Genomic DNA, 72,089 nt, shown 5'->3' with positions numbered 1-72,089 from the left:
GCCATAGCCAGAAGGAAAGAAACCAAAAAACGTTCAAAACCACAAGGATGGAAGGAAAAGCAAGCAAAGACAAAATGCCAACGCAAATTGGTAGCACCTTTTTGTAAGTAACCCACCATCGAGATCAATTTCTTATGAGGCACCGCTTTATCTCTTGGGGCCAGATTCACGCCACTTGAATCCCACTTAAGTGTCCCACGATCGAAGCACCGCTAGAAAATCATACTACTTACATAGTATCAAGAGTATGTACATTTATTACACCCCTACATTTTAAAAAAAATTGAAAAAACCTCGCCATTTCCAAAAGTAAGCAAGCACAAACGTCAAGACATCCTTTGATTCACAAATCGAAGCATCTGACTCGATTCGAAGCTTGTGAACAGGATGCACCCTTCTCGCACGAAAATCAATGGGATGCCTAATATAAATCTCTAGCAAGAAATATTCGCGGCCTAATCGAGTGCCCATGCCTCGCGGGCTAGACGAATGCTTCAGCCTCATGAGCTAGTCGACTGCATGCGCCTGATGGTCTAGTCGAGTGCTTCAAGGATTTTTCTAGTGGGATAGCTTCGTGGCCTAGTCGAGTGCCCACACCTTGCAGGCTAGATGAATGCTTCAGTCTTGTGGCCTAGTCGAGTGCATGCGCCTCGCGGGCTAGTTGAGTGCTTCGAGGATTTTTATAGTGGGACAGATTCATGGTCTAGTTGAGTACCCATGCCTCATTGACTAGATGAATGCTTCAACCTCGCAGCCTAGTTAAGTGCATGCGCCTCGTGTCTAGTGGAGTGCTTCAGGGATATCTCCATCGGGAGAGCTTCGCGGCGTAGTCGAGTGCCTATGCCATGTAACCTAGCGGAGTGCCTATGCCTCGTGGGCTAGATGAATGCTTTAGCCTCGCGGCCTAGTCGATTGCATGTGCCTCGTGGGCTAGTCGAGTGCTTGGAGGATTTCTCCGGTGGGACGGCCTAGTCGAGTGCCCACGCCTCACAGGCTACATGAATGCTTCATCCTCGCGGCCTACCAGAGTTCATGCGCCTCATGGACTAGTGGACTGCTTTGAGGATTTCTCTAGCTCGCAGGCTAGTCGAGGGCTTAGAAGATTTGTCCACAGGGACAGCTTCACGGTCTATCCAAGTGCATGCGCCTCTCGGACTAGATGAATGCTCCAGGCTCGTAGCCTAGTCAAGTGCATGTGCCTCGCGGTCCAGTCGAGTACCCATGATTCGCAGACCAGTCGAGTGTTCCAAAAGCCAGTCCATGGACCGGCCTCGAAAGGAAGCATCTTTACCTTTCAAACCTCCGAGGATCAGCACTCCAAAACATCTCACTTATTCAGATGAGTCGGATAGGACGTTCGCCTTTCAATGAAAATTCACCTCTGCCGGCAGTTCGTGCTCCAAGACCACCTCTATCCCGACCTATCTTATCACTCCCATGAACCTCAATGCACTCCTCTTCGGATACATAGTCCTCGCCTAGCCTCCCTAGAGTACAAACACTCTATAGTACATGCTTAGACAAGCAAAATAGGCAAAAAAGAAACAACAAAAGAAGGAATTTTTATTCATTGCTTCAAAGTTTTAGAAGCAAGGCTCTTCTCCTTTACATATCCCTATAGGGAAAGATGAAAAGGCGACATTCAAGGTTGAGACGTGAGAGTTGAGTATTTCGGTACGGTGCGGCAATAGAGGTTAGAGCTAGGTTGGATCATGCCTTACGATGTTCCTCTCCTTCCTTCTTTTTTTTGATGAGTAAGTTGGGATTAGGCAGACCCCGCTAGGTTGGATCATGCCTTGCGATGTTCCTCTGCTTCCTTTTTTTTTGATGAGTAAGTTGGGGTTAGGTAGACCCCCACCAGAGTAGAATAAAATTAAAAGGAAGAAAAAACAAATACAAAAGCGGACCGCAAGACATCAAGGGGTACAAGCTTGCCAGAGCAAGAAACAAAGAAGTAGAAAATTACATTCTAATATATTCAAAACCACTCCTATCAGAATTGATGATCTCAAGCAATTCGAGGGTCGCAAGAGGAAGAGGGAAATTTAATCCCTTACAAATATAGTTCCTCTTAGATAGGTAGTCTGCTTCTCTCCAAGTATGGGAGATCCTCCAAGCTTCGAATTCCTTTAGCGTTTCAAGGATCTGATGGACCATCATGTGCTTTTTCCATGGAATTGGGGATAGACCTTGGATAATGTTGACCACAAGGAGAGAGTTATCTTCAATCCGAAGCCTTTTGATGTTCATTTCCTGTGCTCTATTTATCCCCATACGTATGGCCGTGAGTTCGAGCTCAAAAATCTCCTCAGATGGAGTATTTGTGGAGAAGATAGTAATTGCCATACCCTCATCATTTCTGATAATGCCGCCCAAACCTCCACTATTTTCATCAAGTGACGCATCTAAGCTGAGCTTAAATTCGCCCAGTTCCGGTTTGGTCCACCTACATGTCTTTTGAGGCTTACATTTGAGGATCCACTTATAACCAGAATTTGCAACAATGATCTTTCTCAACTCTGATTTTTCTTCATCAAGGGGCAATCCATTGATCCTCATCTTTATATCAATGAGGATGTCAATGAGTAGCTGAGATTTATGCCTTTTTTCTAGGGGTGTCAACAGATCCACTTCGGGTCGGATCCACCTATGTCATAGTCACGATCCATTCAAATTCCTTATCGGTCGAGTCGGAGTCGGATTGTTCTTCGGATCCTACTTTCCACGTCATGATCACGATCCATTTTAATTTGGACCGTCCATCGGAGTGTCCTGTTATGTCCCACTAAGCTAAGTAAACAATTAATTTTTTTAAGGCGGACAATTTAACAGCTTGAAGAGATGACAAGCTGTAGAGGCAAGAGAAATCAGAACCCTAGATCTAAGTTTTTTATGTTAAAAAATGAAATGGAATAAAAATCTGAAAGCTTCTTAGGGAAATGTAAGATCAACGAACGAAGGAGTCTCTCTCGATGGCGTCTTCTTGAGTTTCTTGTCTTCTTGAGAGAGATTGGGATTTGGAATTGTCGTTGTTGTTAATGGCAACCGGGTAGCCAAAAGAACAAAACCCTAAAACCCCTCTCTCTTTTCCTTCGTGAAAGTATGAAATGAAACGACTGAAATGAGTGAAATCGTATTCCCGTCCAATTCATTAAGTGATAAGAGAGGTTTTGACCAAAATACCCTTCATAGAACGGTTAGCATTAACAAAATTGGGAGGGTATTTTTTGCAAAACATTTCGGATCGTAACTATCCAATGGGCATCTGTGGTGTGCCCATACCCAATCCGAAATTTTTCGGATCCCAAATTTGATGATCCGAAATATGCCCATGGATCATGTTCATATGTTTAGATCCCGTTCATTAACGTTCAGATTCGAACGATCCATCGAACTGTTTGGATCCATTGACACCCCTACTTGTTTCCTTTTGAAAAACCCTTTGATTCCTCTCTGTTCCTATCCTAAAGATAGCAAAACCAAAAGCTATTTTTATTGCTGTTGAGGCTTGATTCTTTCGCTGCCACTTCATTCTAATCGATTCCTCTTCGTCAACAAGGAATTTGAAAGGTTTCCTCCTGCAGTTGACTCTCCACACGGTTTTAGTCCATGGAAGAGTCGGTTCAGTAACCTGTAGGTAGGTCCATGCATTTCTGATCGTAAAGATGCCATCGACTGTAGGTTTCCATATTGCTTTATTGGTGTTGTCTGAACAATTGAAAATTGTTCCTAGGAGAATCTCCTTTTCTTCCTTCAAAGAGGCCCTTTCAAGGATTGGGTTCCAACTTCCATCTTGATAGATACCTTCAAGCCTTATGAGGGGGGATAGGGAGTAGTCAATTTTTCTTTTGGAAATAAGAGTCGAAAGAGCACCTTTAGGGTGCCATGGTTGTTCCCATAAATCAATCTCTTTTACATTACCCGCCAGATAGCCTATGTGCTCTTTCGCAGTTGTTCTGGCTTTCATGATACTTCGGAAAGCCCGTGAAGGTTTAGCAGGCATATTAGTGAACCATATATTTCGTTTCTTTAGATATTTCGACGTGACCCAATGCCTCCAGAGACAATTATTATTTTGGAGGAGGTTCCAAAATAACTTAAATTGAGGAACTCTATTAATATCTTCCAGTCTTCAAATACCCAGGCCACCTTCTCCCTTTAGTCTACAAATATCTTTCCATGCCACTGGGTGAACCTTTTTCTTTGCCTCTTCTCCACACTAAATGTAGTCCCGGCAGATTTTTTCTAGTTGGTCAAGCACGGCTTTAGGGATGTTGAATGCAGCTGACGTATAAATTTGGTAGGATTGAAGAATTGATTTGACTAACTCGACGTGCCCTGCTTTTGACTGGAATATGTTTGTCCACCCTTGAATTTTCTTTCTGACTTTGGAGATGATTGGAAGGCAATCGTTAGCAGTAAGCCTAGAAGTGAATAATGGGAGCCCCAAGTATTTGATAGGAAGATGCCCTTCACTCATATTCAACAGTCTTGTGACATCTTCTCTAATAGCTCGCTTTGTTCTAGAGAAAAACACTGCACATTTAAGATTGTTTGCGTTCATACCAGTGCACAGAGAGAATTTTCTGAGGCATTGAAGGATGCATTTGGTGCAAGCGAGATCAGCAGAGGCAAAGATCATTAGTCATCAGCAAAAAGGAGACGTGTAATCAAGGTCGTGCCTTGGGTGAACGGGATGGAGATGGAATTCTGTTGGCGAGCTTTATCTAGGATGAGAGTGAGCATTTCCATACCAAGGCGGAATAAGAGAGGAGAAAGAGGGTCTCCTTGGCGAATTTCATTTGAAGAGTTAAAGTGGCCCTGAGGAGTTCCATTCACCGGAACAGAGAATGAGGCAGTAGAGATACATTCAGAGATCTAGTTGCACCATTTTTAATCAAAACCCAGCTTATGCATGAGCTTTATAAGGTTTTTCTGGTTAAGGTTGTCGAAAGCCTTTGCTAGATCAATCTTCAAACACATGGATGGCGAGTTGGTTGGGTGGTGGAAATTATGGAGAATGTCATGAGTTAGGAGAATATTCTCCTGAATCTGTCTTTCCTTGATAAATGTTGACTCATCTCAATATTCAATTCCAATGATCTCAGCGAGTTGGTCAGGGCTCACAACCTTGTCAATAAGTGTTTTGAGTCTGAGAGCGAGGATCTTAGTTATGATCTTCTATGTGAAATTACACAGCGAGATTGGACGAAATTTTCCGGGGGAGGAGGCGTCAATTCCTTGTGGAATTAAAGCTATGTATGTTGAATTTACTTCTCTGATCATTTTTCCTTTCTGGAAGAAATTTTGAATAGCAACCACAAAATCCTTTTTCTCCAGATACCAGAAGTGGTGAAAGAAGTTTCCATTGAAGCCATCTGGCCCTGGGGCTTTGTCTCCTTTGGTGTTAAAAACAGCCCATTCGATTTCTTCGATGCTAACTTATCTGGAGAGATGAGAGGCTTCAACCAAATTAAGTCTATTTAGAGGTTTGGGGATGTGTCCAGTGTGCAATTCTTCCTTATTAAGCAACTTTTGAAAAAAAAAAAAGACCAGTGTATCATCAATTTCTTGAGGATCAGAGGCATAGCTTCCGTCCACCTTTTCCATAAACAGGATACTGTTTCTGTGAATTCTCGATTTGTTGGCTGAGTGGAAGAACTTTGAATTGGTATCTCTCAGATTCAACCAATCAATTCTTGATTTCTGCTTAGCAAGTGATTCTTCTTTTTTGGACAGTAATATCAGTTCTTCTCTAAGTGCTTTCTCTTCTGTGATGAGTGTTCCTCTCCTTCCTCACCGCTAGACAAAACTGCTTGCCATGTCTTCAAGCCGAAAGTTACGCGCCCGAACACAATTCTTCACCCCTTTTTTCTTACCGATCCAGCCCTTCCTGAAAGTCATTCTCCACCCAGCCCTCACAGTCCGGATCAACCACAACCACCGCCATCACTGCAAGGACTCCATTCTCCAAGGATTCATAACAAGTGCGGTCTCCCGCTCATGAACACCTAGACCATTTCACCTTGCCTCGAACAAGCGTGAAATTATTGCACCACTTGGATTTAAGATTCCCCCCAACACTGGGAAAAACTAGATTATTCACCGAACGAACCCTGTTTTAGAATATCTCACTCGGCCTTGCTAATCACTGGCGAATCTTCACCACAAATTCATGGGGCAAACAATCCAGAGGGTCAAAATTCGAGGAAGTGGGGGTCTTATATGATGGGGGGAAATCCAAACAGTTCACTGGATGATGATGTGTGGCATGAAGCCTGATGTACACTGGTTTGGCTCTTTTGCTACACCAAAAATACCCAAAAATCCTTATTTCTTCACAAATTTATAACCAAAATACCTTTAAATTAATCCTTTCTTTCCGAAACATAAATCAAGTTCTTATATACATAGAGACTATGTAATCTCGAAGAAAACGAATATTCCAAACTTGATGAAAATGAGTTTTCCAAAGTCAATGAAAACAAGTTTCCTAAATTCTGATGAAAATCGAGTTTTCCAAATTATTATCTCTTTTGAATATCAGCAAAAATACGTCAAGGTTGATCAAAGGTTTGTGAAACTCAGTACCTTAAATATCTACCTGATCCAAGAATTCGTGAAGAACACATGGGTTGGGTTGTAACAATTGACGAGTGACTCACACATATCCAAGATCAACTCTTGTTCCTCACAATTAATTTTTTTTTTTTTAAAGACCTAAAGATCAGTGTTACAAATCTAAATCGGTTCGTAACGGATTTGATCTTCTCAGAGGGAAGATCAGCCTCTTGACCCACTTCGAGGGAAGGGTCGTCTTCCTTACTGTGCAAAAATACACTTTCTCAAATAATTTTCTTCATTCCTTAAAGAAGGCTACGTGCAGGTTATTTAAAGAAAAGCTCTAATCTAGATAATCCTTATATCTAAGACTCCTAACCAAACTAAACAACTGGAAAGTAAATCTAAAAATAAGAAATATCTCAACTAATTTATTTCAGCCAAGTGGGGCCAAATAAGCACGTAGCATTCCTCCCCTCTTGAAATCAACCTTGTCCTCAAGGTTGGATTATTTTGAAAAAATAATGTATTCCACCGGGGTCCCAAATCTTTTTCAGCATAATCTTGTTGAGAAACATTATTGACATTAGCCTTTTACGATCATCGAAAATAGTGGTCGTGATCATTTGAAAGTCACCTTCAAGATCTAATGCGATCCACGTTGGAAAGAAATAAGATTTTTCACCGTTATCGGCCTCAAATCTTGGACGCTTCTCTACATGAACATCAACTTTCTCAGATTTCAACCTTTCTACTTCCTCACGTATTTCCTCGATTAGTATGCTGATTTTGTCCAAGCCCTCTTCAAATCGTCGTTGCTCTTCTATCCTTTACAAAAAAGACGCTTTGAGCTTCTGAAAATCTTCATGCACGGAATCTAGAATCTCACATAATGAAGCCATGGCTCAAGACCGACTGGTTTGATACCAATTGTTATGAACCTAAATCAGTTCATAACGGATTTGATCTTCTCAGAGGATCAGCCTCCTGACCCACTTCGAGGGAAGGATCGTCCTCCTTACTATGCAAAAACACACTTTCTCAAACAATTTTCTTCATTCCTTAAAGAAGGCTACATACAGGTTATATAAAGAAAAGCTCTAATCTAGATAATCCTAATCTCTATGACTCCTAACCAAACTAAACAACTGGAAAGTAAATCTAAAAATAAGAAATATATCAACTAATTTATTTCAGCCAAGTGGGGCCAGATAAGCACGTAACAATCAGAGATGTAAAAATTGGAAAATCTTTTTACATACCCCTTGGCAGAAAATGTCTCTCTCCCCCAAGAACTCCACATGTTTTTCTCTAGTTTAGGTTTTTGTGTTTAGCTACTTAGGGAGTATTTATAGATTTTGCTAAGAATCCTAATTTTAGCCAACTAAAGGATTCCCAAATCAAATAAACTAGGAAATGTTCTTTATCTTAAACTTCTATTTGAGAGTCTTTATTTTATTGAACTTTTATTTTAATTTTTAATTTGAGACGACAAAAATGTCCCCATTACTTGGACGAGTTTTGGCTAAGGGTAATCGGGGTATTTCACTCTCAAATCATATAATATTGCACAAGGGTGAAAAGGAGGGGAAAAAACCAATTTCAGATGAAAAGAAAATTAAATAAATGTAAACTATAAATGCGCCCCTTTTCATGGGAGGCCATTCCTCAAGTCCGTTGAATCCTTCCCATGTGAAGTACACCAACCCCTTTGCAGTCATGGATACACTTCAGCTGGCTATCCCAAGTGACAAAAAGGGGTGGATATATCACTTCCCTAATATAAAAAGTAAAGAGGTTAATTTCAATTACTACTCCTCCTCCCCTTCAGCAAAACTAAAGTAAAGAACAGGTAAAAACTAGGCAGTGATATCCCCAGGTGAGCCACAACCAGTGAATTGTTGGAAAGTTATCCGTGTTGTGGTTGAGAAGAAGATAAGAAGATGCTTCAAGGGGCGTAAACGCTCTCCTTAAGACGATATTCGCCCCCACCAGTAGTGTGCAAAGGGGACCACGAACTCGCCTCCAAGATACAATGAAGCCCGGTTCCAAACCGATTGCTTGACGACGTTCTGCACTGAACGGAATCAAGCCTGAATCACCTTTGAATTTTTCATGTAATTGAGACCCAAGTGTTCTGTTTCTGCAGAAAACAGAATACTTGACGAGAACTTCTAAAACAGTAAAAACAGAAACTTTGTAGGGGTTTAGAAATCCGAATTCTTTCTAGAATGAGTATTTTTTACTGTTTTTATAGAGCTTCTGGTGGCTTTTTCCGTTGGAAAACACCCTTTCTGGACATCCTTTCAGCGGGTTTGAATTCTGACCATTAGATTGTGTCTAATCGCGACTCTACGGATCAGATCAATCCTGGAGTGATCGTTGGCTTGTGTAAAAACCCTTCCAACTACGAGCCGCTAGATTGCCCATCCATGGTGCAGATCGCACCCTTTGGGCTTTTGACCATTAAGTAGATGGGACACCATCCAACGGTCATCTTCCACTAACCGTCACACTACGATCCGACGCTTCGGATTGCACCCACTCACTCACTATCCATTGGAGCCCCTAGGCCTGCTGGGCCAACCGTTGGGCCCGAACTCAGGCCCAACCCGACTGAACCATTCGGTCTACCCACTTGACAGATCCAAGTCCATCTTGATCCAATGGTCCGGATCAAATCGGGAAAAATGAAAGGCTCCAATCGCTCCTCGCTACGATGCAGCGTGCGAAGTGCAAAGTGCGCCTAAAAAGCGCCAATAAAGCGCCACTATGCGGCCTATAGCCCATTGCCCACGCCGCGTGGTGCGCGTGTGCGTGTGCGAACGGGGCGTTGCACCGTCCCGCGGTTCAACCCAAGGCTAAGACCCATTGTGCACCATAACAAAGAAGAGAAAATAGTAAAGCTTTATAAGCCTAACTTTTTCTTTCTTATGAGTCGGTACGGGACTATCTTTTTCACACTACTTTTGCACTCTTCTCTTTATCTTGCAAAAAGCAACTCTTTCCAAAGAAAAGTTTTTCCTTTTCCAAAACACACTTAGAAAACATTTTCCAAACACTATCTTTTGACCAAAAAATAAGATTTTGAAAGTCAAAATCTAACAATCCCCCTCCATTTTCAAAATAAAAAAATGTCTCATCATACTTGGAACTCTTACGCATAAATGAAGGTATCTTACGATTTGAACCTTCACTTAGTGAGAACACATCAAAGTTGACCAGAATTGCATAGTAGACGTGTCTTTGAACTAGCTATTCTATACGGCCAACCGGATACGTTTCACACATAAGAAATTCTTCTCCTCAGGTGATTCTTATAAGCCGACACGTGTATTGGCCATGTGTCTGTATCTCAGTTTCATGAGTGCTCTATTGACTGGCCAAGTCTCATAGGAAGCGGCACCACTTACACACTCACATAAGTAGGCTTACGAGTGCCCCTGTAACTATAGCACCATAACAACCTGGTTATAAGCCTATTAAGAGCCCAAATGCTCAACCTCCTCCGTTACACATTACAGGTTCCAAGCACTTTTCTTTGGGATGGCATTTATATAATGTACAGTGCTTGCAATCACTCCCTATGATGTACTTGGGCTCATTGAACTCAAGACTTTATGTCTCTTCAAGCATTAAGTTGAGTTTCCATCATTAGTGATCATTAGTTATTGGCTTTAGTCCCATCCCCATTGATGTCTTTAACACCAAATCTCTTGCAAGACCTTTTGTTAATGGATCAACCAAGTTCTTGCTTGATCTCACATAATCTAAAGTTACTACTCCATCTGTAAGTAACTGCCTAATGACACTATACCTAAGTCCAATATGCCTGGACTTACCATTGTACACATGATTATATGCTCTTGATAGTATGGCCTGACTATCACAATGTACATATATCGATGGCATTGGTTTAGGCCAAATAGAAATTTCAATTAGCAAATTCCTCAGCCACTCCGACTCTTTACAACATGAGGCCAATGCAATAAACTCTGCTTCCATGGTAGAAGTAGTTATGCATGTCTTCTTCTTCGAAGCCTAGGAGATAGCTCCCCCACTAATAGTGAATATCCACCCACTCGTTGATGAATGATCAACGCGCTCAGTTAACCAACTGACATCTGTATATCCTTCTAGCACTATAGGATACCCACTATATGACAATCCATAGTCTATAGTGCTTTTAAGATACTTTAATATCCTATTTATATCATTCCAATAAACATTACTATGATTGCTAGTAAATCTACTTAGCTTTCCAACTGCGAATGCTATGTCAGGTCTAGTACATGTCATAGCATACATTAAACTACCTATGACACTAGCATACTTTAATTGAGATATAGACCTACCAGTATTAGGATATAATCTTAAACTTGAATCAAAATGTGTAGAAATTGGTGTGTAATCAAAGTGATCAAATTTTCTACGTACTTTTTCAATATAATGTGATTGGGTAAGAATAAGGTTACTATCTTTTCTTATTATTCTAATACTTAGAATCACATCTGCAACACCCATGTCTTTCATATCAAAATTCAATGACAGAAACTCTTTGGTCCTTGTGATATTATCCATATCACTATCAAAGATTAACATGTCATCTACATATAAACATATGATGACACATTTTCCACCTTTATACTTACTATATACACATTTGTCAGATTCATGTATCTTAAAACCATTTGACACTGAAACCTTGTCAAATCTCTCATGCTACTGTTTAGGGGCTTGTTTAAGCCCATATAAAGACTTAACTAACTTACATACTTTACGCTCTTGACTAGGTATAACAAAACCTTCAAGTTGATCCATATATACTTCTTCATCAAGTTCATCATTCAAGAATGCTGTTTTAACATCCATTTGATGAATGTGAAGGTTGTATATGGATGCAAGAGCAATTAGGACTCTAACGGTTGAAATCCTAGCAACTGGGGCATATGTATCAAAGTAATCTATTCCGGCTTTTTGTATAAAGCCTTTGGCAACCAACATTATCTTAAACTTTTCTATGGTTCCATCTACTTTTATCTTCTTCTTGAAGATCCACTTACAACCTATGAGTTTAGACCCAGGTGGTAAGTCAACTAATTTCCAAGTTTTATTACCCATGATTGAATCCATTTCATCATGGATGGCCTCTTTCCAAAAGGCAGCATCTTGAGATTTAATGGCTTCTTTATAGGTCTTTGGATCAAGTTCTACTTTTAGATCTATCATAGTAGAAGTAGAGACCTTATCTCTTGATCCTTCTACAAGAAAGACTACAAAATCAGGACCATATGATTTTTTTTCTATCTCTTTTACTTCTCCTGATTTCATTAGGTACCTCATTTGTTTCCTCTTGAGGCTCTAATGAAGACTCTATAGGTGAGTTTGAATCCATTAATCTAGGAATGGATGAGAACCTGTTTTCAATGAAGGTGGCATCCCTAGACTCAATAATGGTATTCATTTCTAAAAAAGTCATTAGGTTCTATAACTAAGAACCTATAGGCTTTACTATGATTTGCATATCCAAGGAATATGCATTCATTGCCTCTTTCACCTAACTTTCTTTTCTTAGGTTTGGGTACTTGAACAATGGCTCTACAACCCCAAACTTTGAGGTAGCTTAAGTTGGGTTTTTTTTTTTTCCAAAGTTCATAGGGGGTTACATGGGTTTTCTTATTATGAATTCTATTTAGGATGTGACAAGCCGTTAATAAGGCTTCACCCAAAAAACCCTTATTTAAACCAGAATTGACTAACATGGAATTAACCATTTCCATAATAGTCCTATTCATTCTTTCTGCAACACCATTTTGTTGTGGTGTATAAGGGGCGGAAAACTCATGTATTATTCCCTCATTTTCACAAAATTCAGGGAATTGGTATTCTCCTCCTCTGTCAGATCTAATACACTTTATCCTAATTTCACATCGGTTTTCTACTTCTGTCTTATAAGTCTTAAACTTATCTAAGACTTTATCTTTATGTCCTAACAGATATACGTAACAGTAGTTTGAAAAATCATCAATGAATGTTATAAAATACTTTTTGCCTCCTCTTGTTGGAGTGCCATGTAAATCACATACATCACTATGTATCAACTGTAATAAAGTAGTAGATCTTTCTACACTAGAAAATGGTTTTGTAGTTATCTTAGTTTGCATGCATATCTTACATTTATCTACCAGATTTTCATCATATTTAGGAATTAGTTCTAACTTTAGCATATCATGCATTTTCCTAAGATTTACATGTCTTAATCTATTATGTCATAAAGAAATAGAGTCAAGCATGTAAACAGAAACATTAACTTTATTAATATTCATCTTGAACATACCCTCATACATATAACCCTTCCCTACAAATGTCACACCCTTGGATAGTACAAACTTGTTAGATTCGGATACAAGTTTAAAGCCATTCTTATTAAGAAGGCTACCAGAAACTAGATTCCTCCTAACATTTGGGACATGGTATACATCAGTAAGAGTTAGGATCTTTCCAAAAGTGAATTCAAGTTCCACTTTGCCTTTTCCCTTGACTTCTGCAGTTGAGGAATCTCCCATGTAGAGAACATTTCCGTCTTCGACTGGAGCATAAGTTAAGAATGTGCTTCTGTCTTTGCAAACATGTTTGGCAGTGCCCGAATCAATCCACCAAGCATCTTCTCCTTCGAGGAAATTAACCTCAAATATCATGGCAACAAACTTTTTCTTGTTTTCATCTTTGTTTCCTTGAGTGTTCGACTTTTTAGATCGACACTCCCTCTTGTAGTGGCCAATTTTGCCACACTGGAAACAAGCGCCTTTGCACTTCTTGTTCTTATAAGAACTCTTGCCATTTTGATGCTTTCTCTTCTGATTACCTTTCCAAGGTTTAGTAGGAGGTTCAAATCTGTTACATTGGCAACTTCCACCATATGGACTTTAGAGGATTGATTTGTTATATCATCTTTATTGTCTCAAAGCCTTGATTCTTCCTCAACTTGGAGGGTTTGAATCAAATCTTCGAGTGTCATTTCCTCTTTTTTATGTTTACGACTTTTTCTGAAGTCTTTCCAAGATGGTGGTAGTTTGTCAATGATAGAGGGTATAATGACAGTGTCATCAAGGTTCACCCATTGTTGGTGAACTTGACTAATGATATGTTGGATCTCATGGACTTGATCCACTACCAACTTATCATTTGTCATCTTGAAATTAAAAAAATGACTTACAATAAACTTTTTGGTGTCGGCATTTTTCGATAGGTACTTCGTCTCCAAAGCCGTCCATAGTTATCCCGCCGAACCCATGCTATGGTAGATGTTAAACAGTTCATCCGTCATAGCATTGAGGATGTGTCCTTTGCACAGATAATCGTCTTGTTCCCACTTCCTCCTTCTACGGGCTTGGGCAAGCGTCTCGTTTTCAACTTCTGCCGGTTTGGGTGAAGTCAGTACATATACCACTTTGAGAGTGGTAAGAATGAAATGTACTTTCTTCTGCCATCTTTTGAAGTTCCCCTTGTTGAATCGTTCCAACTTGACAAAATCTTACGTCATTTGCTTCATTGACTGCGCCATGAAAATCTCCAACAGAAGATTATCATCTTAAGATTGTTGGAAAGTTATCTGTGTAGTGGTTGAGAAGAAGATGCTTCAAGGCGTGTAAACGCTCTCCTTAAGACGATATTCGCCCCCACTAGTAGGGTGCAAAGGGGACCATGAACTCGCCTCCAAGATACAATGAAGCCCGGTTCCAAATTGATTGCTTGACGACGTTCTGCACTGAACGGAATCAAGCGTGAATCACAATTACAGAATACTTGAAGAGAACTTCTAAAACAGTAAAAACAGAAACTTTGTAGGGGTTTAGAGAGAGAGAAAGAATTGTGATGGAAATAGCAATTTTGGGTATGCCAAAGTAGAAATCCGAAATTCTTTCTAGAATGACTATTTTCTACTGTTTTTATAGAGCTTCTGGTGGCTTTTCTCGTTGGAAAACACCCTTTCTGGACATCCTTTCAGCGGGTTTGAATTCTGACCATTAGATCGTGTCTAATCGCGACTCTACATATCAGATCAGTCCTGGAGTGACCGCTGGCTTGTGTAAAAACCCTTCCAACTCCGAACCGCTAGATTGCCCATCCATGGTGCAGATCGTACCCTTTGGGCCTTTGACCATTGAGTAGATGTGATACCATCTAACAGTCATCTTCCACTAGCCATTACACTACGATCCGACGCTTCGAATTGCACCCGCTCACGCACTATCCATTGGAGCCCCTAGGCCTGCTGGGCCAACTGTTGGGCCCGAACTCAAGCCCAACCCGACCGAACCATTCGGTCTACCCACTTGACCGATCCAAGTTGATCTTGATCCAACGGTCTAGATCAAATCGGGAAAAATGAAAGGCTTTAATCGCTCATCGCTACGATGCGGCGTGCGAAGTGCAAAGTGCGCCTAAAAAAGCGCTAATAAAGCGCCACTATGCGCCCTATAGCCCATTGCCCACGCCACGTGCATGCGCGTGCGCGTGTGCGAACGGTGCATTGCACCGTCCCGCGGTTTAACCCATGGCTAAGACCCATTGTGCACCATAACAAAGAAGAGAAGATTGTAAAGCTTTATAAGCCCAACTTTTTCTTTCTTATGAGTCGGTACGGGTCTATCTTTTTCATACTACTTTTGCACTCTTCTCTTTCTCTTGCAAAAAGCAACTCTTTCCAAAGAAAAGTTTTTCCTTTTCCAAAACACACTTAGAAAATATTTTCCAAACACTATATTTTGACCAAAAAATAAGATTTTGAAAATCAAAGTCTAACAATCCTCCACCATTTTTAAAATCAAAAAATGTTTCATCATACTTGGCACTCTTACGCATAAATGAAGGTATCTTACGATTTGAACATTCACTTAGTGAGAACACATCAAAGTTGACCAGAATTGCATAGTAGACGTGTCTTTGAACTACCTATTCTATACGGCCAACCGGATACGTTTCACACATAAGAAATTCTTCTCCTCAGGTGCTTCTTATAAGCCAATACGTGTATTGGCCATGTGTCTGTATCTCGGTTTCATGAGTGCTCTAAAGACTAGCCAAGTCTCATAGGAAGCGGCACCACTTTTATGGTGTAGTTTATAAGGGTTAGGATCATCCGATAGAGCAGTTTTGTGGGCCTAGTAACATTAAAACCCATTTGTAGGCCTCACCCTATTTTTTCAAAATCGAGTGTACGGTAGGGTGATCGAAGCTATCTATTTGATGGCAGGTTTGCCCCAAATTCATTTCCATAGGATGATTGTAACAGTCCTGTCTATAGAAGTTTCCATAATATGCAGTTTCTATTTACATCGCATGACTAGGACCGTCCTATGAAAATAATTTTTGGAGACACAACATTCATTTTTAAAAACATGAGTGGGCTACTTGACCATTTAAATAAATCAATTCTCTGACGATTCCTTAACGTTGGAAATAAATTAACGGGAAAATTACATTTACACCCCCTCTAGGTTCTGACATATTGAACTCCAATCCTGACTTTCAAAACGTGACAAGTACACCCCCCTGAGGTTTCAAAACGTGACAAGTACACCCCTTCATCAACGGTCCGTCAATTTAACCTGGCGGAAAGATTGAAACTAACCATGGTTAATATTTTGAGGACAGAAATACCCTCATTTGCAGAGGGATTAGGGTTATGCTGCCGCCGCTCTAGGGCTGGCAATTTCACCTGAAAAAGCGGGGATCCGCCCCGCCCCGCCCTGTTTGGGGAGGGGATTCCCCGATTTGAAAGGGGAAGGGGAAGGGGAAGGGGAAGGGGATGGAGTTGTCCCCGCCCCGCTAATCAATGCCATTTTTTTGTAAATTTTTAAGTGTTTTTATTAAGGAAAACTACTAGAAACTCTGTGGATCGGCTACAAGATTCCCCCAAACATAAACTTAGCTTGTCTTTTCCTTTTAATTAGCTTCTGAGAGCATTTTGGGAACTATAATAACATTTTCACAGATGTTGAAATAATAAAGACAAGCTGAGAGCCTGAGACGCTGAGTGTATGCAATTATCAAAAAATCGTAGCGCCAACAAAATTTTAGAGTTGGATTGCAGGTTTTAATTTTCAACAAGAAAAATTTAGCTACTAGAAATTTGTTTCATGTCAGCACTAGACTGAATTGCAGTTAAAGAAATAAGTCATTTGTTGATTTTGTTCTCTTCCCCATTCTCATTTCTCATGCTCATCTGGGGGTTAACATGCTATACAGAATGAACTAATGAACATTATTTTGCGTGTGTGAGCGCCCACTTATGGACTTTTAAAGTTCATTGTGACTACTGAAATAGTTACTTTTTGCACATTGGCTGCCTGTTAATGAAGGTAATCCTGGTGCTCATTTCCTATTTATCATTCCATAATTTATGCAGAAAATTGCTGAAAGATGAGGTCCTGTTGTTATTTATGTTTGTTGTCTCATCCATGCATTTCTGATTTTGTCCATCTGTTTGTTGATCACATGAATAGAATCATAGCATTCATCACAATATTGTCTGTAATGGACGTAGAAGAAAGAAGCTCTGTTTGCTGGTTTGATTGGGTTCCAAAGAGGGGGCGGGGCGGGGATTTTGTCGCCGAAGGATGCGGGGAGGGGAAGGGGAAGGGGATTAGATATTCCCCGCGGGGAGGGGAGGGGGATTCCCCACCATCCCCGCAGAGGGGAAGGGGAAGGGGAGGGGGAAAATTCCCCGCAGAGGGGAAGGGGAAGGGGACCCCAACATCTGGCCCCGACCCGCCCCGTTGCCACCCCTACGCCGCTCTAGCCATCGCCACCTTCGGCCACTGCCCCCGTCGCCATCTCCGGCCACCGCCGTCACCTCCACCACAAACAATGAAACCCCACCCCATGGCTACATCAAACCCAACTTTTAAGAAAAAACATTGATAAAAAAACAAAAGAAATGCCCTAAAATAATAGGGTTTATGTGCAAATCATGATAATGGTGTGAATGAAGATAGATAAAACTCCTAAATTGAGGATTTATGTTGATAAATAAACAAGGTTCTGAATCAAATCCTAGTTTTTAGTTTTCAAGTATGAATACCCTTAATTTTCAGTTGGAGAAGATGAGAGCATTTTGGTCATTTCCGCCTGCCCGTCTTCTCTTTCACATTAAAAAAACTTCAGAGGTGTACTTGTCACGTTTTGAAGGTCAGGGTTAAAGTTGGATGTGTTAGAAACTAGAGGGGTGTATCTGTATTTTCCCAGGAGATTGGTGGGAAAAAAAAGTCCTAAAAGCATCTCGGTAAAATAAACCCATGTTTGGTTGACCGGAAAATCTGTTTGGTTGCTTGAACTGTTGGGAAGAAAAAAATTTCTTCTCGAGCTTATTTTTGGTTCCTGGGTTTATTTTTGTTCTAGGGATTATTTTGGGATGGGATGAAAAGGCAATCATTACAAAAGTGGGATTAAAAAATTCACCACACAAGCAATCATTACAAGAGTGGGATTAAAAAAACCATAGTACTAAAAGGCAAACCTAGTGCTAAAAGGCAACCAAACATGGGATGTGACCAAAATTTTACTAAAACTTCTTGGGACAAAAATTTAACTGTCAACCAAACGGAGTCGTCAAAACGGCATATCCCTGCCCTAAAAACACCGCACCCTACTCCATCCTTTTCCCCTTCTCAGACAATGTCGACGGTGATCTGCTGCAGGTGCCGGCGTCGTTTGGTGGGCCCTCCCTTCGTCAGTTCCATCCTTTGCATCTACTGTGGAGCTATAACCCCGATCATCCCTCACCTGAACAATGCCCCTCTTCGTCCTTTCCAGGTTCCCATCCCAAATCGCCATCCCCGTCAGAACCGTGGCAACCAACGGCCATCACCATCGGGTAATCCCTTGAATGTCTGCAATGTAAGAATGTTCAATTACCAGGAATTAGCCATGGCGACTAATGGGTTCTCATCCAGAAACCGCCTAGGGGAAGGGGCTTTTGGGGTTGTCTATAAAGGAAAGCTAGGAAATGGTTTACAAGTGGCAGTCAAACAGCTGAAACCCGGTATAGGACAAGTCGATCGTGAGTTCCAAACAGAGGTTGGGATTATTAGCCAAGCGAATCACAGACATGTGGTTTCATTGGTTGGATACTGCATGGGTCAAGGACAGAGGATTCTTGTTTTTGAGTTTGTTCCTAACAAATCACTCAAGTCCCATTTGCATGGTAAACCCTTTATTTCTTGAGTTCTCTTAAGATTCACATGTCTACTAATGGATGTTTCATACATTTTTTTTTAATTACACAATCAAATTCTTTCTGGTCTTTGAAAAATTGACTGACGGTTGAATAAAATTCTTCCTCAGAAGTAAGACTTCTTAAAAAACAATTGTCTGGAAACTGTTCAATAGGGTTTCGAGCTCTGATTTTGAACTTGGGTTCTTGTAGGTAGTGGGATAAATTGGTCTAGAAGAGTAAAAGTTGCTTTAGGTTCTGCAGAAGGACTGGCATATTTACATGAGGAATGTAAGTTCTCCCTTTCTAGTTATTTTCCGGTATTGATTTTATTTGCAGGCTATAATTGAAGTTTTCTTGTTGAAATGTGTCAAGGTATTGGTCCTTGTTCTTACGGATGTTTTTAATTTGTAGGTCGGACAAAGATTATTCATCGTGATATCAAGCCAGACAATATTCTTCTTGATAATAATTGGGAACCAAAGGTAGGATTCACATCTTTGCTTGTCTTGTGGAATATATGGTATTGATCTAGCATGCTGATCTGGTTTATGATGTAAAGCAATTCGTGGAAAATTGATTCTTTCACTCACAATTGAAGCTGAATTAGAATGGACATGCAGGTAAAAATAATGCACTCTAGGGTAGGGGTGCAACTCGAGTCGGGTTGGGTCGGGTTGAGGCCAACGCGACCCGACCCGAGGAACCCATTTTCCCAACCTGACCCGACCCGATCTCCTGCTAAGCACTGTAACTCCTTGCAAAAGAGAGTCCGACCACCTCAGTTGGGCATTTGGAGCTCCCAAACAAAATTCCTAATCCAATTCTCCCAATTTCAAAAGTCCCCAAAAAATGGAAATGACCACTATTTATACTAATCCTAATATGCTAAAGACAAACATACCCTTCCTAAGGCTATTTAGCACACTAACACACACACCCCTTATTACATATGAATGAAAAAAGAAATAATTCTCCCCTACACCAAATAGTGCCCACACTCTTTGGCTGTGACCCGCTCTACGTCAGTTTACCAGTTATTCACGAAACAATCGTATCTTTAAATTTCTTATGTTCATGAAGAAGTAGCTTTCTTTTGATTGCCAAATTGGGTTGTAAAGTTCATTAAAAATATCCAGTCTTTTCCAAGAATTACTTAAAAGTGCTCGTTGCATTGGCCATTTAATGACAAAGTAATGGCAGTTTTATAGTTTTTCATTTGCTCAGGTTTTATTTCTATGGTTCCACTAATGAAATGAAGTCATGCAGATTGCTGATTTTGGCATTGCAAAGATTTTACCTGATGGCAACACCCACATTCAAGTTACTCGAGTAATAGGAACTCCTGGGTAAGATAACCCATTTCATTTTCATGAAAACCTTGCCCTTTTCATTTGCTATACTTTTAACTGATTTGAGGTCCTGACCCGATTGTATTGATTTATTGCTAGATTGTGTTAAACCAGGCAGAACCTGTGATGTGGGAAACTTATAGTGGCTAACAAAAAGGATTGGAAGAGTAGGCCTTATGAATATTTTGGTTTTAGGAATAATGAAAATTAAACTATTGTACTTATGGAGTAGGAAACAAGATTCAGATAATGAATGAAGTCCTACGATGAAACTAGAACTAGAAATCTTATAAAAGGTGAAGTATTTAGATTCGTATAAAAAAATAGGGAAGATTTCACCATTAAAAAAAAATACAGGTAATATTAAAGAAAAGGAACATCTTAAATGACTAGGAAGATTTTAGGTAGCAAAAGTATAGCAACGATTCATGAAAAAGATCTAGGAACGAACAGAATTCAGAGTACACATTGGAGCAATAAATCAAGAATCAGATACTGAGAATTTTCAAAAAACAGAAATCAAGATTCGGTCATTGATGCAGCCACATCTCTTTTTTTTAGAAATTTGAAACCGAAAAGCCAGCACAAGGGAAAATTAGGAGACCATGATTTTTTTCCTAGTGGTTATCCCTATCGTAGGAGCAAATTATTTATGATAATCTAATAGATATTTTAGGAGTTTTATCTTTATTATTTCTTATATTTTAGAGTTCTTAGTGGTTAAGTGTCATAGTATTTTAGAAAGTAAGTTTTTATTAGGTTTCTTTAAGAAACTTTCCTTGATAGTTAGGATGCCTACATGTAATGTGACTCTTACCTTTATAAAAGGATTAAGAGGACGTGAGGTGGGGAAATTTATTGAATTTTTGATGACATGTTTGCAACGTCGTGTTATTTTCTCTTCTAGTTACAGTTTCACAAAAAGAACCGTATATTAGAGTTGTGGTTATTGGATTGTGTTCTTCGACTGCAATTCTTCTTCCTTTCGCTCGCACTAGTTTGGTATAAGAGCTCTCGTGGATCTTGGCGTTTGTCATGAAGAGGCAACTACCATGGCTTGTTGGCATGATCGAAGTATCCGTGTGGAGGCTCCTCATCATGATCACCAAATCGATGAAGTTGAAGACTTAAGGAGGCAAGTCTAACAACTTATGGAACGTGTAGCGCATTTCGAAATTCGAAGAGGCCATGTCAATCATCTCTCCTAGGAAGATATTAACCCTTATTATCATCGTGCTCCATAGGGTAGGCCGGGGGATATGGTATTTCAAGATCGATTCGGTTCTAATCTGCCCTACCGTGATATTAATATGTGCTTTACGTGTTTGGGTGTCGGTCATGTAGTGGAAGAGTGCCCAAACTGAAGGTACGTAATTTTGGTTGAAGAATTTGAGGACTTGGTCGAATCGAAGGTTCTAAATGAACAATCGTGTTTTGACGACTACAATGATGATGATGATAACAAGATTACTTGGAATGATCGTAGTGAGGGGGGTTGCTTACTAGGCATACTACAAATAATCTTATCATTGATATTGGGTGTTGTGATGATGTGATGACACAAGAGATGGCTCTTGTGTGCTATGAAACCACAATGAAGAAGCAAAAGATATTGGATCGACGTCGTGGAGATTGAAGTAGAGGATAAATGGCGAAAAACTAATTTTATTTCTTTGTCAATTTTTGTCGATCCATTTCTATTAGATCATACATTGAAGCCTACAATGGAGGTTTATGAATTCGATCCGGTTCAAGGTCGAGAACGAATATCTTTTCGTCTTAGAGATTATGTAGAAGAGTTTGATTTTCTAGAGTTTCAAATGATTATCATTATTTGATACTTCAAAATTTGAGGAAGAATTTTTCTGAATAATGGGAAAATGATGGCGGCAAATATTAGTGAGAAAGTGCACTCTCCGAAGATTCAAATTGGAGGACTCATTTACTCCAACCCGGGGAGTCTGATGCAACAACATCTCTCTCTGTTTTTTTTTATCAATTTGAAGTTGAAAAGCCAACACAAAGGGCAAATTAGGATATCATGATTTTTTTCCTAGTCGTTATCCCTATCGTAAGAGCAAATTAGTTATGATATTCTAATAGATATTTTAGTAGTTTTATCTTTATTATTTCATGTATTTTAGTGTGCTTAATGGTTAAGAGTCATAGTATTTTATAAAGTCTATTTTTACTAGGATTCTTCAAGAGTCAGTATTTTAGAAAGTAGGTTTTTATAAGGTTTCTTTAAGAACCTTTCCTTGATAGTTAAGATGCCTACATGTAATGTGACTCTTACCTTTATAAGAGGATAAAGTGGACGTGAGGTGGGGGAATTGATTGAATTTTTTATGACACATTTTGCATACTTGTGTTATTTTCTCTTCTAGTTACGGTTTCACAAAAAGAACCGTATATTAGAGTTGTGGTTATTGGATCGTGTTCTTCAATTGCAATTCTTTTTCCTTCCTATTGCACTGGTCATTCATATGAAAGTCCTTCAATTAGATCAATACCAAGATTCTTTGCTTATCACAGAGATTTTAAAACTAGCAGGACTAATTCAATCTTGAAAGAATTTTAGATTTTAGAAAACTACAGTTAGTTTCAAGAAACAGTAACAGATGGAAAAAGGAACTGAATTTGAATATCGATAAAATGTGTTTAGAAAACTGAAAAAATATATTTAAGAGAATGGACACTATATAAAATTGGAAAGAAATCTGTATTAACTAAAAAGTTTTTAAGAAATAATGGATTACTAAAGAGGAATTAGGGCCCGGTTACCAAAATAACCCACCTTTGGGAGTATCTAAAAATCCACATAGAACAACACACCATGAATCCACATAGCTAGAGAAGTGCTGCAAGCTCTCAAAAGTATTATTGATCGATATCGTTAAATTTAAAAGTCATTCACATCTTTAAATGAAGCAACTTAAAGACTCCCACTAAAGCTTGAACTCCACTCAATGACGGAGGGGGGGGGGGGGGGGGAATTCACTAATAAAAATGGGCTTATGGTAAATCTTTGCCCCCTTTAGGCCAAATCACAGCATCCCAAAGTTTCAGGGATCTTTTACAAAACTATCTCTCACTGTTACGGGTTGAAGAATCGATTTAAATTTTCTCCGCGTATCCAAACAGCCCCTAATATTTAGGTAATCTCTCTCTCTCTCTCTCTCTCTCTCTCTCTCTCTCTCTCTCTCAATCCCAGTTTCGGATTTCCATTTTCACATTCACGGAAGATTTTCGGAGATTTTTGCATCCTTGCTATCTTTCCTAAAGTATTCAGCCTCTCTTCCTCTCTCCCCTCTCTGTATCTCGATCTCTATCTTTCTTAACCCCCTCTCTCTCACTCTCCCGTCGCCAACTGTAGAATAAAATCGTTTGAAAGTGGATTAATGAGAGAGAGAAAAGAAGATTGTGGGGTAAAAATTCCTTTGTCGGGGTTTGGGGCCAAAAACCTATTTGTTTTTTAATTTTTGGAACATAGTGTCCCAATCAAACCTATTTTTTTTTTTTTTTTTTTGGAACTGATTGTGTCTCAAACCGAATATTGGACTCAAAATTAAATTAAATTTATACTCCAAACCCCAGGATTCGGTTCTTAATCATATGCACATTTGGATTGCAAGAAAAACATCTCAGAGAAATTTTCTTCGAAGGAATTTTTTTTACTTCCTCAAATTAGGGGAAAATAATATGATTGTGATTATTTTAGAGGGACAGCATCATAAATTGAAGGTCCCTGTAAATAAAAATTTAATAGGGTAGGTTCAAGTTCTGTTCTTTCGCGTGTAGAAAATGTACAAAAGAATTTTCCTTTCTAATTTTTTTCCAAAAGATTCTTGCAATCCAAACAGGGACTAATATGAGTTCCCCTTTAGCCATCTTTTTATCACCCCATCTTTTTAACCTTTCATTGGCTTCCAAAAACGGCCACAAATCAGCTTGTGGGTGTAGCATTATGGATTGCACACAACGACAAATTGATGAGGTATTTTATCAACTAATCTAGCACTACAGAAACATGGCCTAATTACCTCTTGATGGATCGTTTGGTAATTTAATCCTGTAATATATTCTAGCATAAATGAAGAAAGGCAAATGCAAACTTTTGAAAGCTAAAAATAAATAAATGAAGAAAATAACCCGGGTTCCTAAATAATTTTTGGGTAATTGTTTTTTTATATATTCTATATTCTATACTACCTGGAATCCAAGTCAATCTCTAATCCTAATTTGGAGGAATGATGGAGCGCAAAGGAAGATCACATGAAGATCATTATCATAAGAGCGATGACGAAGCTCCGGAGAGAAGACCAAAGAAAGTTCATTGCCACAAATTTGATTATGACAACTGCAATAGGAGGTCCCTGCGGCGTTACGCCATCGGAAGGGTCTGGTAGAACAGCAGTATCACTAACCTTCTCGTCGTCCTAGGTCAGCTGATCGTGGTAGAACGCTCCTTGGTTGGGAGGCTGGCGTTGGAGATGTAGAATCAGAGACTGAGTGCTGAGAAATGCAAAGAAAGAAGGATTAGGAAGCTAGTTGGGTGATTAAGTCTGTTGCGGATGTACCCTTGTGAACTTTTAGAGAAGACTGACATTTGGAAATTTTGGGAATGCACTCTCAAGTTCCGCTGAGAACTTTCCTAGGAGTTTGGCCAGGTCAAACGTGAACTCTTTGGACCCCACGGGACAAGTGCAAGTGCAGATGAAGTATCCTGGTGAACCATCACACCCTCAAATGGGATTGGGTTGAGCAGTTTGAGGAAATACGCCTTTCAAAGGCCTCAACGGGTAAAAGTGCTCAAGATACTTGTGGCCAAAGGATAGATGTTTAGATTTGCGTCCTCAACTACTTCTTGTGCAACCTGTGGGGAATTCTAAAAAACTTTTGCCTGTCGCATAGGATCATATTGCACTAGTTGGCCAGAACTAATGGCGTTCAAGGCGAGATAAAGAACCACCTAGTTGGACCCACAGAGGGGATTATCACCCTTTCTTTGGATATTTGTCGAGAGGACTCTGTTCGCATGTGGAAATGGTAATTCGGGGTCCTTCTTCCAATATCTATTGATTTGGAACAAATGACATGGGGTGGATTTGAAGTGTGGTGGGAGATCAGAGGCGTCCCTCCTCATGCATGGACCCCTAATACATTCATAAAGATTGAGGACCCCTTTTGGGAAGTGGTTTCCATTTATCGATCATGTAGTGCTGGTTTCAACTGCAACACAGGGAGGATTTGCACCCACACCTCTTTGAGTATTTCACTAGAAACTGTTCATATGTCAATGGAATGATTTTTGGGGTATTTGCTTCGAAGAAACAACGTCCATCAGCTGTGTGGTTCGGCTGAGGTCTTGGACTGAAATCGCAGGCCTTGCAGGAGTGCCATCATTTTGTTTGGCTGGGGATTATGAAGGAAGGAGACCCGATGAAGACGTTGCATGATCTTCTTCTTCTAATGAGATCTAGATTGTTGTTCTCCAGTTTAAATCACTGAATCAATTGGTGGAATGGACCTATTCCCCATTTTGCTCTTTGCTCAATGACCCAGTTCTAGATCTCGCTCATCATGGCCCTTTAGAAATGTTTCTTCTATTGCAACATGGCTTGTTAGACCATCAGTTGGTCAAGAGGAAAGTAGCACGTTTGGTGTCTGGCAGTTGGGTTTGAGCCCATAAGAGATTCCCAATTGTTCTCCCCAAGAGACTCTGGATCCTCCAATCCTTTTTCCTCTATCAAGCTTAGGCTCTATCTCTTGCTCTTTGGTGGAGGATGTTGTCAGTGAAGTTCCCTCAATCTCGTATGATAGTTCGATCGCAAGTTCATACTACTCTCAGAGAAATTGCTCCTCTAGTTCTATTATACACACAACTTTAGATACGCCTTCTGTTAGTCTCCTTGTTAATTTTGGTTTTCCTTCTTCCGGGCTTTCTTTTGTTCGATTGTGCATAAGGATGGTTTTGTCAAGGAAAACATGGAAAGAAGGATTGACAATGTAGTTTGGCAACCTCATTTCAAAAGAAACTTCTTCGATTGGGAGCTTGCATCCATTGCTAGACTTATGGTGATGCTAGAGGAGGGTTACATAAAGCAAGGTGGAGAGGACAAAAGGGTTTGGATCTAGAATTCATCAGGTGACTTCTCTGTAAAGTCTTTTTATCAACACTAGTGGCTTGCCTTGTGCCATCCAAGGTTACAAGAGTGTGGACATTCCAGGTTCCTCCTAGAGTGTGCACCTTTGGTTTGGCAACTATCCTTGATAAGATCCAGACAGTTGATTTTTTGCGAAAGAAGAGATGATCATCATCGATCATTGTGCTTTATGCCTTGAGGCGGGGGAAACAATGGACCACTTTACTCATGCATTGCAAATTTTCAATGGAGATTTGGAGCAAAATATTGTGTAGATTTAGCATTGCTTTGGTGTTCTCCGCTAAACTTGTGGATCTCCTCGAGTGATGGTCTGCAGTTATGTGGAAAATGAAAGGAAAAGTCTATTGGAATGTGTCCTTCCTAGCTACCTTTTCGGTGCTTTGGAAAGGAAGAAGTGCCAGAATTTTCGATGGTGTTTCAAAAAGTTCCTCCTTTCTTTTTATTAAATTGATAGCTTTGGCGATCTCATGGGTCAAGGCTCTCCCAGGCTTCAGATTTGTTTCAACCTTTGACCTGTGAGAGGGTTGGAAAGATGTATGCTTCAGTGTGGAGGGATAGCAAAAAATTGGGCAACAGTGGGTTCCCCCTATGTTTGGACTCTTGAAGTTGAACTTTGATGGTTCTAACTTGAGAAATCCCTGGCCCGACCGGCGTTGGTGTTTTGAGGAATCAGCTTGGAGAGGTGATCTAGGATTTTGCGGGCCCCATAGGAGTGGTTGATGCTATTAAAGCTGAAGTGAGGGCTGTCTATCAAGGATTAAAGTTATTAGCTAAAGATAGGCATGATAATGTCATGGTAGAAGGGGATTCCCTGAACGTCGTCCGTTGGCTCTAGAGGTCGCAAATTCACCCTTGGAGATTTGATTTGCTTTTTGATGAGTTGCAAGATTGGGTGAGATCCTCTTCTATTATCTTTCAGCACATTAGTTGATCTGCCAATAGAGTGGGTGATAGCCTCGTTAGAGAAGGCGTCTATGGAAGTTATGGCGCTGTTTGACTCACTTCCGCCTTGATTTCTTTTCTTTTTGATATTATTAACCTTATTATGCTTTGTTTCTGATTCCCTTGTATTTTGACCATCTCGGTCATTCCCTTTTGCAATGAGCTTCACCTTCCATCTTTGGAAGTTGTGGAAGAGCCATATCTTAATCGATCTAACTAGAATGCTTCTGTTGTTAAGGAGGAACCCAATTCACTCTGTTGTCTTGATCTAGAGGTTGTAACTAGTTTGTTTTTGTCCTTAAGGAAACCTGAATGCATGTCTAGGGGTTTGAATACTTCGATTTGATCTTAGTAACGAGAATGGTACTAATCGGTTCTGCGTCAATTCTGTGAGAGAGGATTTTGATCCTTGGAACCTAGAGCCTCCTGCTTCTCTTTCTAGGAAGAGAAGCCTTGAGATTGGAATTCAACGATCTGAGGAGGGGGATTACACTAATCACAATGAAGATAGGATCAGCGATAGCGAGGAGTCTGCTTCGGCCGTGGTGGACCTGCCCGAACAATCTCTTTCCTAGTTTCACAACAATTTCTCTAGTGGGCAGGCTAGTCTTAATGAGTTTGAGGAATTGAAAGAGATGGTAGAAAAACACATGCTAAAGTTGAGCAAAGTGATGGATCTGTCCTTTGCTGGTTTGGAGAAGGAACCTAGGGATTTTTTTTATTTTTGTTTTTTCTGTCGAGTTGCTGGAAATTCATGCATTCCCTCCTTAATAAGATCTTGAAACAAGCTAGTTTCTCGGAGGGAGCGGGAGCTGGTGAGATTAGAATTCAACGTAAGTTGGATTGGAATGTACCACAATAACATTATTAAGGAGCAGATCTAGAATCTACCACAATAACATTATTAGGGCGAATGTTCTGCATCTAGTTATCCATGAAGATGCTTGTTTGGAATGTCCATTGCTTGGTCTATTTGACCAAAATATCCTATGTGAAAGAGATTTAAATGAATGATAAATTATTCATCCTGTCCATTAAAGAGACTAAGATCGAAGGTTTCACAAACTAGGATCTTAGAGGCATTGGGTGGTCTCCTAATTTCCATTTCTTTGCTCTTGATTCTAGGGATGTGGAGGGGGGATTTCTTGTTGCTTGGGAGGATTCTAAGCCAGCTGTAAGGAAGGGGTTATCTATTTCTACACGGTTTCTGTCAAAATGAGAAGAGTTGTGGATAGTTTGTTTTAGACCTTTTCTGTGGTTTATGGTCCTAATGTTGGCTCCCTCTGTAACGATCCAAATCCACATCGGGTTGCTACGGAAAAAGAAAGACTATTAAAAACACAAGAATGTTTTTTTAAAGCCACAAAAACGATACATGAGAGATCCAAATAAAAGAAAATAACTGAGCAATCTTATTCCATTTAATCGAAGGTCTACTACATCATTAAGATCAACCACTACTATCATGTCCATAAACTGAAATAAATTAGAACTACATAACTCAAGTTTATAAGTCAAAGCAAATAAAATATCCAACTACTGGATATGACCATTGATATGACCACCGACATTCAAGACTCAGATTTGTTTAGATTTATTCCATTGTTCAGATTTGTTCAGAGTGCAATCATATTATAATTCAGGAAGAGTTGAAGTAGAAACGTGATCTTCATCAAAATGGCTAAAAGAAGGGCGTAAAACTATAACATATTTTTATTACATCACCACTGCTACATGATGTAGTGAATGAATTTATTCCTTGGTTGTGAAGGTATAAGAGTTGAGGATCAGACTTCCATCTCCTTAGAAATTGCCTCCTTTGAAAATCCATTTTCCTTAGAGAAGAGGTGTGTTCCTAACCTAGAGAATGTGTAGTTTGGGTAACTAGCCGAGGATTCCAGGGTGGAGCTTTAGAGACATTTTTTGTATGGAAAACTAAAAAATGCCGTCTTTTCTATGATGAGGGATAAAGCGCTCAGTTCTACTGGTTTCTACATTGCTTTCTATATGGTTTGTTGGGATTGGGTTTACTAGGATATCATGGAACAGGCTCATGACTTATATGATGGTTTTAAACTGGGCAGAAGCACGAGCACCACATTTATTACCCTTATCAATATAAAAGATAAGCAAAAAGCTTGGTTGATTTTTGTCCCATCAGCCTTGTCAGCAATGTCTATAAAATCGTTGTCCAAGTATTGGCCCATATGTTCCGTAGAGTGCTAGGAGGCATTATATGTAAATCCCAGAGTGCTTTCAGTAAAGGAAAAAAAATTCTTTATAAGGATCTACATGCTAACATGTTTAGCGCTTGACTAATTTAAATGCTAATTTAATTTATATCATATTAGTGAGCGTGGACATCTCTCTCACATTGTTCTCTCATTCTCTTCTTCTATTCAACAAGTATGTTTAGCGCTTGACTAATTTAAATGCGAATTTTTCTCACCCATGTTTTTTTACAGAGATTGGAGATTATTCTTTGATCATCTTCCCCCTTGATTCTTTGCAGACTTTTGCTTTTCTTTTGCTATCTTTGTTGTCTTTCTTCATTTTAGTTTCCTTTATTCTTTTTTCTTTGGTGTTGTTTGACCATCTTGGTCATTAGGCTCATACCCCTTTTATTAATAAATCTTCACCACTCAAAAACAAAAAAAAACTAATAGAGTTCCTATTGGAACTTAAATCCGGGACTTAGACTTGTGAAAGTCAAGTTCCTAACTGAAATCAACAATTAATTAATACTCAAAGACAAATACACCCTTACAGACCACAAAAAATAAAAGTAGTAACAATTTCTAGTGGAGATGGTCCCCATCATTTATTCTTCTTCGATTGGTTGTCCCCATCATTTCTCCACGGCTTGGAAACATTCATTTCTTGCGAATGAATGGAGATGCGTTGTACATAAAGATCAGGATTGAGATGTTGAAATCCGCAGCTGCGACCCACGTAATGTCAGATTGTGGAAAACCATTCCATTTCATCAAGAACTTGTGATTGCCACCATACCTTGTAGAAATGAGCAGATCATGTCTCACATCTTCAAATTTTTTTGATATATTATGTACAATAGATAACCATATGCTTTGTTCACTATCACCTTCATCAGTATAATGGCCTTGATAAATAATCAAGTCCTCCACACCGAAGACATTACTACTACCTATATCCTTAAGAAATTCTAGGGCATACGCATTAGGGCTAATCTTCTTTAGGATTTTAGGAGCACATGCATTCCTTGAGTGTAGCTTATGAAATTTTCCTTTGAGAAATCTTTTTGGCCTAATACGCACCATCACCATATCTCTTGCACACTTCACGAAGTGTTGATGTGTACCATCATGTGCCTTATATGATTCGTTACTTTTTAGAAATCTTCAGTGTTCAACAACCAGTGGCAAGGCTGGTTGGCAATTTTTCTCTGGCTAAAATTGCTCCATGGAAGGATAGTGATTCAGGCAACCGTTGGAAGATGTAAGAAGGTAGTAGGGGGACCCATGGGGGACTTGCTCCCCATACAGAAACCAACGGCTGCATGGAGATGGTTTACAGAAACCAACGGCTGCATGGAGATGGTTTAGTGTTCAAGGCAGGAGGATTCACGTGAGGTTCTTCTCTCGGGCTGAGGAATAAGGGTCGAGGGTCCCACGAGGAGGTACCCATATAGTGGGGGTGCCATAATGAGCATTTAGTGGGCTCCGCCGTTCTTGATCTTTGAGGGTGTGAGATATTAGATCTAGTGGAGAAGGGGGGGAGTAGGGGTTGTAGGAGTGAAGGGTTCTTAACTTGGCCTTTTGGGGAGTGGATTAGTACTCTAGTGCCGCATGCTAAGGTATCCATGAGCTCTTAGTCTAGAACTCTAGATGAGTGGGAAGGAGTTTTGGATTTGTTGGATGGGAGTTTGGTGGAGGGATCTTGTGAGATTTCTATAGGGAAGGTGGATAGTCTCGCCTTGGTCGCAATGGACTCCACAAAACCTCCATGTTCTTGGCCCCCAAATCTCCAAGGTCATAGAATGATCGATAGCATGAAGTTGGAGGAATTGTAGAATCTTGTTGAATATCACATTCTAGAAATGCGTAGGGTCATGGGCCTCTCTTTTTCCGGACTGTAAAGGGAAGCCAGAGCCTTCTTCGTTTTGGTTGAGCTACGCGATTAGCGAGTTTGTCCTATAGTGAGAAGATTGAGAAGTTGTTCAAACTCTCGCTGGAAGCGGGAGATGGTGAGATTGTAATTTAATGTTAACTATGAGGGGCATCTGGAAATAGGTAGGTTGAAGGAACGAGGGTAAGGCGGGACTGGCTTTCTAGTCTTGTCCTTCAAAGATTCTCAGTTGGAATATTAGGGGTCTGGGTTCTCAAACCAAATAAGCCAATGTGAAGAAAGTTTTACAGAGGAACAAACCGTGTATCTTCTTCCTTTAGGAAATTCAGATGACAGGTTTTTTGTTGTCCGATCTCAGAGAAATTTGCTTCTTCCTGCATTTTGGCTTCTTTGTTTATGACCCGGTTGCGGTTCTTTTGGCCTTGGATTTTGGTAAAATTTTCCTTGTTGGAAGTATTGGGACTTTCTTGGTTACAACTATCCTGAGAAAGGATATGTACAAGTAGTTGGCCTTCTTAGCTGTTTATTGCCCATTTGATAGCTCCTTTTGAGTAATTTGTGGCCTGATCTCTGCCACTATGGACAGCTGGTAGATCACTTCGTGTCAGGGTGGATCTAATACTACTCGATTCTTAGATGAAAGAACTAGGAGCACCAAGATTACTACAAACATGATTTCTTTTTGAGTTCTTTAGTATGAACGAGCTGGTCGATCGTGCTCTTTCTGTAGCGTAACTCCCTTGAGAACGGAACCAAAACAAGAGTAGATTAGATAGATTTTTTATTTACCCCCTATGTAGTGTGGTATTTCTAGGGATTATTCAAATCCCTCTCCCCAGACTTCTTGGATCATCAACCCATTCTCCTTGATTCTTTTCTTGGGAATTTCCCCTTTCCACTTTGAGCTTGCATGGTTGGAAAGCCCCAATCTGAAACTGAAGCCGAGAGTGGTAGTTATCCATTCATGGATCTAGTTCTTGTGAAGCTAGACTAGGTTAGAAACTTTTTTCGAGGACAAAGCTTGAAGTTTTGGTGAGGTGGAGCAAAAGAAAGGTTCTATTCTTGACCGACTTTCTATGCTAGAGAGGATTTCTGAGACCTGTTAGCTATCCTCGGATGAACTTCGGGACATATCACAACTCCTAGAAGACCATAACTATGTCCTTTTAAAAGAGGAACTTAAATGGAAACAATGATCAAAATTGAAATGTTTGGCTGAGGATGATACAACTATAGCCTACTTACACAGTATTGCTAATGTGAGGGGATGATCAAATAGATACCTCACTCCAGACATAAGTGGATTCAGAGTCAATGACTTGAGCACTATCTCTTCAATAACTCTCTCTTTCTTCGAAGGGTTGTCTTCCACAAACAATCGCACTCCCATATCAGAAGTGTGTGTATTAGCCTTAAGGGCATAGCGGTCATTTTGTATGTTCTCCTTTATATGAATATGTTAACTTACGAACTTCTCCAAAAGCTTTAGCTGTTGGAGAAAGGCGTTATTTATCTTTTATACTTTAACAGTCCCCCGCACATGTGGCCCACTTGGCAAACGCGTGGCACATGTGGTCCCACTTTACCACTTTAGGCCGACCATCACATGTGGATTTTTGCTATCCGGGGTTTGAACTCGAGACCTTTGGCTCTGATACCATGTTAACTTACCAACTTCTCCAAAAGCTTAAGCTGTTGAAGAAAGGCGTTATTTATCTTTTATACTTTAACAAAATACATTAGTGAGGGGGAGATCCCTAACTCACTAACTCTTTCTCCCATCTTCTTCTTCTCTTCATTCTTCAACATGGTATCAGAGCCCTAGGGTTACCCTAGGGACCCATGGTGGACCACCATCCTCCCACCTCCCTTCACAACCCAAAATCTTAACCTAACCTTCATCTCCCACCTCTCTTCATCTCCCACCTTCCTTCATCTCCCCTCTCCACTATCAGCCCCTACGACCCCCCTCCCTCCTTCCCAGACCCCGTAACCTCCCTCCCTGATTCCAGCCACCCCCCCTCTCTTCGCCTCCCAACCCCCGTAAACCCCCCTCCCTCCTTCCCAGAATCCCCAACCTGCCTCCCTAATCCCACCCACCCACCCACCTCGCCGACCCTCCCTCTTCTCTTCCCAGCCCTCATCAACCCTCGTCCCTGGTTCCCCACCCCCTTGCGACCCTCCCTCCCAGCCCTCGTAAACGCCTCTCCCTCCCTTCCATCCTATTTGTTCTTGCCTCATTCCTAACAGCCGCTCCCTCCCACTCCCTACGACCTCTTTACCTCTCACCTCTCACCTCTCTTTCTCTCTCATTCCCAGACCCCCTTCAATTCTCCCGGGGCCTTTTCCTCCCCATTTTTCCTTCTTTTCCTTACTTTCTCTTATTTTTTCTCCTTAGGTTAACACCCTAAACTTGTCCTCTCAATTATGGTCTGAATTCCTTTTTTCGGTGTTCGTGCCCTTCTTCGTGGCTTCGATTTTCCTTGTGCGACCTTCCATCTCTCATTGTTCTCATATTTTTCATCAGAGCCGCGCTTTCTATCTTGGGCTCGTCTAGTAGTCCTTCGTCCTCCTTGCCATCGTTGTTTGTGGGGTTACTATCCTTCTGTGTTTATGGATTCTCCCATCATTGAGGATCCCTCTCTTGGACAGCCTTCTGCTGCCCCTATTCCTCCACCCCATATGGCTTCTTCGTGTAGCCATTCTTCCTCGATGGATGCTTCATTCCCACTGATGACTACCGCAAAATTAGATGGGTCCAATTACGTGAATTGGAAGGTCGTCGTGGAGACCTACCTACTTGCTAGAGGTAAAGTCTCATGGCTGACTTAGCAACTGTCGCACAACAGCGGGTTTAGCTCTGTGTAGTTCACTTCCTTGAGACATTGGGTCTTGAGTTTCTTCCTCTCCGGCTGCAGATTTTTGGCTCTGGGAATATGCCGTCCCTCCAAGAGGTATATTTATGAGCCCAGCAGTGCATCGTTGGTGATTCTCTGCCCACTCCTCATGTTGATGGCTCTTCGACGACAGACTATAGTACTGGTGATCGTGCTCCTCGTGGTGGTGGTACCTTTGGGTGTGGTCGTGGATGTGATTTTGGCCGTGGTGGCTGTGGTTCTGGCAGGGATTTTGCTGGTGGCCGGAGTACTAGTGGCTGCCCTCGTCCCTATTGTTATCATTGCCGGCAGAAGGAACATTCTCTGAAGACATACTTGTTCTACATATCGAGCGTCGTCCGCCCTCTGCGCCCCATTCTAGCAGAGCAGCTCATCTCTCTGCCCCTGACACATCAGACCCACTGGCTTTTTCCTCTTTTAAGCCCATCCATTAAGCCCATCCATGCAGCACGCCCTGATGGTTTCTTTCTTTCTCACACCAACTACGATGACTTTCAGCACCTCAGGCCGACCAACCACCCTCCAAGTGCCAGCTTTGCCTAGCGAGGTAGCTCTCCTGCCTCCCTTCTCACTAGCTCGAGCTCCTGGATCATTGATTCTGGAGCCTCGAACCACATGACATGTACTTCTTCATCCCTCAGTTCTTTTCGTCCTCTTTCCTCTCAATCTATTACCCTTGCTGATGGGAGTACTACTCCCATCTCTGGTATTGGGAACATCTCTCCCTGTTCCGGTCTTACCCTATCCTCTGTTCTATGTGTTCTTAAGTCTCCTTTTAACTTATTTTCAGTTAGTCAGCTTACTAAATCTTAATTGCTCTGTCTCGCTTTATCCATCTTATTGTTTATTTCAGGATCTTTCGACTGGGAGGATGATTGGCTCGGGCAGTGAGGTGGATGGGTGCTATCGTCTGGACTGTGGCCCTTCCAGTGCCATTTTGCACAGTTTTATCGACGCCTATCAGTGGCACTGCCACCTTGGTCATCCATGTCTCGAGAACTTACGGCGCACCTCTAATATTTCTCCTCCTGTTCAGTCTTTTCAGTGCGAGGCCTGTAAACTTGGAAAACAACATCGTGTGTCGTTTCCTTGTAGGCTTGTTAATCAGGCCTCACCCCCTTTTCATTTAGTGCACTCAGATGTATGGGGTCCCGCAAGGTCTACCTCTTTTTTTGGCTATAGATATTTTGTTGTCTTTATTGACATTTTTTCTCGCATGACTTGGGTCTATCTATTTGCTTTAGGATCGGCCTGAGATTTTCTCTGTTTTTCGCACTTTTCATGCCGAGATTACAAATCAGTTTGATTGTACCCTCAAATGTTTGCACACAGATAAAGGTAGGGAATATTTCTCCAAATCCAATGGGTTTCGGGACTTCCTTTCTACTCGTGGTATTGTCCACCAATCTTCTTGTGCTCACACCTCCCAATAAAATGGTGTAGCTGAACAGAAGATGAGATCTTTATCGGCCCGTACTCTTCTTATTCAGATGCAGGTTCCCAAAACTTATTGGGGTGATGCTATCCTCACTACATGCCACCTAGCCAACCGGCTTCCTTCATCGGTCCTTGGTGGCTCTTCTCCTTTTGCTGTGTTACGTCCTCATCATGACCCTTTTCCTCTCACCCCTCGGATATTTGATTGTGTGTGCTTTGTCCACAACCTTGGTCCGGGCTTAGATAAGCTGGACCTTCGGGCTGAGAGATGCATCTTTCTTGGGTACTCATGGACCCAGAAAGGTTATCGTTGTTATAGTCCTCGCTTGCGTCAGTCCTTTGTCTTTGCCGATGTTAACCTTTCTCGAGTCAGTCTTCCTTTGTCACTTCTCATGAGGATTGTCCCACAGTTATTGATTCGGATATCCCTCTTCCTTGTATAGTTCTTCCAGACCCTATACCTTCTCCTCCTTTGCAGGTCCCTGAGTCGACCACTGTGTGTGAGCCCTCTTCTTCATTACAAGCCTCTGAGGCTCACCCGTCAGTTCCTCGGAAGACATATCAGCGTAGGTCGAAGTTTGGAGCCCATCATCCTCAGCCCGTGCCATCTCTCTCTCTCAGCCGGAGATCACGACCTCCTCTCCGGTACCTATTCTTCCCTCTCCTAGTGTTACTCTAGATTCTCCCATTGCTTCTCGTACTCGCTCTCATAGTACTGCTCATCCTATTCTTTCTGTTATTTCCTATGACTCTCTCACTCCTATGTTTCTGAGTTTGTGTCTTTTTTGTCTTCTGTTTCTTTTCTGCAGTCCTTGTCAGCCGTTCTTGATCAACCGGGTTTGCGTGCGCCTATGGATCTTGAGATGGAGGCTCTTCAGGCCAATCATACATGGGACTTGGTTCCCCTTCCTCCTGGGGCTCAGCCAGAAGGTTGCCGTTAGGTTTATGTTGTCAAACACTTACCTGACGGCACTGTTGAGTGCCTTCAGGTGCGGTTGGTTGGCAAAGGTTATACTCAAACCTTTGGAGTTGATTATAACGAGACATTCTCTCCTGTCGCCAAGATCCCCTCAGTTCGGGTTCTCATCTCACTTGCCGTTAACCAAGGGTGGCACGTGCACCAGTTAGATGTCAAGAATGTCTTTTTACATGGTGAGCTTATTGTGCAGGTGTATATGGAGCAACCTCCTGGGTATGTTGGTCAGGGGGAGATGTCCTCCTCAGTTTGTCGGTTGAGGAGATCTATATATGGCCTCAAGCAGTTCCTTAGAGCTTGGTTTGGGAGGTTTAGTGATGCTGTCATGCTTTTTAGCATGAAGCAATGTGTTGTTGATCACTCCGTCTTCAATTATCACTCCACTACTGGTTGTGTGCTACTGATAGTATATGTTGATGTCATTATCATTACAGCCAGTGCTTCAGTGGGGATACACAAGCTGAAGACCTTCTTACAGAAAGAATTTTCAACCAAAGACATGGGGCCTTCTTAGGTACTTTCTTGGCATTGAGATTGCCTATTCCACTAGAGGCATCTCCCTCTCACAGAGGATATATGTGCTGGACCTTCTTGAGGAGACAGGTTATCTTGGAGTGAAAACTGCTTTTGTTCCCATCGACCCAAATGTGAAACTTCTTCGTGAAGGAGATTTATTAGATGACCCTGGCAGATACAGGAGGCTGGTGGGTAAGCTAATATATCTTACAGTCACTCGTCTAGATATATCATTTGATGTTGGTGTTGTCAGCCAACATATGATCTCACCCCATACTTCACACTAGGCAGCAGTGATTCAGATTCTTTGCTACTTGAAAGGGGCGCCAGGTAAAGGCCTCCTATTGAAGAAGCAAGGGCATATCAGGGTGGAAGGCTTCTGTGATACAGATTGGGCAGGATCTCTTGCAGATAGGAGATCTACCACTGGATATTGTACATTTGTTGGCGGCAATTTAGTGTCATGGAGGAGTAAGAAACAAGACATAGTTTCCAAGTCTAGTGCCGAAGCAGAGTACCGAGCCATGTCCCATACCAGTGGAAAGCTTATTTGGTTACATTCTCTCCTATCAGAGATTGGTTTTCCTTCAAATTCTCCAGTTCAGCTTTATTGTGACAATAAAGCTGCGATGCATATAGCCACCAATCCTGTCTTCCATGAGAGAACCATGCGCATAGAGGTTGACTGTCACTTCCTTCGCCAGAGAATACATAGAGGCGAGATTCATGTTTCCTTCACTCGATCCGTGGACCAGCTTGCGGATGTTTTCACTAAGCCCTTAAGTAATGCTAAATTAAATGACATTTGTAACAAGCTTGGAATGTATAATATATGCATTCCAGCTTGAGGGGGAGTGTCAGAAGTATGTGTATTACCCTTAAGGGCATAATGGTCATTTTGTATGTTCTCCTTTATATAAATACGTTAGTGAGGGGGAGATCCCTAACTCACTAACTCTTTCTCCCATCTTCTTCTTCTCTTCATCCTTCAACAGGTTCTATGAGGACATGCCCTCCCTCTTTCCCTTAAAGAGAGATAAAACCTCTGTCCAGATGGCTTATATAACTCTCAGGATTTTTGGGTATTGATGAAAGGGGATATTCTCAGTGTTCAACTAGTTCTATCATGCTAAAACACTCGGGAGAAGTACGGGAGTCACATTCATTACTCGGACCCCTAAGGGTGATGCGACGAAAAAGGTTGGTGATTTTTTTAGATCAGTCTAGTGGGAGTGCTTACAAAATTCTCACTAAAATGATTGTGGATCGGCTTCCCAGGGTACTAAGAGGCATCATATCTACTAAACAAAGTGCCTTCATTAAAGGCACACAGATTATCGATAGTATCTTTCTAGCCAATGAGTACATGGACTAAAGGGAGTGTGTTCTCTGTAAAATTGACATGGAAAAAGCTTATGGAAGAGTGGAATGAGATTGTCTGGAGTATCTCATGAGAAGAATGGGATTCTTCTCATGAGATCAGTCTAGTGGGAGTGCTTACAAAATTCTCACTAAAATGATTGTGAATCGGCTTCCCAGGGTAGTAAGAGGCATCATATCTACTAAACAAAGTGCCTTCATTAAAGGCACACAGATTATCGATAGTATCTTTCTAGCCAATGAGTACATGGACTAAAGGGAGTGTGTTCTCTGTAAAATTGACATGGAAAAAGCTTATGGAAGAGTGGAATGAGATTGTCTGGAGTATCTCATGAGAAGAATGGGATTCTAAGAGAGTTGGAGAGGATGGATGGAATTTTCTATCTCTAGTACGTTGATGACACACTGATATTCTACTGCCCAAAGAGGTGGAAGATTAGAAACTTCAAGCCTGTGATAAGATGCTATGAAGCCATATTGGGGTAACAAATTAGTTTTTCTAAGTCGGTGGTCATGAGAGTTTCCATGATCACAATATCGATGGTATTTTTGTGCTTTTTTTATTACAAGTTAGAATTAGTTTCTGTCGGTGTGTCGGTAAATGACTCTAGGATCTGGTATCCGACATTAGAAGAAAACTACTCTTTGGAAGAAAGTTCTCTCTCTCTCTCTCTCTCTCTCTCTCTCTCTCTGTGGGACAGAATTACTCTTATCAAAGCGATGCTTGCTAATCTCACCTTCTATTACTTGTCGGTCTTTCATTGCCTTTTGTTGGTGATCAAGAGAATCGAACAACTCCACTGGAACTTTCCATGGAACGAGAATGAGTTAAATAGGAAAAACCACTTAGTTCGTTGGGATGAGGTTTGCAAACCAATTAAATAAGAGAGCTTGGCTTCTAGAAGATTAAGGCTGATGAATATGGTTCTTGCCTGAAAATAGCTGTGGAAATTTTGTGAGAGGTATAGTATTTGGAGGATGGTGATTGAGTCTAAATATCGATCCAACCTTTGGGTTTGATGTCTAAGGACAATTACAGGTTGCAAGGAGTTTCGGTCTTGCTCGGCATTAGACATTTTAGGCGTCCTTTCTAGGAGGGGATTAGGTTCTGAGGTGGCAATAGAGAGATATGATTTTGGATGGATGAAGGGTGTGGATGCAGGCTTTTGAGACTTGATTTTCCCCGTTTCTTTGGGATGGCTACTGTGATGGATATTAGTTCACTTAAATCTTTTAGCAAAATTGATGAGACGGTAGGGTGGAATGTTAGATTTCGTAAGAAATTTTTCGACTGGGAAGTGGATCACGGTGCCTCTCTCTTTAGTATAATCAATTCAATTTATATTAGGAGACTTGGCAATTATAGGAGAATTTGGAGATGAGATCCAACCAGAAGGTTATTTGTTTCTTCCTTCTATTCTCAGTTACTCGGTCAGGGTCACCCATCTCTTGCAAGGAATTTCCATGGCTCCGTAGAGAATCAAGGCCTTCTATTGGTCAATGTTTTTGGACAAGATTCTCACTATTGATCATCTTCGTCACTGACCTAAAATCATTGTCAATCACTGCTCTGGGTATTGTTGATGCTGAGTTGGTTGACCACCTCTTGATTTATTTATGTTGACAGAAGTCCATCTTTGTTCTTTTTAGTGTTTGTTGGGTCACTCGAGGTCATATTACTTATCTTTATGAGGCTTGCGATTTCACTCAGTAGTCTTCTTTTAGAGGTAGAACCCTTCGTAATCTCACTTTTGTTGCTGTAATTTGGTTCATATTGAAGGAAAATCCTTTCTACAATGACCCACAATGATCCATACTTAGATACTATCTGACAACTACTTTCTATAGATCTAATGAGGTCTTGTCGAGCAGTTGCAGGAGGGAGCACCCTAGCCCCTGGGGGGAACCTCCTGGATTTCTAAGTTGAATTTTGATGGCTCGAGCCTCGATAGTCTTGGTTTGGCTACCATCAGAGGTATCATTAGGAGTCCTAAGAGATAGATTAGGTGGGCCTTCTCAAGGCCCATTGGCGAGAAAGACTCCAACGAGGTGACGTGCAAGATCCTCTTTGTGATTTTCACTTTTTCATCACACCTTACTTCATCACCTTATCATTTAGGGTGATTCCTTGAATATCATTAGATGGTTGAGAGATAGTTTTAGATATCTGTCGAGATTCACGGATGTAATTGAGATCTGTGTCTTGTTTGAGAGTCATGATATCAGCTAAAAGGGAAGCTTATAGGTTTACTCATTCCGGTGTTAGTAGAGATGTAGTTTTGTTTTTTGTTTTCGTCCTCCCTGGATACCTTGTATTTTTCGCTTTGCCTTTTTCTATTCTATACTATTTCCTTTCTATGTTGAGAAAACGTTTCTGCATTATTTCTAGCTTAGGCCAAGTAATTTGGTTGCCATGGCGGAATTCGTATCGCAACTGCAAATGGACTCTGGACTGTATTACGATTAATCGAACTATTGTCAGCAAACTCAGTAATAGATAGAATCTAATCGCAATTACTCGCATACTCTCTAACCACGCATCACAATAGATTTCCCACACTCCTATTAGCCACTTCAGTTTGCCTATCAGCTTGTGGATGAATGCCATTGAAATAATGAATCTTGGCGTTCATAATCTTCAACAAAGTCTTCCAAAAATAACTTTTGACTTTTGCATCTCTATAAAATAAATAAATAAATTCAATAGCTATAGAAAGATCATGTAGATGAAGACCTCTTTAAAGAATTTCTGGGCAATATGCATAACGTCAAAATATGCTACCACAAGAAGATGGAATCATGCCATCAGCAGTTCCAGAAGAAAGACAATAAACCAGCCTTTCCACAACGTGTGAGGTTTCAGGAAAGGGATATATAAATGTAGCCCTGTGTTCTACAGCATCCCTTTTGCTAACTAACAATTATGATATTTCTCAATATTTTAAGAAATGTCTCTATTTTATCCTTTAAAACGATACATACCATGGATAAATAATCATGTTAGTTGTGTATATGACTCCAAGTTCACGAGCACTTGCATACTCCCATTTGATATAATCAAATCAATGACTTTGAATGTCATAGTAGTTAAAAGTTAAGTCAGTCTGCAAATGCATACACGACCTTGTTCGCTACTCCTTTGTGCTTCAATTCAATATGAACTCCTGAAGATAACTATTCCTTTTGGCATGATAAGCTCCCAATTTCTTTTGTGAGCTGAAAATGCTTTAATGTCTCATGGTTTGAATAGAGAACAATTCCGTATTGACCAAATAATGTTGCTAGTTTTGAAGAACCTGTATGACTACATAAAAACTCAAAGTCTTAAGTAGAGTATTGCTACTTCGCTTCAATCAGCTTCTCACTGTAGTAAACTACCGGATGTCCTTCTTGACTTAGTATTCGCTTCAAACATCTTTGAAATTGGGCAACTGTGGCACATTTGTTTTGGTCATTTGCTTTTTGGTTTTTTTAAAGGCTTTCGTAGATGATTTGGTTTGTAGAAAAGACCGAGAAATACATTAGGAAATAAGGATCAAACACGATGTGCAGCAAAAACGTCAAGAAAGGATCCAAAGAAACACAATCACACAAGCACGAACACAAGATTTACATGGTTCAGAAGTGTAACTATGTCCAAGGGAGAAGAGTTTCACTATTTCGGTTTAGGATTACCAATTCTTCTCTGCCAAGAAAACTCAAAGAAAACATATCTTTTTGTAAACTTAATACATGACTTATATATCAATGCCACTACAAAATAATTATCGAAACATCCTTTAGCGTAAAACCGAAAATTAAATTTCCCTTCTGCGGCACTGCCTCAATAATCCCGCAGAGGCACACTATTTGTCTCTTAGCGTACTATATAAAAGGTTGCCAGAGCAGGAATCGAAAGCGGGAATCTAAACTGGAATCGAAATCGGGAATCGAAGGCTCTCCCGAAATGGTCGGAAGCGGGAATCGTGAAGTCGTCGGAGAGTTGTCGGGGATCGTTGGGGAGTTGGGAATCTCAGGGGAATCGCCGGAAAATCGCGTTTCACATAACATAAAACTGCGGTTCCCAAACGTGGGAATCACATTTCCGGGAAATCATAAACCGCGATTCCCAAAAATGGAAATCGAGTTTTCGGCGAATCCGAACCAAAATTTCCTGTTTTTGGGGATTCGAGAAGAATCCCGTTTGAGATTCAATAACCGGGGAATCGAGGTTCCCCACTCCCAGGGAAGCATCTTGCTTCCTTGCTATATAATGCCAAAATACAAGACATTTGCACAAACATGGTCCATGCAAATTGTCCCTTCTTCGTACATGTTATAATTGGAGCCATAACGATGCTGCAGTAACTGTAGTTCTGAATGAACCTCATGGATTGTAGTAGGAAATGACCGGTCTAGGATAGCCTTAACTTTATCTAAATATACTTCAATACCACGTGAAGTATCCACAAATCCAACAAAGATAACACTTGAAGTCATGAATGAACATTTCTTCAAGTTGATGTAGAGCTTCTCTTGCCTTGCGACTCCCATTACTTGATGAAGATGATCTAGGTGTTCTTCCTTGCCCTTGTTATAAATAAGAATATCATCGGAATAAACAAGGAATCAACCAAGAAATGAATGAAGTACATTCATGTTCATGCACATGAATGTGCTCAAAGCATTGGCAAGGTTGAATGACATAACAAGTCACTTCTAAACTAACTTCATCACTAGCTTGAATTCTAATTTGATGATATCCATTCCATAGATCAATCATAAGAGAAGATAGTAGATCTTAAAAGCATACCCAATAAGACATCAGGGTGATGAATAGGAAATCGGTACTTGATTGTGATCCTATTAGTATTCTGACTATCAATAAACATCCTCCGTGATTCATCCTTCTTTGGTACGAGCAAAGGTTGCACTGTGCATGGACATTCTTTCTCATAGGAAGCCCTTAAGATCATGGCAGAAGATCGGAAACATGTTCTATATCGTGCATTGGTGACAACTCATAATGCTAAATATCAGGCACTCGATTCTCAAATGAAACGACATCCTGCACCTCACGAGCAATGTTACCGGGGTTGCCATCCCACCTTTCAACCCGCGAACCGGGTCACACGATCCCAAACGGGGTTTGTTTGGAACCCGGGTCACCAAAAATGGCGACCCTTGAATACCATAAGGGAAAAAGTGAGATGCATATGCACTGAGAGACGGTGAAAGAAAGAGAAAGTGGGAAGGGAACCAAAATCAACACCCCATATGCTTTCATTTAGGATTGAGAATGCAATATATATTAATATTTTATTTAGTGATATTTGGAGACCTTCAAATTTTACGTATTTTATGTTGGATTAGAACTGAAACTTTCCTTTTGAATAAATATATATGGCACACATGAGGTTTTTTATTTTTTTATTAAATGTATGTAGTATGGACTATGGAATTATATTCTTGTGTGTGTGTATAAGTATAAAGTGAGTGTGTGTGGAATCGAGCACCCGAATTAGTGCTCCAAACTGTTCCACGACCCCAAATAGTGAATCAACTTACCTGCCCTCATCATACCGCGTACCGGGCTACCATCGTTCCCCGTACCCTTCCCGTACCGTGTACCAGAACGAACCGCATTCCATGTAACCTTACTAGCGAAGAAGTGTCGACTTCTCTTCAACGCTAATATCATCTACCTCTTGTGCCACTAGTATGATACAACATCTTGTTCTTTGCATTCATCTTCAAACGGCTTCATGATGAGTACGTTGCAAAGTTTTTTCGATTCAATATCTTTGAACTCACACATTTCTTTGTCTTTTCAACTCCAATATGCAATGGATTAAGAGTAATCATTCTTTCATTGAATGTGAAGTCGACTCAGAAGTATTACCCTTACCTCGAACAGACAACAAGATTCAGATTGATAAATACAGTCCTACAATGGAACTAGAACAAGAAATGTCATTTGAAAGTCATGCAATTACTTTAGAACCAAGGTTCTTTGCTAATCGTCCGAGATTTGAAAACTACTGGAATTGATTAAATCTTAAAATAAATTCAGATTCAAGAAAACCACAGTTGGCTTCAAGAAACAATAACATATGGAAAAATGAATGAACCAAAGTTGAATACAGATTAAATGCTTTGAGGAAACTGAAGGAGATTAAGCGAAAGGAAACAATATATAGAATTAAGATGGGAGAGAAATCTGTACTAGCTGAGAAGATCTAAGAAATAATAGATTAGTAAATAGGAATTAGGGTAGGGTTACCAAAACAACTTACCATTGGGGGTCTCTAGAAATCCACCTATAGCAGCATAACAAGAATCCAAATGGATAGAGAAGGCTTGCAAGCTCTCGAAAATGTTTACAATCCATTTAGGTATTATAAAGCAACTAAAACACTCCAACTAAAACATGAATCCGATCATATTAAGACTCAAGCAACTAATGAAACTCCTTTTGAAAGTTAAAACCTAAATCCAATTAGGAACTGAAATCAACAATTAATTAGGAACCCAAAGACAAATCTACACCTATGAAACCCATTACTTCAAAGAAAAGCAACAACTTTTCATGGATAGATGGGATTGAGCCTCTAGCTCAATGGTTAAGGCTTTGGCCCATTACTTCGATCCCAGCTTATCTACCAAAAAAAAAAAAACTTCTGCGGAATAGATGGTCCCTGTTATTTAGTTTTCATCTTCGTTTGATAGTCCTCATCACCCAGCTAGTGTGATTTTGTTTCTAATTATCTCATTTTCAATAGCATGGTCTTAGTCTTGGTTGGACTGATTTCAGGTGAAAAAATCCAATTGCATTGGTCTATAGTTGGTCTGAGTTGAACCAGGGAGGCCTAGATGGTGTGGATTTTGTTTCTAACTCCTGCACTTTCATAAAAGGCTTTACTTTATTGTTATCCTGGTTAGGACTCATTTCTGGTCAAGAGCTCCAATTGCATTGATATAGAGCTGGTTTGGTCACACTGGAGTAATGGTCACATTGGAGTAATGGACAGACCTAGTTGGTGTCATTTTTTTGTTTCTAATTCAAGTTATGTTACTTGGGGAGTCCGTTTATTGAAATGTTCGATTAAAACTGCCAGTTATTTTTTATGTTATTGAAGAGTCGGACATGGGAAAGGAACAATTTTCAAATATCCAGTGACAACAGTCCATTTCTTAATTTAATTATCCATGCCTTTTGCTTTTCTCTATTAACGTGTTTATTAACGGCAGGTACTTAGATTCAGAATGTTTTTTGATCCGCAAATTCATGGAAAACAGAATCATGTTCAAATATCCAATGACAACTATCCAATTCTTGCTTTAATCATTTATACCCTTTTCTTTTCTCTATTAATGTGCTTACTAATGACAGGTACGTAGATCCTGAATGTGTTTCGACCCACCAATTCACTGAAAGATCAGATGCCTACTCCTTTGGGGTCATGATTCTGGAGCTAATTACTGGACGCGAAGCTATTTTCAGGACTCCGTTGTCTATGGTTAAATTGGTAGACTGGGTTAGTATCTTACATCGCTGATTCTCCGTTTCCTTACATGTCTTGAAGATGGAACTGCACAAATCTTCACTTACAATACCATTCCTACCTTGGAATCCTGAGATCGCAAGACATCGTAGGCCATAAAACAGCCTATTGCTACTTTTGTTTATGTTTTGTTTCCCTTTTTCTATTGGTTCTGGCATTGGAAAATTAATGGATTAGTTGTTTGGCATTACAGGCGAGACCTTTAATGAATCCTCAAAGCTACAGACAACTTGTCGATTCACGGTTGAAGTCAATCTACAATGTCAATGAGATGACACGAATGGTTAATTGTGCAGCTGTTTGTGTGGGTCCTTCTCAAAGTCGACCAAGAATGAGTAAGGTATGACTCCTATCATTGCTGTGGAATAGTTGAACCTTTAACTGGACTCATACGGAGGTGCTTTTATTGGTCCTGAGAGATGTAAAAAAGTTACACTTTGACACTGATTTCGATTTTTGAAATTAGTAACACTAACTATTTTGTGTTGAGTTGTACTTGGAAATTTCTTATGTTTTACACTTGAGCACTGATTTCGTCATTAAGGACAGTAACTATTTTAGTTTTAGTTGTACGTGGAAATTTCTACTATTTGTAATCATAAGTTCATAAACTTATCATAGGTTTCAATGTAAAGAAAATCCCAATTTTGCTTTTGCTCGAAGTTTCAAATTCATAAATTTTAAAACAGTGATTTTAGATTCCCCGAATTTAAAAGATGTTTGGGTAAAATTCTTGTATTTGCATTGTTTGGATGAAATCTGCAAATTTTCTTGAAATTGTATTGGTGGTATTTGGTTGATAATGAAATGAAATTGAGCAGTACTCTCCATTGCAGTTGCTGGTTTTCTACTAGCTTTCCTAGCAAAATCAGTAACATTGATATGAAAAGAAAAAATCCATAACAAGAACACAACCATTGCACACTGACTTGGCTGAGTTCCTATTTGATTAGCAAGCTTTTGAAAACTTTTGTATGCATTGAATGTCTTTAGCATGTTTGATCCTTTTCTTCATTACATATGGTTGGTATCTTGCATAAACAAAGTGGGGGTAATCTATTGAAATTGCCATCTCTGCATTTTTTATGAACTTAATATTTTTTTTTTAAGATCTTTCTGCAATCTGACACTGAGCAGATAGTTCGGTTCCTGGAAGGGCATTTGTCTCTCAATGAGCTGAAATAAGGCTTTACAGGAACATGGAGATGGAATGAGGGAAAAAGACACTCGAGTGTTTGGTGGAACCCCGTGAAAAGTGATAGGTATTGGCTGTTAAACTCCCCTCTCTTATTCCTATTTTGAATTACCAAGTGGAGATCCTGAGACTAAGACAACTTTAGTTTGAGTGATCTTGTGTGTTCGAGTGATCTTGTTTGTTGTGATTTGAGTAAAACCGAATTTGAGAGACAGAATATGGTAGGCACAAAAAACTGTTGATTAGTTTGGTTTTATTTTGGTTATGATGGACGGAATATTATGGATTGTATTGATTAGAACAAAAAATGAATGGAATTGCTCTATATATTTTAACCTTGCATGTCTATAGACCCTTTTTTTGCAGGTATGCGGCACTGTCACGTGCCTGGCCATGTGCTCGGCTCAGGGCATGACACCCACACTCAATTAAATCTTTATAAAACTACTCCCAAAAGTTGGTGATGGTGTTCGACTCAACAAATTCTGACCAATAAGCTTACGCAATGTAACATATAAAATTATTTCAAAAGTACTACTTAATAGTCTGACCACATCCAAAAATACTATTTAAAATTCTGACCACATCCAAAAAATCACGCCCCGGTCACTTTATTTGTTCCTAAAAGAAAATTTTCAGATAATATAATAATATCTCAGGAAATCATATCAGGCTTAAAGAGAGAGGTAAATCCTTTATAAATTTGACATGGAGAAAGCTTATGACAAAATCAAATGAAATATATTTTGCTTGTCAATTCCTGAAAATATTTGGATTCCACGATCATTAGATCAAAACCAAGCGGACAATGTGTCACCACAAAAGAGTATGCAATCTTCTCAATGGTACTCTTGTTGATTATTTTCACCGGTTCCGAGGATTAAGACAAGGTGACCCACTATCACCATACCAGTTTATTTTGGGTACAGAAACATTATCTGTCCTCGCGCAGGAATCCTGTCATGGTAACATTCAAATGATCTCCTGACTATGACCTGCCCACAAATCTCTCACTTGATGTTTGCAGCCCTTCCATTCAAATGCATTTTCTAATATTTGTATTTGAAGGTCACATAAATAACTTAGATTTGATTTGCTTTTCTCGTCCTTATCGGATGTCAAAGTGCTAGTAATGCAGGTCATGTAAACCCTGAAATGACCTGGAATAGTCAATGAGCAAAAATCTTATTTGCTATTTTTTCTTGTAAAGAAGTCATATTTGGTTCAATAAATAGCTGGGTGCGTAGTGGAAATATAGACGGCCTTCTTATCTTTACCCGAGCAACCCTGAAATCAGGAAAAAATATTCAAAGAATCATGGATTCATTCCGTCAAGACCCACAAATCATCCCCACCAGATTAAATATCAACTTCCCCAAAGAGGCATACCCAATATATAACAAAAATCTTGAACAATTTCTACATGTCAAGAAGGGCCACGCCAACCAATCACATCTAGGCACCCATGAAATCTTAATATAATAAAAAAGGACTTCAATTAGTGATCAGGTAGCCAGTAAACGCCAACGCAAAAGGCTTTCATGTTGTCATTTGGAACTAGGCTTGCCTTGCTCAAGAGTTTATCTTTTTACAGGGTGGCCCTATGCATTTTGAATTACACGATGGCCCTATGATGCTTCATCATCAATAAAGTCATTTGCTGGTGTCTTATGCAGATTCATTAAATCAAACTAACAATTCACCCAATTATTGTCATGTGTACTGAAACCCTTTTTCTCAACCTCCTCAATCCTCCCAATCTGAACATCTATTTGAGAGTCAAAATTAGCGCTATGCCCCTATCCTGATGTGGAATAGGCATCCTTAATGGAAGCTCCAACACTATACTCTGGCAATGCCTCATCGATCACAATACTCTCTGGCTTTGTATCTACCCTATCAGGCTGTGCTAGAAGATCTGACTGAGCATGTTCTGAAATAGGCTCAAGCTCAACACCAATATCGGTTACACCAACAATAACATCCGGCTCATCATGTGACTCAATAGTGTTCACAATTTCCTCCTCTTCTTGAGAATTGACCTCATCATCAGGTGCTAGAGGAGGATAAGTAGCTAAGCGGCTCCCCTGCAAATCCCATTGTCTCATGAGAAGCTCTCCTCTTCACGCATCAACCTCTTTTCATATCGATGATAAGCCAATGGCGCATAAGAACTCATAAATTCATCATGGACATCTTCCCACATACGAAATAAAAGCTCACCCAAGTCACGACGCTTCGTCAACATGTGCATCCACAACAATTTGGCCTTTCAGCCTACGATGTCTCTGACTCGACTAATGGTCTCTCGACGATCATGACCGTAGTACTCATGGTATGCCTCAAAAGCATCGATCCACTATAGACAAGCAGCCTCATAATCGCCATAGGGATCATAGCCATTAAAATATGGATCGTAGCCCTTAAAATATGGAACATATGGTAGATCTGTTGTCGGGAGTTCGAATCCCATTGACACGAGTTTGAATCCCCCCCGGGCTTACTCAATGCTCGTGGTTTATGGGTGATTGCGCGCATCCGTATGGAATAGTCCCGCCCAAAAATTGGGGTGGGATACCCTATATCATCAGAAAAAAAAAAGGATAAGCAGACTAGGGGTGCAACTCGGGTCGGGGTGAGGCTAGAACGACCCAACCAGAGGAACCCAATTTTCCAACCCGAACCTGACCCGACCCAACCCTATTTCCAACTCGACTAGGTTCAACCCGACGTGATCCGAGGACCCTTTTTCCCAACCTGAGTTTTTAAGCTTGAAAAAATAAAAAATTATAAAAAAAATGTCAGCTTTCACCCGGGTCAGGTTGCCAAACCCTCAACCCGACCCGACCATTTTTCGGGTTGAACCCGACCCAAGTTGCACCCCTAAGTAGAAGGTCTAAAGCCAAACCAATGGAGATGAATTGTCAGTCAATAACCTTCATATGATTTTACAATTCAACGATCAGGAATGTCTATAAGGAGGATCATAATAAGGAAACTTAGTTGTCCAATTAATGAAAGAGAACGGCTATTAATTTGACGACTAGGCATATGGTCACCGTCCGAATCAATACTAACATGCAATTTTTGTGTCCGAAATCAAGACGGTTTTCTTGTAGAACATTATTAGGCAGCCCACATGATCTTGGTCTCAATCGGAAAAGACATTCCATATAACATAAGGGCCCGTTTGGATACCTCATGCATTTGTATTATGATTTGGATACAAAACACAACTATCATCTTCATGATCATGTTTTAAGAGAGAGAAAGAGAGGGAGAGAGGGATGTCTCGCTGCTGCAGGAGCAGCGACGGTGAAGGAAGTTGCCCCAAATATTGATTTCCAAATAATGTCTCGGAGAACAGATTTGAAAATCAGAATTTTTTGCACTGTTGTAGCTGATTTGGAAATCTAAGGATCGATCCACTTCAAAATATCAACTAAATCCAAATCTGAATCTTGTTGGTATCCAAACGTGGCCTAAATAACTAAAAAATTAAATGATTTAGTTTTTCCTGCGGACCCATGAACAAGGCTCCATGATATAATTTGTTCGCCCAATAATTGTCTTTTAGGATGTAAGCATAACATAACAGCCAAGGTCTTTTACCGTTTGGTTGCCGGGTTTTTTTCTTTTCCTGGGATTTTGTGGGGTAAAGGTAGGAGACAAAAGAGGGGACAAGCATTAATTAGAGAAAGATATTATAATGAGTGGAGACAGAAAGAGAGACCACCATTTTCAAGACAAGATTTTGCTGATGTCAGCAAGAAAAAGTTGATGTGACCACTAAATATTCTCCCACATAAATCCTAGGAAAAAAAAAACCCAGCAACCAAACAGAGCCGCCTGTTTGGAGCAGGGGAATTTTTTTACCAAAAAAGTGATTCTCAAAATAAATTTTGTAGCTTTTGGGAGCTCATTTTCATGGAGTTTTCTTTTAAAATAAAAGAAAATCATGTTTTTTTAGGAAAATTTCAAACCTACTTCGCTACCAGACCCTGAAAATTTTCTCCCATAACAATAAGATCCACTTTATGTCTACGATCATCCAACTCCAACTGTACAGCCATATTGAAGGTATTTAATGATTTATAAATGTAGGAATAAAGACAGTTTGAAGAAACTTGAGCAGAGTGAATTGCTGTCTTCTATTTTTTTAATCCACTAATCTATATTTGAAGTTCTCTAGTTAGAAAAGGTCTTCCAGCATCGATAATTTACTGGAGAAAAGATCTTATTTTTACTATTTTTAGAAAGGGCGGTGATATTTTCAACTCTTTCATTTCTACTGTCTGTTCAACCTTGCCTTCCCTTTGTTCATCAAACTCCCTAATTAATAGAATCTCACCAGTTCTTAAGAGTTGGTAAATTTTCATCTCTCTGGATTTAGTGAGAGAACGACATCGGAAATTGAGAGAACGACACCAACTGATCATTTTGGCGAGTTGTTCAGTGAGCTTTCGCCGGCGTACCTATATTTCCGCTGGCGTACCAAACTTTCAACTGGCGTACCTTTATTTTCCGCCGGCGTAACTATGTTTCTGCTGGTGTAGCTAACTATTTCTGCTGGCAAAGGAGGTTTATAGATTTATATGCAATTGAGCATGATTTAGCAAAGCACTTGGCTACCCAAGAACCTTGCAATCTAATTTCCAATGAAATTTACCCAGTTAACAAATATCTTCTGATTTCTACCCTATTATATAATTTGAAAGAGGGCGCTGGCGTACTTATCCAGTTAATCAATTTCGTTTGATTTTTTACCTATTAAATTATCTAGTTAATCAATTTGGTTCGAACTGGAATTTACCTAGAAAAACCTGTTGTGAGAATAAGTTTCCATTGAATAATTCTATCATGGACATTTTGTATCACATACTAACAGTTATTTGGGATGTAACCAGAAGTTCATCATATCCAATGGGATGTGTTAGAGTAGGTGCCCTAAAACCTAGTATATTCCGCATGCTAATCAATAAAAGTTTCTTTTCATGACAATTAATGGGTAACTATAAGTTAAATATGTGTGAATGCTACTTGTTATTGACACGTATTTGTCCATAGGTAGCAAAGTAGGAAACCCATGCTCATGAATTCACAGATCCTAAGGAGCAAGGAGATATGGGATTCTGGTTCTTTGCAGACCTTAATAGTTCCTAGTTGGGGTTGAGGTTGGACACCTCTTTTTGTATACAACTAACATCTATCTCGCCAACATATACGAGATGTGGAGTGACTTATCTCAATCACTTTGGTAGTGGACCATAAGCAAGATAGAATGAGTATGACAATGAGATTGCTTACTGAACGGGATAACATTAGAATAGCTTGTGGATAAGAGATAGTTGAGCTATTATACCAGACAGGACCTTTTACATGTCCTTTGACATGAGTGGTTATATTGGTCTGTTTGCGAGTCTCTCATTCTTGGTCTATCTAACTGTGATTCTCTTAGAGTCACTAGAGAGTAGTACTAGAGTGTTGGATAAACCTTCAAGGTCAATAGTGATATCCGACATGGAATTCTCCACCTATTTCATAGGATAATATCTACGGTTTTGGTCAGAGCAGTAGGCCTAGAAAAATACCTAGCCAGGTGGATTTGACAAAATGTTTATCATAAGGATTTCACAAAATAAGTTTTGAAATGTTTCAGCAAATGCATTTGCGGGCAAACATTACTTGACTGAATGGTATACCGTGAGTGAGCCCATGGGGTAGTTGATGTCCACCCCCCGTAGGACTCAATTCAGTAGATGTGGACTTGGAGAAATGACTTGCACACTTGATGTCATTAGGGGTATGATGATTTGACGGTTATCTTCAGGGTTACGTCTCAATAGAGCCCACTGACTCAATGTGATTGTAGCATTGACTACGGAGTAATAATCGTAGTGGGGCCTACTTGTGGGTTCTGCAGGATCTACCGTTGAATTCCTGATGCGATCCCACTCACTACTCGATTGACCTATTATTATCTATTAGATAGAGGTCTCACATTTATTTTGGTTGCTTACACGAACTTGTTTCGTGGCATTGGATGCATTGAAAGGATATCTACAATGTATATAATGTATATGAACTATGGGATACATTGGGAATGCCAAAATGGTTAAGTATAAACCATAAGGGTATTTTGCGAATTATAAAAAAATATGGATGTAGATTTTTATCCCATTGGATGGGAGGAAATATATTTATTTAATTAAAAGAATTAAATAAATAATTGTAAGTTTAGCTTATATACTGGTTTTACTAAAACAATCATAACTTACTCATTTCTAGTAAAAAAATTAATGTGTAAGTACTCATTTCGAAGAATTTTGAAAGATCTACAACTTTGTAGTTTATTATTTTTTATAATTTGACCATTTACTTGTCCAAAAATGAGGTCGAAATTTGACCTATAAGCTTATAGCGGGAATGTTGAAAAAGGAAACAATGTGTGAGATATTTTTGGGATTGTTTTTATCTAATAAAGAAACCACATTTTTTACTTGGAAAAAACTTAATTTAGGGATTTCTAAAAGTCCAAGAATTTCTAAAAACACTCCCACATTGTTTGGTTTCTATTTTAAAAAAGCCAACTAGATTGTTTCTAAATTGGAGCTTCTAATTGTGGCTAGTTTCCATATTTTCTGAGATTTCTCTAGAAGCTTTGGGTTGTGTATATTGAAATTGAGAACTCTATAAATACAAGACAAATGAATTGAGTTTGCAAGAGCTCTTCCATAATTCCATGTGTTAAAAATTGGTAGAGACATCCCAAAGTCTTTATCTTCTTCTTCTTCTTCTTCTTCAATTCCATCAACTAGTTTTGTCTTCTCTAAGTCAAAGACAAACATCTAACAAAACTCCATTGATCTAAATACATATTCCCACAATATAATCTGATTTCGATCAGGTTATAAAGTAAACAAAGAGTTGTTTACAAGATTCTTTGTGCAAAGAAAGGAATCCATCGGTTCAACTTGCGGTTACACATTGATTAGATCGTTTGCGAATTTTCGAGAAGTAGATCACGCAGATGTTTTTCTTTTCATCAGCAAAATAAGGTATTTATATTTATGTTTATTAAATCACATTAAAATCAATTAGTCCCTAGGAATCCTGGGTTAGAGCAAAATTTTTGTTCTACAAGGTTTATTCTTGTGCAACGTGTAGCAATTTTGCTCGGGATTTTACAACCAATCTAACAGGATGGGCCTTCACATGAACAAAACAAACAAGAATGTTATCTATACACTTGTATCGATTAATCAATCATCTATACACGGCTTTGAACAATCAATCATCTACTACTACACATCTTTTAATAGTCAGCCTTCTAAACATGGGTTTTGAACATTTGTGCCCCCTCCATTTTATAATCTCCGCTGGAACTGCAGTAGTAAAAAAGAGAAACTATGTATGCCTGCATTCACAAATCATCTCGAATATTCTCTCCACGCGTAAGCGTTGTATATCTTCCCGACGTAGGTTACAAGTGTAAGTACTCGACTAATGATTCAGTTCTTTGTATGCTTCTAAAAATTAGTACCTTAGTGAAGTCGATTTGTTTGTATTAGCATAAAGCTTTATGAACTCGATCACAAATACCCCACAATCGAACCTAGCATTTGAAATTTTAGTAGTTTATATTATGTAACCTTCACCGAAAAAAGATGAAGAGTATATTGTCTTAATGGTGCAGGACGAGTACTCACGGGTTTCGTGCGTTGGTGTTCTTGTTTCAACGATATCTTCCCATGTATCCTCTTTAGGTAGAAATCTTTTTAGAATCCTCCTAAAGAAGGTAATCTGCACGCGTAAATTAGTCAGTTGGGACCGGGATTCTGTCCACCCCATTCATGTCGCTGAGGAATGAACCGATGATGCTCGCATCTTCCTTAGCATGATTAACAAGCTCCTACAAACCATGGAAATTAAAGGGTAGCTCATAAGCATGGGATACAAATAGAGTATTTGGTAATGTTAAAGCGTTTAGGTTCAAAACTTACTGAGACATAGGTAGGGAACGAGATCGGCGTACACATTTATCACCTTCGAGGGAACGAGATTTATAGTAGAATGCTACATATAAAAAATTATTTGAAATATGCATCAGCAATATATATAAGTCCTTAGACTGTTACACTTTACAGATCTGTGCACTAGACCCTGGGGATGATATAGTGTCTTCAACTCCTTCATCAAGCAGTGACTTCTACTGGTAATTTGTAGAGTATTACTGAACAAAGAATCACAATGTTTATGTATGCACTATGGAAAAGAGAAAATAAATTGTGTTATGGTTCTAAATTACATACTCGGATTTGCTGCTAAAGTAATCGGAGATAACTTTCTCCTGAATATGGGGATAGAGTAGGTCATAGGTCAGTTTCCTCTCTGCCCACGATGATCTGTATTGGATAGTAAATCTTGTACTAACATCCCCCTCTTCCAATGATTCCATTTGTGACTCAATGTAATGAACCTTCTTGATATCTTTCTTCTAAGTTTATACTTACCCAATCATACAACCATCTCAAATAAACATCACAACCAAATAAATGAAACATATAAATGAGTATTACATTCATTACATTTTATATCACACATCAGGAAAGGAAATGGATCTTTACATTCATAAGCTTTAGAAACAACAAAAATGGGACTCTTGTTGTTGTGTGGACAGCACCCAAAACTGAAATGGATGGCCTTGGATTGTTGATGGAATAAGGGCTCAAGATCTTCTCAATTGTTGGAGAGAAATGGGAGATGGATGATGGGAAATGCTCACTGCATTTTCACCCAATACAGGAGATGAAAAACATGCACCTTGGTTTGCTGCACTAGCCCACCTTGATTGGCTTCACTAGCCCAAACAACCCACGAATAGAGAAACAAAGAGATGGCATAAAAACATTTTTTTCCCTTTCTCACTTAGCCCTTTCTTATAATAGTTGCAAGATGCCAACCCAAATTACATTTGGGTGGCAATATCATTCCACCACCTTTTTAGAATAACCAACCAAAAAGACCCGCATATCTTCTAACTTGTTGTAATGATGGGTGCCCATATCATTTCAGTGCCCTAGTGAAAATATGGCCAAATGAGAGGTAGCCTTTACCAATAGATGGACACATAGGAGTCCTTATAATTTCAGGACCAAATCAGAAATAAACCAAAAGATGGCCATATGATCGCCACTTTGAAGACGAGTCACTTGCCCTATACCTTAGAGTGGAACTCCCACATATGGGCCCCACAAATGAGCCACCTCCACATAGTCCGACCCCACGAATGACGCCCAAACACACAAAAAGTTGTCCCATACGGCCCATCCATTCGATCCACAACACTAGATCAATGCTCCTAAAAGGGAACATTACACTCAACGGCCTGTTGGCCGTCTTCCGACATTTTCATTTCCGGCTCACCCACCTGCTGCCCGTCTTCCGACAATTCTATCTCCAACTCAACGAACTATTGGCTGTCTTCCCTTTCCTCGGGAGTAGAGTCCGCATGTGGCTGCACCATCAAGCAAGTGTTTTCTTACTTTCATTGCTTAAATAGCAAACTGCTGTGGACCCCGATCCGAGAGAGGCGGGGGACGAGCCCCCGGAAGAAAGTCTCTCTGGAATCATCCACGTGAATGGAGAGCTCTACTAAGGAACTCTCGAAAGAAGTGCCTCTCACAGCATGAGTGGCGATGAAAGGTGAGATACCTCCCGATTCGGGGACCAGCCCGGATTCGAGACGTACATTAAATAAAAGAAGAGTCGTCATCCAAGGAGGTGAGCCCTGGATCTCATACTATGCTCTGTTGCAATGGATAACCAGAGATATAAAAGAAGGTTCGTGCCTGGTTACGAATTTGGAAGGTCCGAAGAGCACCTCATCCGCCCAAGTGCAAGCACATGGTCTCTTATGCCATTTATTTATTGATTTTGAAGAGTTTTGGGCGAAAGTCATGTGAAATGGGAACATATATTTCCGAGAAGACGTCTACCTAATCATGCATGTCTAGGAGATGAATAATAAGCACACACAAAAGAAATGAAATAAGTATCACCTAAGAATAACTAGGTTATGAGTGTCGTACCTAATTGGTGTCTAAGTTCTGGTGTGTAAACACATGCATGCTATAGCTAAAGGTATAGGGCCTGTACATGAAAGTAAGAAAATATAACAAAACACACATCACGACTTGACTCTACACCCGACTCGACAGAACAAATCCTAAGACTCTAATGCAATACTTGACTCGGACCAGGATGGCCATCCATCCCGACTGCTCTACGTATCCCGGCCTCGGGAAGAATAAGAATCAACGTAGTTCGATGACCTATTCTAAACTATGATGCCTAACCATCTAGAACCGCTATCCTATACTCGATCAACTAGACTCGACTGATTTTTAAAGCTTTTTATACAATTGCTTAAGTTCATGTGAATTGTAATTTTTAGGACTCTCTGTATGCCTTAACTAATGCAAGTTGATTAGCCTTAAGCTAATACGGGGCCCTACATCCTATGTGTAGCTAGGCTGTGCAACCTAATGAAGACCATGGGCTGACTATATGCTTCATAGTTTAGCCATCAGTTTGACTAAATGTCTGACTGATCAACTCGAGGCCTCCTAACTCTAGGGACACTCACATGACAAGACACACCAAATCAACACAAACAAGATATACTCCTAACTTTAAAACACTTCAAACAGCTAGGACAAACTCCTAACTCTAGGGAAAGATCTTTTTGAAAAGGTTTTGAAGAAATTTTATATTTTTGGAAACTTTGAAATGCTCCTTTTTAAAGGTTTAGTTGGACTGGGGATGTGAATCCCAAGCTGCACTACGTACCTCGTGAAAGAGGATCAAGCCAACGTAGTTCGGAAAAGACTTTCCTAACTACGCTCCTAAGACTCGACTTTAGAGATTTTTGGGATGATTTGGATTTTTTCAGATATTTTGATGTTTTTGAAATGTTTTTGTTGTTTTGACACAAGAGGACAGAATCCTATCATCGTAAGAGTAGGATAGACTCCTGATATCCCGCAAAGGTTGGACAGCTTCCTATGCTTTGCGGGAGAACTGGACAGAATCACGACTCTGCAAGGGTTGGACATCATCCTATACCTTACAAGAGCGGATAAAAATCACATGACTTGATGAGAGGTTGGACAGAATCTTAACCCCTATAATAAAAGAAAAGGAGATAAAAAGGGTGCTAGTGAGACTGGGGAAGTCTCCTAAACACAGAGATGGGCTTCAAGTAACCTTATCATTGTTCTTGCAACGATAAAAAGGGTTAGGACAACTACTAGACCAAATTGGTCTTCAACTAAGAAGGGAGTTTCTAATGATGAGGCTAAGCAAGCCTCCTACGTGTGACTCACTAATGAGACAAAGCCTGTCTCTTAAAGAGTATGACCTCTCTGCTGAGACATAGCTTGTCTCCCTAAAGGGTATGACTATCTGCTGAGACATAGCTTGTCTCCCTAAAGGGTGTGACTTTCTGTATTTCATGATTTCCTCAACTTGTCTAACGAGAAAATAAACATTATTTCAACATTTTAGCACAAATTCCTATACATGCGCTTTTCAAATCATGCAAACACACAAACCTAGCCTAGTAGATATACTGTTATTGATTACTGCTAATATCAAAGTGAAATGAAAGATACAAACATCCAAGTAACAAGAGGACTGTACATATCAAATGGACAACAAGATGCGAGGGCTGCCATGCGACAAGGTATGAGGGCAGCTATTATCAATGTACAACAAGATGTGAGGGCTGCTAAGTGGTTACATTTTCAGCAAGGAACAGTGATACAAGCAGCCATGCTCTGTTTTAAAAATAACATCAACAGCACTACCACCATGAACAACATTTACAACACATATTTCACAATTTCAATGTATAAAACCATTCAATAGTATACCATAAATGATACTCAATGATTTTTTTTTAATAATATTTTCCATTTCAACAAATTATGTCAATCAATGAGCAATAGAGAAAATTCAATAGTTTCCCTGCCATTAAGATATTTATACCATTATATACTCCTATTTTTAATTTTTGCTTACTATAGAAGGACTCACCAAACGAGCTTAAATAATTCACAACTTGATGCTAAACTGACATGAGCTCATTTAAAGTAATAGCAGGAATCAATTGAAAATACTATGAATGGGATGAAGTAGATATGATATTATTAGCATAAAGAATGGATAATACCACCTGATGCTACATTAATATATTAATTATCATCATCACTGATCAGATAAGAGAAATTAAATTAAAAACATATAATGACCTCAAATGACCTTTGATAGCATCAAGAAAAAAATATGAGAAATGAGCTCATAGCATTTTAAATAATCTCTTCCCTTGGACAAAGATCAAACCCAAAAGGGTATGGAATGGGTATATACTCTTACAATCTATGATTAACAGCTGACCCCTTCATTTTAATAATAATAGTAGCACTATCAATTTGGTTGTCTTCACGCTTGAAACAGCCACCCAATTTGATTACACATCATCATCACAGCATATTAATACAAATAGCAACTCCTCTACCTAATATGCCAAGGGAATGATATCAATATAACCATATATTCAAATTTATATCATCTCACTTCCCTTTATTTTACTAAATGCACCATTTTCATTTTGGCTTTTCACAATTTTCTAAAAAAAAATATGAACAAAACAGGCAGGCAAACATAAGCTATACGAATAAGGAACAAATTATACTGATATGAATAATTCTTATTTAAACAATCACTCATAATCCATTTTTTTTTATCTATTAGTGTTCAATGAACAACAAAGGTAGTTGTGACATGTCTTTAAAAAAAAAATGAGAAAAAGACCAAGCTAAGACTGTGAAGTTATCAAGATGAGTCATAAAAGAAAGTTCTAACAAATTACTCTTAATCTTAACCTCCATATCAAAATATACAAAGGTTGTAAAAAAAAATGCTATCATCGAATCAAGTCAATCAAGAATTGATGATACTATCAGGTAGCGAATTACTTGTGCTACCAAAAATTACTCTAAGGAAAATACAATAAAAGCATTATTTGTACTAGCAAAAGATTTTTGCAAATCCATAGAAAAAATAAACCAATCCATTGTCCATCTTTAACTCACGAACTCATGATGCTATACATATATATATATATATATATATATATATATATATATATATATATATATATATATTTGTCAAAATTACTACCATTAAATTAAACGAACATGCAACACACTATGAAGAAAATTTCTGTATCATTACCTGTATATATTAGAGTAAACTTATGTAAAATTTCTCATCCAGAATTATTTTAACACACTAAATTAATTGCTATGGACATAGAAAAGGAAAAAAATGATCAACAAGAAAGACTAAATCATAAAAAAAAAGATATATAACAGATAATCAAGTCACAGATGCAAACGTTATCTTTTTTTTTTTTAGAAAGCCTTAAATACAAATAAACTAACAAGTACTGGCATGGTGTCATTATCTTCAATAAATGAATAAATGTAGAAAATGTTTTATCTCTTGTATGGACTATCAATGTGCAATTGTGAGATTCTTAATAATATGACAATGCATGAGGGTTATGAGTCATGGTTAGACAAGCTTAAGTTTAAAATAATATGAACCTGATGACATTTGGAAAGCAAATTTTTGTGCAACTATGAGAAACTAATAACACAACAAAATCAGTTTTCATTCCTCTATTTTAACCTGATAGCATGATGAAAACAGAGGACCTCAAATCAAAACATTACCAGATCAGCAGCTAGTTATATTCCCTTTAATGGATTAAAATACGAATTAAATGATGGCCTAATTTTACCAATTGCATATACAGCCATCACCAAATGACCAGTTATAAACCAAATCAAAATTTAGAATTTCTATCACATTTCCTAGAGTTAATTGCCCAAGAGTTAGACAAGTTTATGATCAGAATTTCCTATGAATATGTTTCAATCAATACATTTTAGCACCACTAAAATAATGCTAGATAAAGCAGCAAAAGACATATCGACATGAACATTATAGCTCTCATAAACTCTTGCAACTATGGAACCCCCAGATCATAGAGTAGTGAATTTATATCAAATCATCTATCATACAAAGACAAAATAATACAACCTACTAGTAAATTGCCAACTAAAAGCATCACAAAACAAACTTTTTGTATGTTATCCTCTCATTTTCTAAAAAAAAAACTAAATTATTATCCCCAATTACAACACATCATTCTAGCCCTTTTCAAATAATCCCGAGTAAAAAAAAAATTATAGTAGTGAGATGGAATATATGACATTTTTATACAGGGCATGATTATGCTACTTGAGAAATGCTATCACCAAAGCCTACTTCCCTAATCATATATACTTTTTTTTTTGTCCCAATACTCACAACTGCCAATGCCACGATAATTATCTAAAGTGAGCTAAGAGAACAATGCTAAATACACAAATTTTATACCTTAGACTGCTACTCGATCATGAAAAATCAAAAGTATAATTAAAACAGAGTAAAATTAGAGAAAATTTTAGGAAAGAGATTGCCAGCAAAATCATAGACGCTAATGCAAAATTACAAAATCCAATCATTCACTTACAATCGTACCAGAAGATAATCACCACATAAATTTAATAACAATCAGCAAGTATTATCAACTCATATTCACTCTAAACCAGAAATTAAGCAATAAAAAAAACTGATGAGATAAAAAAATCATATAATCTAAAATTTAACAGATCTTTCAAATAAATAAAAAATATATATTTTATTACTAAATAAAGTGGAGAATTACCTAATACTGCCGATACAGAAGCTTGACAAACAGAAAAACAGTCGGATCTTAGAAAAATCTGCTCCTTCAGCTTTCTTCTACTCAGCTCTTTATTGTTCTCCTTGCTCTCACTCTCAAATCCTCTAGATTTGAGAAAATTTCTCTCTTCTTTTTTTTTAACGCAAAACCAGTAAAATAGCTCAGATTCAAATGAAATTTCGAAAGAAAAATCGGACTTTGTGCTTCCTATGCTTAGATTTAAGCTTTTAAATGATGGATCTAGGGTTTCATAGCAGAAATCAAGGTTTTTGCCTTAAAAAAGAAACTGAAAGATAAAAGAAGAAGACGAATTCATAAGGAATGGAGCATTTCTAGGAAGGAAAGTAGATCAATAGCTTGTAGAGAAGAAAATCCACAAAAAAAATTTCGATCGAAGCTCCGGCAATCTTGCCGGAGAAGAAGATCGGTAGGTTAGGGTTTGGATGAGAACTGTTTTCTCTTTCTAAAACTGAGAGAGCTTTTCCTTCTCTCTCTCTCTCTCTCTAAAAGATTAGGAAAACATTCATTTCTTACAAATGAGGAGGTTAGCATGTATTTATAGATAAAGAGGGAGGTTGATATTGGCACTAACATTATTGATTGGCGCGCGATTGCGCAAATATTGATAAACGCACAGTGCAATCATGTCCTATTCGGACCACGATATGCACCGCTCAGGATAAATTCACCCCCCTTTTCCGCTTACACTGTGCATCTTGCCCGGCTCGTCTTATTTGGTAATTCTACTCGGATTCGGCTGAAATTTTATGGAGACATAGCTAGGACCCCAAGCTATTCGAGGGTAGAATTTGAGACCCTAATTGACTGATTTGGTTGGGGTTTGCACAAATATGAAAGGTTTAGGGTACGGTCAAAATGGGGTGTCTACAATTGCAGAATGAACAACATATCTTATCTTTCATTATCTGCTTACCTGCTCTGCGGGAGTTGTAAGTAAATGGAGCTCACAATCATCTGAAATAATCTCCAGTCATACCTAATAGAGAGACAATTACTTAGCATTAGAAATTACGTAGTTGGCAGAATGAAATAAGATAATAACAGTGTTAGATTATTGTATCTTGTCATCTTGCAGCCCTCTCACCACCCTGAATTGGTTGACTGCACCTCATTTAGATTTTATTTTTTCCCATCTCAGGAATTTGGGATATTTGTTATTAATACTGGTATAGGTCGTCAGGTGCTAGTATAACCAGACCTTTTAATAAGAAATAGGCACATGAGCGACATGGTATAACAGTAGATATACATTTTACCACTATAGTTTTGACTCTTACCTGCATACAATAGGTGCAGCCAGGGAGGTAAATGTGCTTTTAGGATCTTCCACTGCATGAGATCCTATCAATGCCACATAATATATACTCATGCATGACTTTTCCCCATGCAGAGTTACCGATAGTGGTCAGATCATCCACATATCTAACGAATTTGTGGTTTACAGTGTAGGATATGTCGGGAAACAAGAACGACGAGAAAAGATATAAAATTAATAACTTCACCGTGGTTTCAGGCTCACAGCCTCTTATGCTCTTTATTGATTTCAATATATCAGTGAACGCCTGATTTTTTTACCAAAAATACCCCTACTTAAATATTTCGTCCACCCTTAAAAGGGGAGGGCGCTTTTATCTTTTGGAAACCCATTAGGGTTAGAACTCTTAATAGAAACTACAAATACATCCTTTAGGGTTCTGCAGAACATAATTCAACCCTAATTGTTTCTGCAGCTTTAGAAGAGAGAAAGAGATACGTACGAACGACCTCGGAGGATCGATCGCGGAGCCTTTGTCTACGAATCCGGGTAAGAACCTTTAATATTATTTGTTTATGTGATTAGAAAGAACTAAAATAAGATTGATAAGTTTTAATATGTTTAAAACTGATTAGGGTTTTGTGTGTGATAATCAAAGGGATGAAATCGTAGATCCCTAAAAGATCAAGAACTTGAATTAGAACCCTACGATTTGGGTTGTAGGTTTATGCCCTAACAGTTTAGATTAATTTTGGTAATTAGATCTGAGGATTTTCGAGCGTGAAATTGGATTAGATGGATTCCTCTCGTTGATATGAGTCCAATGGATCCAACCAGGCGTGATTTGGATGCCAAATGAATGAATTATGGCTGTTTTAGTGTAAAAAAGGATGAAAAATCGCGTTTCGGAAAAAACTTGATCCGCGCAGGGGTGGATGATCGGCAAAAGTGGTGGTCGACCAGCGTTCTCTAGGGTCTGATCTCAATCGGACAAACTGAGAAATTCCCGGACGTCCGGCGAGGCAATTTTTCCCTCGGCAGTTTAAACTTCAAAAATTAATAACTTCTTCGTTTCTTATCTGTTTTCGACGCTCTTGTACTCTACGGACATGCCAGAAATGCGTTCTTTCTACTACAAATAGTTTCAAAAAGTTTTGGAAATTTTATAATGATTAAAATTCCAAATTAATAAAAAGAACTCTAGGACGGTTTACTGATTGTTTTCCGATTGAGCACCAAAGAGTATCTTGTGTCAGTGGAATGATATATATGCCTTACAGGACTGATATTAATGATGGAACTCATGAAGAATATTTATACTTTTGATTGTAGGTAACTAAGGTGTACTATGAAAAGGATATCGAACTTCAATCGAGGTGAGTAATAAGGGACTATACTGATGGGTTATCCCAAACCCCTTTTGACAATATTCTTATTGTTCACATGCTTTACTGTTTGAAAACCAATTTAGACTATTTATTATTGCACCCTATTGAATATTGAAATTCATGATACCTTATAGATTGAGACTGTATACCTATTATGAACCTTTTTGAACCACATGCTATTGAATACCTAACCCTTATGAATATCGAATCAGTTTTTCTTGGGATGCTAGTTTATTTCTGGACCCTTAGCCACTAGGGAAATGCATAATACTGTTGGCACTTAGATACCACTGGCCAGTGTAATTACTGTCATATAGTAGACAGATATCGAATATATAAACATAGCACTATCGATGTCTCAAGAAACTCTGACCTGTCGAATTTGACACCCACATCGAATATTGAAATTGAATGATGCCTTATTTCTGAAATTGATGCCCATTGAACTACCAATTACTGTTATCATTGAATGCCTTACCGTCTTTTGATTGCCTACTGACTATTGTTGCCTTTGATGCCATATCTGTTAGTGTAGTTTCTTATTACATCACATGAGCGCGTTTAGCTCACCCTTATTTAATAAATGTTAGATCCCGAAGCGTGGTTCCAGCTTAAGGTTGGAGCGGCGAGGGAGATTACTCTACAGAATCAGTTATTTACTTTATTTAGATTTACTAGTGAGTATTAGCGAGCTATGGATTTGTTTTATTTCTTTAGTGGTGGGTTTGAGAGAAGTTGAATAATGATTGTAATGGACCAATTTATTTTATGACTGAATGGGTTAGTTGGATTTAGTTATTCCGAGCATGGTTCCGTGTATTGCTAGCCTTGCATGCTTATGAAGGTAACTTTACAGGTATGTGGCGTTGTTATGTTCTAAGCCGTGGTAGGTGGTTTGGGGTGTGACAATATCTACACTAGTTATGTGTTTACTCTTACTAAAAAATCGGGTATGTAACGGAGATTGTACTAGTTGGCCATCTAAATAAACTTCTTCTCCGACGTTGCTCAACCATAGTATTAGGCTAATATCTTCTGGGCTGAATGGGATATATCTCTCCCCTAATTTAAATGCCTTGGTCTCTTTGTCCCACAGGGGGAGCATAGCATCCATTACTCCCCTGTGAAGAGTAATATCAGGAAGTGTAAACATGTGTGCAAAGGGGGTTTTGTTAAGCAAAACCTGGGCCGTCGCTTCAAGGTTCGCCTCCTTCACCCCACTTGCATTTTACGGGTGGAGCATTGTCACTTTACAGAGGGAAGATCTACCGGTGTAGCGACCTCGGCTGACCTTTTCCTTACCTGACCAGATGACATTCTTCTTTTCTTTCTTCAGAACACCTAAAACCAAACATCCAAGTTCACATTAACCACCATTTACAGAGTTCTTCTAAAATGCAACGTAAAAGGGGCCCAATAATCTGCAATGGAGCTCGACAGACAAAAAAATGGAAATGTAGGAAAGGAAACTAGGGCTTACAGATTTCTGAACAATGAAGTTGCTCCTCAAGAGTACGAGGGGTTTCCTCTGTCTCTTCAAAGAGATGTCCGGTAGGGTCGGCAGAGTATTCGGGTTTCTGGCGTGAGGGTCGGCGGAGTATTATGGTTTGACTGTTTAAATGTCAGGCTCTAAACTCTATGTGGACGGGTTGACTAATTGATAACGGTGGAGGTTAAATTGAATTACGAACTAAATAAGTCACAGTTCCGGTGGTGTACCTAATGTTTCCGGTGGCGTATCTAATGTGAATTTCAAAATGGTCAACTTATGGCGGCATTTAGTAATTTTCGGTGGCGTACCTAATGTTTCCGGTGGCATGTTGTGGACCCCGATCCGAGAGAGGCGTGGGGGACGAGCCCCACACTAAGGTCTCAGGATCATCCACGTGAATGGAGAGCTCTACCAAGGAACTCTCGAAAGAATGTGCCTCTCACAGCATGAGTGGCGATAAAAGGTGAGATACCTCTCGATTCGGGGACTAGCCCAGATTCGAGGCATACCTTAAACAAAGAGGAGTTGCCATCCAAGGAAGTGGGCCAAGGATCCCATACTATGCTCTGTTGCAACAGATAACCAGAGATTATGAAAGAAAGGTTCGTGCCTGGTTACAAATTTGGAAGGTCCGAAGAGCACCTCGTCCGCCCAAGTGCAAACACCTGGTCTCTTATGCCATTTAGTATTGATTTTGAAGAGTTTTGGGCAAAAGTCATGTGAAATGGGAACGAATATCTCCGAGAAGACGTCTATCTAATCATGCATGTCTCGGAGATGAAAATAATAAGCACACATAAGATAAATGAAATAAGTGTCACCTGAGAATAACTAGGTTATGAATGTCATACCTAATTGGTGTCTAAGTTCTGGTGTGCAAACACATGCATGCTACAGCTAAAGGTATAGGATCTGTACATGAAAGTAAGAAAACACAGCAAAACATACAACACAAATCAACTCTAAACATGGCTGGACAAGACGAATCCTAAAACTCTAATGCGACTTGACTCGGACCAAGATAGCCGTCCATCCTAGCTGCTCTACGTATCCCGGCCTCGGGAAGAATCGGAGTCAACGTAATTCGATGACCTATTCTAAACTACGATGCCTAACCATCTAGAACCGCTATCCTAGACTCGATCCACTAGACTCGACTGATTTTTAAAGCTTTTTTGCACAATTGTTTAAGTTCATGTGAATTGGCAATTTTTAGGACTCTCTATATGCCCTAACTAATGCAAGTTGATTAGCCTTAAGCTAATGCAGGTGGGCCCTACATTTTATGTGTATCTAGGCTGTGCTACCTAATAAAAACCATGGGCTGACTATATGCTTCCTAGTCTAGCCATCGGTTCGACTAAATGTCTAACCGATCGACTCGAGGCCTCCTAACTCTAGGGACACTCACCCGATAGGACACACCATATCAATACAAATCAGGACCGACTCCTAACTCTAAAACACCCCAAACAGCTAAGACAGACTCCTAACTCTAGGGGAAGATCTTTTTGAAAAGGTTTTGAAAAGTTTTTTGTATTTTTTTGAACGTTTGAAATGTTTATTTTTAAAGGTTTGGCTGGACCTGGGATGAAGATCCCAAGCTGCACTACGTACCCTTTGGAAAGGGATCAAGCCAACGTAGTTCGAAAATAGATTTTCCTAGTACGCTCCTGAGACTCAAGATTTTTGAAAATTTTGGTTTTTTAGATGTTTTTGATGTTTTTGACACAAGAGGACAGAATCCTATCATCATAAGGGGAGGACAGACTCCTGATATCCCGCAAAGGTTGGACAACATCCTATGCTTTGCGGGGGAATGAACAGAATAACAACTCTGCAAGGGTTGGACAGCATCCTATACCTTGCAGGAGCGGATAAAAATCACATGATGAGAGGTTGGATATAATCTTAACCTCTATGATGATAGGACAAACTCCTGAAAGAATGACTGACTCTCTAGCTAAGGACAGACTCTCAAACAAATGACTCTAAGAGAGGTGCTAATGAGACATGGCATGTCTCCTAGGGATGGACTCACTAATGAGACAAAGCTTGTCTCTAAAGGATAAAACATTCTCTGCATGAGACATAGCTTGTCTCCCTGAAGGTAAGCTTTCCTACGAGACAAAGCATGTCTCTCTAAACGGGTAAGCTCTGGATAACTCCTTCATTGCCCTTGCAATGAGAGGACAAATTATAAGGATTTCTAAACACTGAGTAAGTCTAAGAAAATAAGAGGGTAGATAAGAAGGGGTGTCAATGAGACTAAGCAAGTCTCCAAAAGAGAGGGGCTTCATATATCTCTTTCATTTCCCTTGCAATGAATGAGGACCTAAGATTTAAGGAAAGTACATTTAAAAGACTAGGCAAGTCTTTTTAAACAAAAGAGGGGAATGCTACTTAGACTGAGCAAGTCCCCTAATGATGGGCTTGGGCTATCGCCTTCATCGTCCTTGCAGTGAAAGGGGGTTCTAATGATGAGGCTAAGCAAGCCTCCTACGTGCGACTCATCAATGAAAATGCTATTGGCAATGAGAAATAATTACATAACCCACGTTACTATCATCAGCACATAAAGAAAGAAGTAGAACGTTACCTGATCAATAGAATTACAGCCGAATGCTTCCTTTTTCTTAACATCTCCTTATAAAATATATGAAGAGATAATAGATAAGGGGAAAATCTAAATGATGAAACACTAACCAAAAATATGATTTTGAAAACATGGGAAATGAAATAATGTAGGGTAGGCTATTGACGTTCATGATATTAAATTTTCAATGGTTCAGACTCAACTTGTCTTATGTTATTCAAAGAATTATCAAGTGGTTTTTACCATTCCTAAAAAGGATTCTCACAAAATACATTTGGAATTAGTAGAAAATATCACCAACTCACAAACAAATATTGAAAGAAAACAGAGTGGAGCTTATACATTTATCAACATATGGGTGAACTGACATCACTTCTTTCTAAAGATAAGATAAGCTAGAACTGGATAGGGGATATGACATGGTTGAATTGATCTCATTATGTGGTTAAGCAACTTAGATCTTTGCAAGCTTTTGAACACGATTTCGCCTAGGTAATCTTCCAAAAGTAATGAAGTCAGCAAAAGTCCTTTAATTATTCATAGGCTGATTTTTAGGAACCAGAAAACAATGATACTAACCAATTCCCTGTTTGAAATTACACAATACAACCTATTGACATTCACACTGTTATATGTTTTTTTTTTAACATTTGCACTAAAGCCTTTTTATCTCTTCCATCCAACACGAATATAAAATCCATCACATTTTAATAGAAAGGAAAAGCTAAGATAATGTAAATCTCAGTTTGCAAAGGCGTAGCTACGGGCATTACCCTGTTTCTCTCATAATAATTTTCTTAACTATATATACACTATATCTACTAAAGGATAATTGGGTTAAACAAAAAAAAAATGACACTGACACCCGTATATTTCATTGTCAATGTGATCACTCAGACATACGACTCATTTCCTTTATAAATACACAGACCAAAATAAGTACATGTCTATGCCAACTTGCTGTCTTACTACTACCCTTTTTAACAAATATTGATATTTTGAAATTTCAAGGTTTTTCAAAGTAACTTGGGAAACTACGGACTGCTGCTTCAATTTAGAACATGTTACTTTTAGCCAAAACTATTAACAGCTCTTTACTATGAAAAAAATGAATATGATATAAAAGAAGTTAAGCTAGAGTTGACAAGAACTGAAATAGAGGCATTGAAACAAGATATAAGATTGACAAAGTTCAATCAAACGAGACTAATTGTGTACAGATATATTTACACTTTAGTGACCTAGTAAGTGCACTGACTTGCCTTGTTCTCTTTTTTTTTCAATAGAAACTTGATTTCCAACTTTAATTAATGTCCAAGCAGAAATCTATATCAAATTTCAATCAAATATTAGCAACTGAAACTTGAAATTGATATAGAGAAATCTATATAAAGAAATGAACACAAATCAAATGAACACCTCAAATCAGTGTAAGGAACAACAGCTTGTTCATCAATATGAAATGTAAATTAGGCAAACCATAAGGTAATCAAAATTATAAACCTATCTTCGAATTGACAAATAAAAAAAAATAAAAAAAAATAAAAAATAAATAGAGAATTATCTGAGCAGAGAATTGATCTGAAATTAAAAGAGGTAGAAGTAACTTACTTGAGTAGGTTTTGATGTATCCTCTTCTCTTCTTATTTTACTTCTTCTTTTCCAAAATCAGAGAAATTTAGGGGCAAAGAGATCGGCAATTCTCTTCTTCTCTTATCCTTTTCTTCTCCCTCTCAGAACTTTGCCTCTTCACTTGAAAAATTACCTTTAATCTTTCTTTTCAACAAACACAGAATCGGAGAAAAATGAATGTTCGATCTGCTGAATAATGATCTTAGCAGAACAGAGTCTGACTAGTGCTTAAGAATTCCAAATTTTTAGCCCTAAAAATAAGGATCTGATTCGGATTTGTAAACAAAATGGCCGGAGCTCTAGAGATCTTGCCGGAGAAGATGATCAGAATAAAAGGAGAAAGTTTAGAATTGCAAGGTCAGATGACATAGAAAAAGAGAAGAAAAGTCAGATTGTGGCTTAGCAAAAAAGAAATGGCAAATATAGCAGATGAAAGGCCGGACGGATTTCTAGCTTATGCTTATCAGAGCAAGCCGGAGAAGATGATTAATGGATGAAAAATGGCCGGAATTATGAGGAAAATGATCGGAAAGTTAAGATTTAAAAGTAAAAAAAAACTAAAACTGAAATGATTATGATCTAAAGCTTTAAAACTAAAGATCTGTAACAATAAAAGGAAAATTACAAGAAATCGACCGGAGATCTGGCAAGTTGCCGGAGAGGCAATCGGAGAAGATGACCGGAGCCTTGCCGGAGAAGAAAAAAGGAGGAGACGAGACCCTAGCTCTCTCTCTCTTTCTCTTTCTCACAGATCTAAGTAAATCTAGGGTTTCTAAGCTGTAAAAGAAAGGAAATAGCAGCAGAGGCTAACCAAGGAGGAAGAAGAAAACTTGCCGTCGATGAGAAGTGGCTGAAATTTGGCCAAGCTCGCCGGAGAAAATGAAAAAAAAATTTGAGATCCGTTTTCTCTCTCTAGAAAACGCAGAGTTTCTCTCTCTTCTTCCTTCTCACCGATTTTCTTCCTTTTTTAAAAAATGAGAGAAAATTCGTATTTAAAGACATTTTTGAGAATTGATATTGGCACCCCCAGATTTGATGAGCGCGCGGTTGCGCAGGAATTGATAGGCGCACGATTGAATCGTGTCCTATTCGAAATCCGCTTGGTACCGTTCCAGGATAATCCACCCCCCTTTTGTGAACTTGTATTACGACTTTGCTCGATCCGTTCGCTAGGCAAACGCGCTTGGATTTTGACAAAATTTTGCAAGGACCTATCTGGGGCCTTAACCTAGCTTAGGGTGAAGTTTGGGACCCTAGGTGATTAATTTGGTTGGGTTTTTGCTCAAACACAAGAGGCTTAGGGTACGGTCAAAATGGGGTGTCTACACATGTCTAATGTAAATTTCAAAATGGTCAACTTCCGGCTGCGTTAAGTACTTTAAGGTGGCATACTTAATGTTTCCGGTGGCGTATCTAATGTAAATTTCAAAATGGTCAACTTCCGGCAACGTTAAATACTTTCTGGTGGCGTACCTAATGTTTCTGGTGGCGTACCTAACTTTCCCAGTGGCGTACCTATAATAAATTTCAAAATGGTCAACTTCCGGTAGCGTT

General features: G+C 39.3%; 2 protein-coding genes and 1 long non-coding RNA gene across 4 annotated transcripts; 1 reads left to right on the top strand and 2 right to left on the bottom strand.

Moving 5' to 3' along the window:
• Positions 1–1,962: 1,962 nt before the first annotated feature.
• Positions 1,963–2,559, bottom strand: LOC143867967 (uncharacterized). The gene has a single exon (XM_077376151.1). The coding sequence runs from the start codon at positions 2,557–2,559 to the stop codon at positions 1,963–1,965; it is 597 nt and encodes a 198-aa protein (XP_077232266.1).
• A 15,583-nt stretch (positions 2,560–18,142) lies between these two features.
• Positions 18,143–47,633, top strand: LOC143862012 (proline-rich receptor-like protein kinase PERK1). The gene is made up of 7 exons (XM_077373009.1): positions 18,143–18,769; positions 18,992–19,069; positions 19,193–19,263; positions 20,048–20,127; positions 45,925–46,069; positions 46,290–46,436; positions 47,234–47,633. Exons 1-7 carry the CDS (start codon positions 18,241–18,243, stop codon positions 47,279–47,281), a joined length of 1,098 nt encoding a protein of 365 aa, XP_077229124.1. The 5' UTR covers positions 18,143–18,240; the 3' UTR covers positions 47,282–47,633.
• A 6,902-nt stretch (positions 47,634–54,535) lies between these two features.
• Positions 54,536–62,647, bottom strand: LOC143862005 (uncharacterized). Of its 2 annotated transcripts, XR_013240122.1 has the most exons (4): positions 62,134–62,647; positions 55,295–55,367; positions 55,001–55,203; positions 54,536–54,906 (listed from the first exon to the last, which is right to left on the bottom strand). It is a non-coding gene; the product is annotated as an uncharacterized LOC143862005 (long non-coding RNA). The 2 variants fall into 2 exon arrangements; XR_013240121.1 differs by having other exon boundaries at positions 54,536–55,203.
• Positions 62,648–72,089: the final 9,442 nt, after the last annotated feature.

The sequence above is a fragment of the Tasmannia lanceolata genome, unplaced genomic scaffold (assembly GCF_043159265.1).
Source record: "Tasmannia lanceolata isolate RefF3 unplaced genomic scaffold, GAP_Taslan_0.1 ptg000003l, whole genome shotgun sequence".
Lineage (NCBI taxonomy): Eukaryota > Viridiplantae > Streptophyta > Magnoliopsida > Canellales > Winteraceae > Tasmannia > Tasmannia lanceolata.
The sequence above is the reverse complement of the archived record's forward strand: the minus strand, read 5'-3'. Positions and strand labels throughout refer to the sequence as shown.

Excerpts from the sequence above, each read along its gene's own strand:
- LOC143867967 (XM_077376151.1), bottom strand. The coding sequence starts at position 2,559 with ATGAGGATCAATGGATTGCCCCTTGATGAAGAAAAATCAGAGTTGAGA.
- LOC143862012 (XM_077373009.1), top strand. The coding sequence starts at position 18,241 with ATGTCGACGGTGATCTGCTGCAGGTGCCGGCGTCGTTTGGTGGGCCCT. Across the intron at positions 19,264-20,047 it reads ATAATAATTGGGAACCAAAG|ATTGCTGATTTTGGCATTGC; the intron begins GTAGGATTCACA and ends GAAGTCATGCAG. Across the intron at positions 46,437-47,233 it reads GTCGACCAAGAATGAGTAAG|ATAGTTCGGTTCCTGGAAGG; the intron begins GTATGACTCCTA and ends GACACTGAGCAG.